Below are 72,089 nucleotides of genomic sequence, written 5' to 3'. Positions count from 1 at the left end.
AACACTGACTGTAGATGCAGTTGGATCACTACCTGCCAACTGGAGGAAGACACAAGTCAGTCTGCCCTCATACTGCAGACTCTCAAAAATTGGTTGATTATTCAGTGCAGGATGACAGAGACTGATGGCATAATGCGGATTAACATACTTTTGGGATGAAGTTATAAACTGTTGTTTCTTGGTATTTACGTATATCTGCCCTAGATAAACTGCTCAAAAGAAGTTTTGCACCACTTTGACAACTTGTGTACTTTGCTTTTTTATGACAGTAACTTCATTCTCTACACTCTTTCTACCACACGAAGTTGCTAGGGTCACCCACCTGCATAATGGGCATAAAAGTAAGCCCACATTCTCAGTAAAGTTCAGTAGAGTGTACTTTGTTCCCAATCATGAAGGGGGCAACGTGACTGTTCAGTCTGTCAACATGTCTCGAAAGGCCATTTTCAACTTTCCATCTTGCTTCTTTATGCAAGAAGCACTGCCAGCATGGGAAATTGCTCACAAATTTTCTGTAAAATATGGCTGGCAAGAGCAGGTTTTCTCTGATGCAAGATTACCATTAATGACTGTGGAGATGGCCATGTAACTAAGTATTTCTCACACATGCAGGCCCAAGCGTTCAGCAGTGAGGTAGATCAGCCATGTTTTGGCCTGGTATCGTGTATGGCAGTTGGACATCTCTCGTCCCTGTTGAGGGCTGCGTATTAATGGGAAAGTTACCTTTAATTTACTTTCCACCCCTACAGTCAACATTTCAACGATGAGTTTGGACTCTATTACGAAGTTTGTGTGCCGTGACCACACAAGTACTGCAAGCAAGTGAAACTCCAGCACTGGTCGTATAAATTTGAAACATTTTTTTTATTATGGTATATTGAATTTAATCACATGGTGATCATCTTCAGTGCTAAAATACGTCTGCTATAGTTTGACTGATGACATCATAGTTTTATTTACAAATATTTCTCAAAAAGACAATTCTACTGGTTCATAGGCAATTCGAAATTGTTTGTAATTCCATACAACATGGTTAATGCTAGTAGAGATCAATTTCCTTGCACTACAATTTTATGACAATATATTTTAACTTTATAATTCTGTTTTCTATTTAACATAAATATAGGTACAACATGTCTTCTTTTGTACAGACAAATACTCTGTAGTGTAAATGCTTCCAATAAAGGGGATGCTGGTAGCTTTCACCACAAACATGGAGTTTAGCTGCATAGGTTTTTGTAAGCGGCTGGTTCAGTTTGAATCTACCTGCTAGTTGGTGTGTTCTTCACTGAAGTTTGAAGCTATACTTTGTGCATGATTATTTGAGTTAACTGGACTTAGTCTTAGTATGTATTTTACCTTGTGACACTCAATGTTCTTTATTGTAAATTGACACATACGGTTTGTACATTGATCAAACTGTTAACTTTGCATGTTTTTTTTTTCCCCAAACAGTGTGACAAAATTTGGTGTTAATGGGCTGTGGCAGCAGACAAATGATACAAATGCCTTTGCTAACAGCACATCACCTGCAGGGCCTCTCCTGGGCTTGTGACCACATTGGTTGGACCCTATATGACTGGAAAACTGTGGGGTGGTCAGATGAGTCCCAATTTCAATTGGTAAGAGCTGATGGTAGGGTTTGAGTGTGGTGCAGACCCCATGAAGCCACAGACCCAAGTCGTCAACAAAGCACCATGCAAGCCTCTGGTGGCTCCATAACTATGTGAGCTTTGTTTACACGGAATAGACTGGGTTCTCTGTGCCAATTGTCACAATGGTTTGCAACTGGCTTGAAGAACGTTCTGGACAATTCAAGTGAATTAGGTGGCCACCCAGATCACATGATGTGAATTCCATCTATCATTTGTGGTACGTAAATGAGAGGTCAGTCCATGCACAAAATCCTCCACCACCTAAATTTTTGCAATTGTTGATGGCTCCATATTTCTTCAGGGGACTTCTAACAACTTGGCGAGTCCATGCTAAGTTGAGTTGTTGCACTACGCCAGGTAAAAGGAGGTCCGATACAATATTATGAGGCATCTCACAACTTTTGTCACCTTAGTGTACTCCTGTCAAACTTATAGTAGTGAGAATATTACAAATTATGGTCCATGGAGTGGTTTGGTAGTGCTGTATGTGTAACCCACACTATGGGCAATTGATTACCTGACAATGAAACTAAATCAAGAAGCTCTTGTTAGTTAGAACTTAAAAATTAGTAAGCTTGTTTACGAAGAGAAAATATTAACAGCATAACGGCAGCAAACGTTTTAAGGTTATATTGTATCCGTAAAAAGAATAAAATCAGTATTGACAAGGGAAATAGCAAAGCATTAAAAAACAGTTAACAAATTTACTGTGGATTATTGTACAGAAAAATGAAATTAGTATTTACAAAGGAGACTCCAGACATACATTCATTTCATCTCATGACTCCACCATGTAGAATTTTAGTAAGGAATTATACGAGTATGCCTGCAGAACACAGTTTCAAACAACATTTAACTGTCATTGTGCTTTGAACTGCAAACTTTTAACTGCATTTGCACCAACCTACAAAACCAGTACAGCTTTTGGAGTAAGATCACATACACTTACTTTATATGGCATCTGGGAACCATGACATATGCTTTACTTTTGTTTCTACTGATAAAGGAGTAATCTGAGCAAATGTAAATGTTATAATCACTGCTTTTAAGATGCTGATTCTATTGAAAAATACTGAGGTCAAAATGTTGTTCTATCAGAGTTTAATCATTAGAGGGATATATGTTAATAGTGACACAATCAAGTGAAACGCATCTTGATGATTATGTAACTCTATACCTTACAGACACTTTGCATTGGTTTAACATACAACAATCTACACTGCTAACTATCTACCTTTGAAATGAATGAATCTAATTTCTATAAAGATATTAAAAATGTGTACCATCTCACAGCTTCTTTCACCTCTATACCATTTTCCCATCTTTAAAATTGATTCAACACAAAGAATAGTGTAAAAGATGACCTACCATATGAAATAAGCAAGGCCATAATATTCGCTAATAAAACGTTACTGGCATGTCAAACTAATGGCACGTGTATGTAGAGATAATTATGAAGTTGCAGTTCATCTAAAAAACAATGTAATCAAATCATCTGTAAGGAAAATTCCAAGTACTTTCAATAAACCACAAAATAACAATATAATGAAAAGGATAGTTACTACTCACCATATAGCGGAGGCGCAACAAAAAGACTGTCACACAATTAGCTTTTGGCCAACAAGGCCTTTGTCAAAATTAGACAACATACACACATGCATACACTAATACAAAAAGCAACTCGCACACACAACCAGTCTCTGGCAGCTGGAGCCAGACCAGCTGCTGGCTCCAGCTGCCAGAGAATGTGTGTGTGTGTGTGTGTGGGGGGGGGGGGGGGGGGGGGGAGCGTGTTGCCTAATTTTGACAATGGCCTTGTTGGCTGAAAGAGCTAATTGTGTGACAGTCTTCACTATATGTTGAGTAACAACTATCCTTTTCATACTGTTGCATTCCATCCTGGATTTTCCATTCTTTGATTTGAACTACACAAAACATATTCTGGAAAAACGCCAATACATAACTTGACCATTTCTTGTTTCCTAATGGACAGAGAAAGAAAGCTTTTGCCCTTTTCTTCATCTAGTAACAGTAGTTTAGCATCTTCAGTTTACCTAGTATTTTAGCAAACACAGTGTCAGATAACTTTAATTTTTTTTTTCACAAGCCATAAGTGTGTACTGAACAATATTATAGTGGATGAAGATTAATAATTGCTAAAAACAGAAATTAAATTTATCTGTAGAAATACCATAACTAAATAGTTTTCTTTTTTATTTGAAATAATTGTGAATTAAAACAATTGTTTTGCAATATTGTACCATTTGGTGAAATAACAAGAGTGATGTGCTTAAACTGAATGGCCTTACTACAATGACTTTCTTCCAAACTTTACGAATACAACGCCTTCAATGTATGAATAATGCAAGACTGTGTAAAGCTTTATCCAACCTACCACCAACAATTTCTCTAAATTTTATCTAAGAATATTCAAGGTTCCTAATCTACCAAGCTGTCTAGCATGCTCTGAAATATTAACACCAATGTATTGATACTATTTATTTTCACATTAATTTTACAATCACACAATTTTCAAACAATAAATATCTTAATATTTCTGTTTAATTATTCATAACACAATAATTTCTTCTTTGCAATTTCTTTTATGACTGGAAACAAGAAGTTCTATGACAAAAAACATCTCTAAAATGTCTCAAGCTGTTCACAAAGCTATCTAATGTTTTGGGGAAACTATCAGCATGCTTCACTTGAAGCAGAAATGTTTAAGAAAGCAAAGGAAAATGTTTTCTCATAGATTCTAAAATTTGTAATCCAGTGTCAAATGGAATGGCCCAGTTTGCCTGACAGTGAATCATCAGTAAACCCCCAATTCCTTAAAGGACTGATCTCCCATGTATAAAACAGCTAAACAGCTTCAAACTGAGCGAGGTGGCACAGTGGTTAGCGCACTGGACTCGCATTTGGGAGGACAATGGTTCAATCCCGCATCCGGTCATCCTGGTTTAGGTTTTCCATGATTTCCCTAAACTGCTCCAGGCAAATACCGGGATGGTTCCTTTGAAAGGGCACGGCCGACTTCCTTCCCTGTCCTTCCCTAATCAGATGAGACCAATGACCTAGCTGTTTGGTCTCTTCCGCCAAACAACCCGAACCCTAAAACAGCTTCAAATGTCTGATTACTTTATAAATGAGTTAATGTATAAAATATTTGCCTTTAAGCTTGTGAGCGAGAAATATTTTAGGAAAGATTTGAAATCACACCTAAAAGTTTGTTGGAAATAACCAAGTGCTCCCATTATGAAACACTCGAACAATATTCCATTAAAACACCACACCTGGTACTGAAGTTTGATTGCATAAAAGAGCGAAAATGTAGCAAGCGATAAACTTTTTTCCTTTCACCATTCTGTGAAGGTGTCGGTGAGAAAAAGTTTCCTAGATTTGAAATTATGTGTAAACTTTATAGGCAGTCACTAAGTGCTCTCATTCTCAAATGCTGGATGAATGAAGCCCAGGTATGTAAGCTTTCATTTACGCTATCCCAAGCAAACAAATTTTCTATCTGTAAAACTTGCCTTATTGTGTTAAACTTTTAACATAAGATTATACCTGTTAATGGGTCAATTATGATCACATTTTAAATCTGGGCAATAATTATACAAAATATCGAAAATCTAATTTCTATTTCCCCCTGCATTGCAACTGGTACTGGATTCTGGAACAGCATTTTAGTAATACAAATACTGTATCCTTGCACATTACAGTCAATGGAGCACCAGAACATAAAATAAGCAGCATTTATTCCAATTTCAAGTCTTACTAAAATTAGTAATTTCTTTCCCTATTTTTAAACAAAGTACTGTAAGATAACATAAATCATTCTATCTTTGGAGTTTAGATCATCATTATTAACAGTACAGTTCTGTATTTTTCGTTTCAGGATCATGAAAGTATGGAGACAGGTTAATAAAACTGTCTACAGTAAATGACTATTGTCAGCAACCACTTCTTCAAAATGGCAAACACAATAATAGCTAGTTGACATGGACACCATAGAAGGTTGTATGCTCATGTAGACAGGCACTCAGTGTAATCATAAATATTTTCAGTGTCTACCTCAATTTTAGGAATGGTATAGAAAACAAGAAGTCAAAAGGCACCAACTTGTCTGAAATTAATAAGGCAAGTTGAGTCATTTAAGACTTTAAAAAATATGACCAAAGTCCAGAAAAGTCAATAAAATAATGTTTGCAATGTAAACAGTGCCAGCTGTAACTTAGTAAGTTACTGACTGCCATGCAGAATTTTCATTGACAGCTTACTGGCACTGTTTAATGCAGACCAAACTTTAAATTATTGCAAATACATGGTTCACACCTACTGAGATAATGTAATAGTTAACTGTAAATTAACATTACTGTGAAAAGATCATGATCTACTCAAAACTGATGATCACATATCACTCAATATGTCCTATTATAAACTAAGTATTTATTTGAAGCTGGCAATAATATAAGTGGATTAGTTTCTGGCCAGTTTTTGAAGCAAGGTGTACTTTAAATAAGATTGACTACTGATTTATATAATTCTTTCTTTTGTAGAGTAGTCAGCAACAACAAACTATTTGTCTAGTATACAAAAAGACAATGTATTCAATCATTTACCATATTCAAAGTATACCTCAGAAGACTATACTAAGGTGTTTGACACACACACACACACACACACACACACACACACACGAATATTGGCTTTGATCATGATCCTTTCACTATCGTGTCATCTTTCCTGGGCACATGTTTTATTAATTGCTTCTTCAAAAATGAATAGTTTCAATGAGTGATTATGCAATGACACTGAAACAAGGTTTTTTTTCTCATCAAATTTTCATTTCTGAATTACATTTCTGTGGATTCTCTTGTAATACAATCAATGTAATTCTCAATACAGCTTCACTGAATTTAGTAACTAGATATTTACTGAACAGTAAGATTACGAGGAGGCTGAACGGCTGGCCAGTACTTACCTTATAGAGGCAAAATTCCAGCACTGCCAACAATGTGATGACTAGAAAAAAATATTCTCGGCTTTCGGAAGTGTCAGTTCCTTCATCAAGGAGGAAAGATCGGAAGTTTAGGGAAGACTGAGAAGATAGTGCAGATCCTTCAGAGCACACGTTGAGAGTGACCATTAGTTGGGATGACAAAGGTAGACAAATATGAACAGAAAAGCATCAAAGAGAATAGGAGAAATTTACTTAATTGCTCATTCAGATGAAGGAGAAAGCATCAAGAAGAATAGGAGGTATTTATGTCTTGTGCAGGAAATACAACAGTGCATAAATATTCTGGTACATAATGTCTGGAAAACTATTCTGTGAAGCTAGTTGTATCATAGCTGACATAACAATTCCATAAAGAGCTAGAGCTGTGATTTCAAATGTATGTTCACTCTTAAACCTTAAACACAGTAAGTTCATTTATCAGCTAAACCAGCTTCACACTTATTTTTAAAGAATAAATGAATCTCTTTCAGTGTCTACACACAATACAACTGTTGGAAACGACAGAACTGAGAAAATAATATGAACTTAGGTTCTTTTATTTTATATTTATGGGAAAGGGAAGAAACTGTCATAGTGATATACAAGTTAATGCACTTGAAAAGTCTGCCCTTTAAAAATACATGGTAAAATTGTTAAAGTACTCTTTATTCAAGCAATGGAAGTAAATTTAACACAAAGTCATGCTACACAAAAATGAAAAACAATGATGACATTGCAGATGGTTTAACATTTGTCCCCTTCAAGATAATTTTTCACAATTACATAACATTATAATAACAAAATAAATACAACTATGACAATTGCTATTTCAAAACAGTCTCTACAAATATGAAAAGTAAAACCACATACAATAAATTAAAATTTTACATTTTTTTGCCAAACAACTGATTTCCTTCCCTACCAGCAGCATTGAGCAACATTTTGTTTCATTGCCACAAATTTACAGCAAATGACATGACTATGAGAATGACTGACTTTTAGTAGAAAAGTAAGGTAACTTACAATGATGAAAACAATAATGGTGACAATTTTTAAGGATGAACGTAAAAGAAAGCAATATACAAATGGCAAAAAAATTCATCAGAGTAAGTAACACAAAGGAAAAAGGCTCTATAATTATACTGATTTTTAAAAATCAGAAATGTAAGATAAAGAAAACACAGCTAAATAATGCTTACATCTGCATGAAACCTTGATTCCGTAACAACAAGAAACTGAAACGAATACTAAGCAGTGAAATTACCTGAACATAAGCAACACAAAATCACTACTACTACTACTACTACTACTACTACTACTACTACCACCACCACAACCACTACTACTTCCAACTACTCATAAATATATACTTATAACATTTAACTTTAACTAACAATAAAGGCAGAAACCATGCCAATCAGCAGATGAAAACCATGTGACCATGCTGACTGTTAAAAACAGGAATTTCTATATGTTATTATCAGCAGATCACAATTATCTGTAGCAAACACACACAATGTCATGTAATATGTATACTTTTTTTCTGTAATGATAAATGAAACTATGCAGTTACATTACCTACACATTATTAGAAATATAAAGAATCAAGGTGACTGTGTTGTCTAATAACTAAGTAGCTGGATGAGGAAATGTTTTGCAGAAATCATTGAAACAGTTTATATTATACCTCACAATCATCTATACAAATCAAAATGCAAATAATAAAACTTTTATACACAAGCCTCCTATATTGTTGGTGGTAGCTCCTCAAACTCCTTCCCCTGCACAATGGAATAAAATGTCGCAGTCGTATCATATCTATGGGCATCTTTAAGTTTAATAATACATATAAACTAGACTAAATTGTACACCATGTTGTACCTCCAAATCAAAAGGACAAGAAACAACCTGTGTATTAAACTAGCAGTAATTTAGTGCGGAAGAACAAGTACCACACTGAAGGCAATGCATATAAGGAAAACTACTAGTCTTGCAGTAAGCATCTGCAGACCTCCATGGAATCAAGAACAGCTTTCACATTCTATCCATGTGCAAGATAGACAGATATCTAGATAGAAGTTATCTACAGACCAAAATCGATAAAGCGGGAAGAACCTGAGGATAACATCAAATGCAAAACGTTTCCCAAAAAATTAACAAAAATGACTCCTCTCAAATGCTATTCTACATTATTTGTCTTTATGAAGACCACACTCCATACTGTATGGTCTTTTTGTTTGTCTTTAATTGAATTTGTGTAATGTACGCCCATTGCTCATGTGTGAATCTACGTGCTACGAAAGGGTTGAATCTACGTGCTATGAAAGAGTAACTGCCCCTTTACAAGGCTGTCAGTTATTGCAGAATTACAGTGTACCAACAGGTTTAGTTTTAATTTCACATAGCGAGTTGAATAAAGAAAGTGACAAATCGGATAAGTGGGTCTATAAATGTTAGTGCCAGTCTTACACCCAGTACTTAATACTCTCACTTTACAAGAATGTTCATGTACATGGAACAGTATTTAAACATTGTATCTGTTTTGCCATCAGTAATGATTAGTTTGTGTAGTAATTACAACAAAAATAATTTTATAAATATATAATAGGCCTAGTGAGAAACTGAAGTATTAAAGATCAGTTTCTTTTTCTGTGTAATTCTGACAGAGTTGATTTGTTGTGGTGATTGTTAAATAGCTTTCTTTGATTTTGTTCACAAACTGCATCATCATCTAAACTTTCACGCTAAGTGCTATTGCTTTGATAATGAAATATTTTCATAAAACTTTTCACCCCAATTTCACTCCCTTAGGGGTTGAAAACACTAACACATATTATTTTATTTCTAATTGAGAAGTTAAATACCAGTTTTGGTACAGGTAGCTTTAAAAATGCTTTAGTGGCTCCTTAATAATGATTTTTTTAACAAAAAACTTTGTCACTATTTCACCCCCTTACGGGTTGAATTTACAAAACTGTTGAAATGACCGAGAACCAAATACCAATTTTCACAATTTCAGCTGCAAAATTGGCTTAATAGGGACATATTTTCAAAATATCTTTCACCCCTTATGGGATGAATTGACGAAAAACCCCTTCTTAAAAGAGCCTACGCTGTAAGATTTACCCTCCCCAAATTTCAAGTTTCTGTCATTAGTGATGAGTCAGGGGATTAGTCAGGACATTTCCTTTTCTACATTACTCCAGTCAAACGACCAAACAGCAGAATGTTTTTTAGAAATTTTTCTTGACAACATTCCCATATTTTTTTTCAAGGGTGCTAAATCTGAAGTTTCAAAGACAAACCTTAATTTCGGCCTGGAAATGGATCAAAAATGAAAAAATGTGACCTTTTAGGATTTTCCTCTTATATCTTGGAGAACACGCAACTTTCAGCAAAGTTGGCTATTTATGAAAACTTCCCACAAAACAGGTCTGAGCAACTTTTCATCAGACCAACTGTATGGTGCGTAGTGCTTGTGTGGTTTTAAGGCTGAGGAGATGCGCCATATCACGACTTACTCCCCGCACGCTTACCATACTTTGTTACACAACCACTGTCGAATTCCACCCTCCAGTAGTGTCAGGATGTTATTGGAGTGGTTAGTAGTCAATACTTAGATGTCTGTGAGATGTCAATGACCTACCCCTCCTCAAAGGGGGCAGGTTGGTCCTTTTGGTCTTCTGTGCTAGCAGTTGTTTACGAGTTCAGAAAATTTAGTTTAAACGCACAAAAGAGTAGTGCATAATGAGTTCACGTGAAAAGTGTGTTCTATGTGATAGTGTACAGGGTGATGGCGGAGAAGTGGGCTTGAAGCAAGTAAGAAGAGGAAGGAGTGGATAACTGCCCTTCTGAAGGGCAAAACTGTGGTTAAGGTTCGGGAACCATGTCAAAAAAAGTATACTAAGGAAAAACTGATAAGAGAGTTGTAGCTGGTTGCAGCTGAAAAGATGCTCGACAAGCTCAATCGAATTTTGATTTCAAAATTGACGATTTTTGTGTGGACTGGCTATTACGCCAGACTTTTTGGCTCAACAGAACAAGCTCACAGCCAATTAGTGGAATGCCGTGTGCTATGTGCATAAGCTGGGGCTGCAAGAGACTATTCTGAACCTTACTGAGAGAGACAACAATGAATTAGGATGCTCAGTAATATGTCAGACTGGACAAGTTCTTGGTTTGGTTTCAGCAGATACCCAGTAAAGTTTATATTACATTTGAATCAAGTAAAAGGGCAGTGTTTCACAAAGAGGATGAAGCATTTTTGAAATATATCTCAAATTATTACATTAAAATATAATATGATTATTATTATTATTATCATCGATACCAAATTTAAAATAATGTGGATGTCATTTACATAAGCTATTTGAACTGGGTCTCGGTGGTGATGAAATAGCGCTACTTTCAATGTGCGCTACACTCCATACAGTTGGTCATGACAAAAAACTTTATTGGAACCTATTTTGTGGGAAATTTTATCCTCTTATTTTCAGAAGCATTCAACTCTGCTGAAAATTGCGTTGTTTCTGGGTTATATATGAAAAACCCCAAAAAAGTCTAATTACTTGTCTTTTTTTCCCGTTTTGAACCACTTCCGTGCAGAAAATATGATAGAACTTTGAAAATCTAGGTTTAGAACCCTCAAAAATGTGTAGGAAATTTGTAAAAAAAATGGATTATATAGAGATTGTGGTAGCCTTTCTTCAGCATTCTTTTTCTGAAGTAAATAATATGAAACCTGCAGCACAAAGGGGTAACTGTATAAAATTAGCAATTCTTATACAACTTAGCAGTGCTCATTACACCACCCCTGTTCCCTTCATACACACAGGTTCCCGATGCAGACACTTACAACATAGAATTTCATTTACTTTACAAAAACTATTGCAAATTAAGAATTTTTCATGAGACAGGCTACAACCTGAGTGGGAATTTCATTGTGTTTAGGATTATCGAGAAGAAAGCCACAAACGGCACTAAAGGGAAGACACTGTTAACATTATTGACAAACTGCAATTATATCTAGGTGCACCATATCTGAAAATGATCTGCTACTCAGTTTGAAACTGGTCATCATTAATATTAAAAAAAATTACAGTAGTGATCCAGATAGTGTTTTCCATTCATTATGGACAAGAAAATTTATGTAAAGGAGAAACTGAAAGATGGAGCTGATCATATAACTATGATGCCTTATGTGTGTGAAGAGCACACATTGCTCATGAAGTCTACTGAAACCAGGCACAAATATTCGTCCCCATAACAAAAAAAAGACTTATCAGGTCCAGAGGACCACACTATACTGACTGGTGCAATGTCATCGTTAAACTGTGTGAAAGAGAACCTCAATATGGATCAATTCACTTTATTATGTAACTTCTATGCTCTAATAACATTTAAACAATTACAGAATTAATTCAGGACTGATTAACTCTTTTTTTATGAGGGATGGGCTGTCCTCTTTTCTTCCCCCTTCCTACCGCAGGCATCTCCTTATACCTACTCATACTGGTTGCTGTGTAATCACAGAAATAAGATTTCAACCATTCTCCAAAGCTACCTCACAATCCATATTCTATTTTCTTACTGATGTTGGAAAACAAACTCTTTGCGAAACAATGTCCACACACCTACGGCCTGGGTAGTAACAATTCTTGCTCGAATTTACTGCCACTTTTCTTTGGAAGATAATTAAGACTTTAAACAGTCATTTCCCTGCAAAAGTTGCAGAAATTCAAATGACGACCACATGCCCGTATAAATGTTCTCAAACTCTTAAGTCATTTATCTTAATCTGATGCTCTGTTCAACAGATTATTCACATTCAATTCTTTCAGAACCTCAATACCTCCTCCAAAAACCATTTCACTTAGTAACTAACATCCTCAACATGCAACTGCTTCAATTTTATCTCACAGCACCATAAGCACATCTGTTTATGTGGATCCCACAAACAACCAACAGGTCCTTCACTTTGATATCATATTAAGAAGTTACTCAGTTGTAACTACTTTGCCGCTGTTGCTATATGGGTTCTTTTATTCAGAATCGGCTCCTTTTAACTACACTTGCTGAATCTGCTTCTGCAACAAATATGTCATCTTGTTAGTAACCTTGATTAGACCCTGGCTCCTATCTCATTCAAATTATTTTGTTCACATTAATCTCTCTTCTTTTTTTCCAGTTTATTATTTAATTTCATTCAACTACATCCTCCCCCCTTCTTTTTGCTCATGTTGCACAGGTAGTTTTTTCTTCCTTATACATTACCTTCCTCATTCTAATATGTAACATGATCACTGTCTTCACCTCTCTATAGGAGTTTTCCTTGTATTCCCATTACCTAACCAATACCCATACTTCTTCCTAATGGGCATTATTCACATAAGCAGTGGGATTACTTGTTCTGCCATTAATGAGTGGTTTACTGTTTGAAGAATTTAAGGATACACGACATCCAAACAGAAATAAATTAATTGTACTCGCATCCAAACAGAAATAAATTAATTGTACTCGTGGCAAAATTGATCTCACATCACTATATGGGGGGGGGGGGGGGGTAAGCAAATTGTAATCAGCTTGTATTTTACAAACATTACAATTTAAACCTTATGTCGGCAAGATTTGGACAAAGAAATTCTGCAGAATTGCAGTTCTACTCAAACAGAAACTTTGGAATAACAACAACTAGAAGTTAAAAACCCACTTTATAAGGAAACTGTCTTGCACTTCCTGAAGATTCATAGAATTTAGTCTCAAAAATTAATATTTCTTGTTAATGTAACTTATTCCAGAATTCTATAGTTCCACTATGTCATGTAGTACCTACATGTACACTCAAACTTCAGTACGAAGATTAATTCTTTAACTTTTCACTTTCAATGTACCTGGAACAGGCCAGATGTTTATGTGGCACAACTAAATAATAAATTAAACAGGAAATTCTTCACACAAAATATGATTACTCAGTCTACACAATCACTACTTGAGTCTGCTGACACACAAAGCTTTGTTTAGCTGAAATGAAAACGGGAAACCCTATACATGATATTTTTTGCGCTTCGCCATCCAAACAAATTTTTGTATGCACAGCTGAAGTGACTATCCACACAGCACAAACCCCCCCCCCCCCCCCCCCCTTCGCACAACAAACTGTTGTCTTTTTACCTATTTATAGCTTTCAGTTACTCCTTGCCAAGGCACAGCACACTGAGGATAGCTTGTAAGTATGGAATATCATTTGAATTGTGTGTACAGTGCAGACCCTTTGAACAACTTACTATCTTAATTAGGATTTCATACCCAGTACATTTACGTGCCTTAAAATATCAAAGGTATTTCACTGACCCCTAACAACAAGTGTTGATGGTATTAACAGAGAAACTTTACACCAAAAGATAACTTTACTAGAACTTACACTTTTCAGTGAATATACTAATGATGAATCATTACTGAAGGCTATTAGTTTTATCCGTGACCACAGTCTGCAAACAGCTACATCAGAATTTATCCATGTATCTATGGAGAAAAATTTGCAAACTGAAACAGCACTGATCTAAGACACAACAAAACAAAGGAAAGGAAAGGAAAACAATCACGTGGGATACTGTCATTATAAAATCATCTCATTGAGTTACTGCCCATATACAGACTGAAATTATGTTCATCTCACCCATGTTATTCATCTTTAATTAATAAATGTCAAACTACATAAAGATAAATGAAATGGACTTAACTCACAGATGTACTTTGATTACTTGTGCATGGAGTTCTCCACATAAATCAGGTTCCATCAGGCAGAAATTTTACAGTCAGTTCCCCTCTATAATACACCTAAGGATATGGAGACTGAGCAAAAAGACACAAAGAATATTGTAGGAAGGAGATGTACTAACACTTAACATTCTCTTACACCTGAAATATGAAGAGGTTAGTTGCTAGTAACCACATCAACAGAGATAACTTTCTAAGATGTCTGAACAAACAGACTAAACTTCCACAAGTTGCGATACATACATGATTTGTACAGGAAGTGCTGCTAGCCATGACTATTCTAGTATTACCAAATAATACTGATACAGGACCAAGGACATTGTATTTTTCACTGTCACTGTCATTGTACTGGAATGAAGACTGTGAATTTTGCCGTGTTTTTATCTACATAAATATGTACTTACATCCTGCTATCACAATAAAAAAGTTAGCTACAAGGAGTGGAACGTAACTCACATGCCTGCAAATACAAGTCAAATAGACTGTGCACCACTAACCATTCCTAAAAACAGGTGTTCTAGCTTTTTGATACTTAACATCAAGGATCCCCTTTGATGCTGTGCAAAATAAGGTGCAAATTTTACCACTGTGCACAGCATTAACATTAGAAGTACAATATTTTGGAGTAGGAAATCAGCTGAAATCATCTTTCACGATATCGATGGTGTTGAACTACAACCTTGTACATCAGTTTGTTCATACAGCAGCATCATATGTCTATTGTTAATTTATGTATGGCTTGAAATTTATTTTCCAATCTTTTTTAATCTAATATATTAATAATGAAATGTATTAAAGTGATGATGTTTTTGCACTCTCCTGTAAAACTGAACTTTTTGACAATGCATTTGTTGTTCAACACCATTGATCTGTAATTTTGTTATACTATTATGCACCATTTTTTTACATAAATGAATTATTTATTATGTTTTAACCTGAATGCCATACAGTCTATGCGTGGAGATTTGCAAGTATTGAGCTTGTTGATATGCATCGCCCATAGGTGTTTGGTTGCAGGCACTGGACTGGTATGGCTTACATATTGTGCTGTCTGAATATGTATGAGGTTCACATTAAAAAAAAGCATTAAACACTGACAGCCATGCCACTGCTGCTGGTCTCGGCAACCTTCTACTGTCACCACAGGTGGCCTCTTGGCAGTTAACACATTACAAGAGGCACTCTTAAACTGACATTTTAGTTGAAATCTGCAGACCACACACTGCCGAAGTACAGCCAGAAACAATGACTTAGCCCCTTAGTCACTAATTTTATAATATTCATTTAATGGAGGCCTAGTGTTTCATAGACAACATCTGACAAGTAGTATTTATGCCCTCTATTTTTAGTACAATAGGAGAGGCCAAATTAGCAAATTAAAAATGCAAATACAGCTTGAGTAGCAACACCAAATCTCTGAGCATGATAAGTGTATACAGGATGATGAGAGGGATTTAATGAATATTATTAATGTATACGTTTCTCAATTTTTCTACAAATCTTGATTCCTTATTTCTCTCTCCAAATAACACCTTTTAAAGAGGACAAATAATGAAGTGGTTTCCCAGTGGGAAGGCTTTTTCTATAGTCTTTGATCACAGTATGGGTATGATGATGTAACTGACACATACAACCAAATAACATTCCAAAAATTTTAACTGCAAACACAGCCAATACAAGGAGCTGCAAATCAAAGAGATGGACAAATAACATTGATCTAGTACCACAGCAAAAACTTTCTGAAGGTTAATTTAAAACAGGCAATGGAAAAATTACTCTGGCCCCACAAGTCTAACACATGGAATGATATTACCTCCTTTTTCCTTATCCCAAATTAGTTTTAATTTTTAATACCCAATGCAATACTGCTAACACTTACTTCAGTGAAGGACGAATGGCACTGAAGGTCAAATAAGTCACTGAATATCTGGTGAGGTGTTGCGGACTATGCCGATATTAAGCATTTACATCAGAATACAATTGCAGATATTAGACCATGTAGTTAGGGAGTGTTGCATAAAATGTTCAATGGTCACTTGCCTAGGACTAGCCACAATGACTGACAGTTATGTTGAGATTTCTTTCTGTCCTATAAGTCCCTGCATATCCAATAAATTTGTCCCAGCAACTTAATAAGAGTTACAAATTAGCAACAAAGACGACTCAGGTGTTACCAAGCATAAATGTAGATTTACTTTCACATTCTGCACAGCGATTACTATGCAGCATTTATTTTTTTTAGGCTATACAAGAAAAAGAAGGGTAGATGTAATATGGAAATACATATTCAGGATTTTTTTTCCCAATACAACAGACTCAATTGCTGGTTAATTTTGAAATTGTTCAAGAAATTATTATTTCTGTGATGGGTTCTGTGCTGATTTCAAGTTTGAAGTTTATGAGACAGTAAAAAGTTAAATATGTAGCCTAAACAATTAACACCTTAAATTCTTTTCCAATACATTTTATGTTTAATGTTGCTGACCCTGCTGCAAATGCCCTACAGCAGGGGTTCCCAGCAAAACTTTCTCGAGGACCCCCTCATCGAGCATGATTGGTACCTTGTCATATCACAGTATCAAGTACAAAAACAAAATTAAGAGTCTTTCTATATGTTTTCTATTTTTGGTACTTAGAAAAAACATTGACATATTCATTATTGAAAATATATTGAACTTAAAACTTTTTCAATTTAGCCATCATTGTTATTGTTAAATTTTTGATTATTACTCAAAATCTTTGTCTTCAAATCTGGGTGTTTAGTATAAGAAACTCCTTAAAAAAAATAAAAATTGAGTATTAACTGAAAATGACAGGAAAAAATTATAACTGAGTGTATTGGTCTTTTAAGTGTACTACACTTGAGATTGCATTGAGTAGACATTCATTCTAAAGGCTTTCATAGCAAATTACACATTGAGGTTTAGGCTGCTGCTCAGGTGCAGTGAACGTAAAACTGATTTCCAGGTAATCAGAGTTATATTTTCTAGTGTCAGTTGGATCTAGGAAGACGCTACACGCAGAAGTTAGCGTTCGCTAAAGCTCTGCTCATGCAGGAAGCAGCCAAAACAAAAAATCTGTTATCATATGAAATGGAAATGAAGTCCCATGCTTCTTTACAGAGCGTAGGGGAACGATGCGGGAGACCCGCACCGCCTTACTAGGCAAGGTCCTAATGGAGGTGGTTTGCCGTTGCCTTCCTCCGACCATATGAAATATATTTAATAATTTTTTAATTCTAATTAGCATCTTGCCAGACCCCTCTGGCATAGCTCGCAGACCCCTGGGGGTCCGTGGACTACCTGTTGGGAACCACTGCCCTACAGCATTTGTTAGAAACTTCACCAAGCCTGTTGTCTTCTGTTGCTTCAGTTCTTTCAATCAGATTACAATTATTTACACACATTATTTACTCAGGGCTGGTTTAAGGCCCAAGCAAAACAAGCTGCCACTCAGGGTACCACAGCTGTACGATTTCTGTGGAGGACACCTCACTATTAGTAGTGCCCACTTTGGGGTACCCAGATGAAAGAGATGCCTAACTGCAAGATATGTAGATAGTGTGCATCACAATTATTAGCAAAAATTGAAACAGGTGAAAGTGACTGAGGGAAAAGGGGATGCCAAATAACAAGTCACTTGTGTGGTAAAATGTTCTCCAACTGGCCTGTACTTACTTGCAATAAAGCAATGGTTGATAAGTTGAGATATATATTTTAGATTCATTCTGAAGAGAAGAGAACATGAAGAATTTTGCTCCGGTCACATCACTTGTTTTGAGTTATTTTTAAATTATGCTACTTTCTTTTAAATTGTGAGACTCGTGGACCAGATTCCTATGACAAGTAGGGCCTTGTAAAAATTTAACACACATGCTATAGTCAACAGATGGCAAATCATAAATAAAGGTAGGATAAAAAGTGCCTTACAGAAAAAAATAATGACTTAATGTTTGAAAGGTTTACAGCAGAGACCAATATTATGTGACATTTCATGGTGCAGGCAAGGAGAAGCACAATAAGAATGATGACTCGTCCTGTTTTCATGCCTGAACAAATCTGTGTTATCATACTTCAGGAATTAAATGAAAACTGCTATTCCTTTTCTTGCTATAAAGTTTTCAAGATTAACAAGCCTTTTAATGTATAACTGTACATTGTACACGACCCCAACAAATTACTGTCAATATGTAGGGAAAAAAGTCAGTTTTTATCATCTTTCAGATCTGTCTGTGAAAAAAGGTCTTCATTCAGAACCTTGTCTGTGAATAAAACTTGTGTTGTGATGTACATACTGATGAAATATGTTAACCTCATTTTTCATCATCAACAATGTATACCCAAAATTGGAAATTCCTGAATGGAACAATGTGTAAAATAAAGGAAATGCAACCAACCACTCACCTAATGTGTGGTGCATAGACACAGCTAACAGAAAACAATGTTCATTAGCTTTTGCACGCTCTGGTTCTTCTTCTAGTAGAAAGTACACCATTCGTACATACAACCACACAGTGTAGGTGTATGTGTGGAAAGCCAGAGAGCTCGAAAATTAGTGAACATGGTTTGTGATTACATGGTGTGTGTGCACCATGTGTCTAGTATAGGTGAGTGATTGTCTTTCCTTAATTTACGTATTTTTCATCAGCAAGATGGTCAATACTACCTGATTCCTCAACAAACTACTCATACAACTAAATTGCATCTATTACTAGGCAGAATAAACATGACAATACTGTGGCCTCTGAAATGCACGTCCGAGGCACTAAAACTGTGAATGATTCATAAAACAATTCCAGTTATTGATAAGGATATTACATTTTATCAGTTACGACCCTTAAAGATCCATCCACAAAGGATGAAGTAAAACTTATAACTAAAATAAAAGTAAGATATATACATTTCAATCAGGTCACAGTACACTTATACCAAATACCTCATCAACACATTGTAACCAGTTTGTATTGTTCCACTGACAATAGGGGGCATGGCATGGTCTACTAACTGCCCTGAAAATTTGAGAAAGATGTTTCCAATCAAGAAAACAAACTGTGCAAATAATAAGATTGGCCTTTTTTTTAGCATTTTATATGTGGGAGTCTCAACTTCTTTGCATTAACAGGAGGTCATATTTAAGTATTTTGAAAATTACAAATATGACCATGTAAATGAAAAAGAACTGAATTCTTTTCAACATTTAAACTGAAAACGGGAGACAATCATGTAATCATGGAGAGAAAACAGAACGATTTTCATTTCTTTATAAATCATAATACATTGTAAAATGAGACGTGAAATCAATAAATGGAAAACAAACTACACTGACAACATATAATTGCAAAAACTCATTACTTATACAGAAGCCAATTTGTTAATTTGAGAACACAAAGACTGCAAGAAAATACGAGGGTAATCCCAAAAGTAAGGTCTCTAATTTTTTATAAGTACATAGACCTGTTTATTTCTACAATGGTTTACAGCTTGAACATTTACCTATTTTTTGACATAATCACCATTTCTTTCAATGCATTGTTGTAGACACTGTGGCAGTTTATGTATGCCCATGTCATACCAGCTCAGCACCATGCTGTTCAGAAAGTTACGAGCCTCTTCTTTCACCTTGTCGTCGGAGCTGAATCGCTTTCTGGCCAAATGTTCTTTTAACCTAAGGAACAGGTGATAGTCACTGGGCACCAAGTCAGGACAGTAGGGTGGGTGGGTGATTATGTTCCACAGAAACTGTTGCAGGAGAGTAACGGTTTGCCGAGCGATGTGTGGGCGAGCACTGTCATGGAGATGTGTACGTCCTTGCTCAACATTCCTCTTCTCTGGTTCTGAATTGCCCGTTTGAGTTTTTTCAGAGTATCACAGTACCTATCAGCGTTAATTGTGGTCCCAGTGATTCATCTTCGACGACGAGGTGAAAGAAGAGGTTCATAACTTTCTGAACAGCATGGTGGCAAGCTGGTATGACACGGGCATACAAAAACTGCCACAGTGTTTACAAAAATGCATAGACAGAAATGGTGATTATGTCTAAAAATAGCTAAAAGTTCAAGCTGTAAACTGATGTAAGCCATTGTACAAATAAACAGGTCTATGTACTTATAAAAAAAATAGGGGACGTTACTTTTGGGATTACCCTCATAAGAAAACACAGGCCTGTCCATTTTTTAAAATCCTTATCAAGATGAATCACAAACTCAGATTACGTAGGTGACAGACAACAGTTCAGGAGATACTAATCTGGAAAGTGGCAGTTAAAATTTATTTCATCATTATTTGTACAAAAGGCTAAATACTTACCTTGCTTCATGTCTATATTCAATGAGCATAATACCACAGCAGAAAAAAGTAAGAGATGTGAATTACACGAACATGTGTAAATTTATTTTAGGAGTAATCACACTGTTCCTGTTGCCACAACAAACAAAATAATTTTGTGGACACTATTAATGCAAAAACTGTAGGCAGTTGATTTGACACACACACATATATTTGAAATTTCAGACCCAATTAATAGTGAACAATCTGCAATTAATTAATGTGGAATTCCATAGTCTTCAATTTCTTGTGGTAAAAACTGGTTACATCAGCATCTATTTAATGTTCAAAATGAACTGAAAAAACCACCTGGCAAAATAATTTTTAGCTGTCAAAATATCATTGTTAGTTGTGTATGAAACAGGAAGAATTGGCTGTCATCTTTCACTGATATGTACAACATAACAGTAAAATTCAGAAGTATGTTACCACTAAAACTGCCTACCTCCTTACGTACTCTGTTGACTTACATGTCTGAGTGGTGTCTTGATGACTATCATACACTAAGAGTTACACATACAAGCACAAAACTGAAACCCATTCTGTTTGTGGTACAAGTTCCATTTTTGCCAGTGGCTGGGAACTTGAAACATACATTATGTAACTAGGATAACACAGAAAAACCAAACTGGTGATTTAATAATGAATTCAGTTTCTGGTGCTGAAAAGCAAGACACCTTCACTGTACATATCATTACAACACATACTAAAGTGACAAGTTCTGTTACACAATGTTTGTTATGTCTCATCACACTTACTTGAGGTATACACATTTTAAGGCAACTGTATCACCACCAATAGAGTCTTTGCTATTTATGAACTACCCATGCAGCACCAAAGCAATATGTATTAAATCCCCAGTAAGCATGCATAATTTATTTCCTTCAATTTCTTGTCATGAGTTACTCAGATAACAAAATCTGCCGCTTTCAAAAGTAGTAGTGATGTGTACAATGAATGAGGGTGTTGTAATTTAGCAACAGAAATCAAATTTATTACTATTTCACTAGTTTTTCCACTCTGTGGTTGTCAAATAGATCCATACTGCATGTCACAAAATTTAGAAATGCACATTGAATGAAAAATTAGATTCAATACATAAGTGTTGGAATTGACAACTGACACTGTCAAGTACTTACTCTACCTAGTCTATGTTCAAGTAGTTATCCATACACTATGAGGAAAAATTAAAACTGCAGTATCTAAATAAATAAATATAATAAGTGCAACAAAGTTTAAGCCATTTGTAGAAAAACACAAAACAAAAAGATCTCTTATCTGCCGTATACTATCCTGGCAGCATGATGCAAGACTACAAATTCTCCCTTTTTGGAAGAGCAAATGTATTCAGTTATAAAAACAAAATTTGGTAACTGTCAAAAACATCCATTTGTTTATGGGCAAAAACTGCTATACATGTTGCCCATCTCTGGAGTTATTAAAATTTTGTACACAGACTTTCAATTCTTAACAAGTGTCACATACAACCTCTGACAAGTGTCAAGTAGAAAAACTATCATTCAAATGTGAATAAGATGAGTAGAACAAATTGGCCTTAAAGAAATGTAACCTCTTCCTCTCATAAATGTATATCAAAAATAGAAATAATTAGATACAAAGTGTGAAGAAACAGAGGAACATAATTAATTGATCACCAATGCCACTGCTATAAAAAAAGTTTAAAAAATATTGATGCCTATGCTTAAAAAAAAAAAAAACAGCGGAGCTCAAACAACATTAAATGAGAAATATTAAACATATGAATGCTACTAAAAAGAAAAGCACAGAACTAAGTCAATACTAAACAAGAAATGCAAATGGAACATTCAACCAGTAGAAGAAAGTAAGAATTCATACCATGAAGAAGGCTAGGCGGATATGAATGACAATATTGCCAAACATTCCGCACAAGCATGTCAAATCAGAGCAAAGAATACATTGAAAAACACTAATAAGAAACAGAGAAAAACTAATAAGAATAAATAAAACCATGGCAATATGACAACCAAGATTTCAAAGAGCACATGATGAGACTGGATATAATCTTCCACAGGAAAACCATTTAAAATGGAAGTTTTTTTTTCAGTTTATTCCTTTACATCCAACATAACTGTACCTTTAAAATGAAAACAGAATCACACGAGTCAGTTAGGACTTTTATTTATCAAGGAAGAGACAAACAAATGACTCAACATAGCATTTTCTATCAGAGAATAAAATAGTTCAATAAATTGTCGATGGAAATGAATGCATGATACTAATGTTTTGTCATTCTCTTGAGCTGAACACCTCACCCGTCATGGAGGTATGCTGAGTCAGTTTTCCAGATGGGCTAATGGGGAAAACAAGATGTTTATGGAGTATAGCTGCATGTTTAGAACCCTGGAGTCAGTTTTCTGAACAGACTGGAGGGAGTGCAAGGAGCACAGCAGCATGTTTGTGGTCCAGGAATCACGAGCAGGTGTACTTAGTGTGTGCAGTGACGTAGTGCAAAACTATGTTTCATAATATATCTGGTGCAAATTGTCTAAATGAAAGTTGTACAACTGCAACCAATCGAATGAGCCAGTGCAGTTAAGACACTGGCCTCGTATTAAGAAGTATGGAGTTTGCTCTGTCCAGCCATCCTGATTTAGGTTTTCCTAAATCATTTCATGCAAATGCTGGGATGGTTCTATCAGCAAGGTCATAGTCAACCTCCTATCTTCTCCTCACAATATACTTATTTACTCTGCATGTGTGTGTATTTTGAGCTATTTGTTTTAATTGTATTATGATGACAAATTCTATATCAATGTGGATGCCTGAAAGAGCAAATAAATCAAATCATATACAGCTGAACATCACTTACCAGTATCAAAATAATGTTGGATAGTTTTGATATTGTACACTTATACAACAAACACCGAGAATACAAACTTCTCCTATGGTAGCAATTACTGAACACATTTTTGCAAGCACTACAAACTTCAAGGTAAAATTGTTTTGTCCCTCATCAGAATAGTTACTGCAATCAGTAAGTAAAAAATTAGTGAAAAACAGTTTGTACAGCCACAGAAGATACATGTGAACTACATCTACTAGATAGCAGGCAAAAATGGGACAGAACTTAAGGCTCTGTATGTCTATTTGTATGCAAACCATTGTGGGCCCTTGGCTGTTCAATACAGAATGTTTAATGAAAACACCTTTCAGCTGTCTAAATTCCCAGATGTCATTTTATTGAGCAACAAGTTCCTGAGATACATCATGCCATCTTCAGGCCCCCTGAGCAAAGCGTAAGAAGATTCCCTCTCTGGTCCAGTCGAAATAGTGGCCAGCATTCAGTTACTGGTACCCACAGATTTTTGAAACAGCAATCCCTTCAATCATCACCTGCTGACTGTAAGCAAAAATCTACAGATACCAGTCACTGAATGTTGTTGCCCATTTTGACTGGACCAGAGAAGGGATTCTTCTTACACGTTGGTCAGTGGCCTGAAGATAGCATAATATATTGCTCAATAAAATAACATCTGGAAATTTACACAGCTGAAAGGTGTTTTGATTTGACATTCAGAACAGAATTATTCTTGGACATTAAACAGCAAGGTCGTCAGCACCTTTCAGAAGGGCATAAGCGACCATTAAAATTAATATTTTTAAATACCTAAATACCAATAAAAAACCATTACAATATTACATTCAAATGCAACCTAATTCCAAAGCGAAAGGTTTCAGTTTAAAAATATTTACTGATACAAATGATAAAATATTTTAGCAGGAATGTGATGTTGGTTGGTGACACAATACACATGATGAACCAACTAAAATGAAACACATCAAAACCATATACTAAGCCATTCTCAACACCAAAGTTGATTGGAATGTAATACTTTACTTGGTATGTTAAAGGCAATCAAATCATGATCTTATTGGAACTGGTACACAATTGCTCTCTGGCAACTTTTGAACTGACTTACGTAATCAGTTGGACAGGGACCTACAGTATAATATGGATACAAGCACTTGTTGGAAGACAAAACAGACACATTAGAACTACTTTGTTCCTCTTATGAGTTGGAAAGTAGGGTATTATTGTCATATCACAACCTTTATTGCAACTTGTCACTTCCAGGCCCCCTAGACACAGTCACGATCTATGCATTACTCAATGACGCAACAGCCTGTAGGAGTTGCTACAATGAGTAGCACTGTTATCTACCTTTCCACTTAATCAAACAAAAGCGCTGGCAGGTCGATAGACACACAAACAAAGTCTATTTTTCCCACGTGGAATGTTTCCCTCTATTATTTCCACTTAATCAGTTACTTCATCCCCCTTTCTCATTTGTCCACATGACTACCATCATCTTATCCTGCATTAGCAGGAGAATGAAATAGTCTTCAACTACTTGGGCTAATTTACGAACTGGGCACATATGTTGAACTGCCTGTAAAGAACTACAGGGGCTCCAATTAACACTCTATCTTCTACATTCCAGTGCCACAGTAACACACCACGAATTAGATAGATCAATAAATTTCAAAAATACAGCGAGGGAAAATGACTGAGCACCAAGCTGACAAAATAATAAAATCCACTCACCAAGCTGACAAAATAATAAAATCCACTAAGTTCTCAACTTAAAACTCATTAAGTCTTATAGCACCTTATTTGATTGGAAACTGCAACCGTTCATTTTGCAATCTTTTGGAAAGATTTACTATCCCTTTGGTTCACTTTTGACCCTGTACAGGCTCACCATTGAATGGCAGGCATCCATACAAACTATTTTTAAGTTTGTGTGTTACTAGTTGTTGGACTGTGGTGCTTACAAATAGCCTATAACAGTGTGGATGAGGTCTAGTGGAAGAAAAAAATTGTCATAATGTGCATTTATTGCATTATTGTGGATTCTACATATAATTAATCAATTGATGAGCCTGCAGATGCAAAAAGTATGGGTAATGGAATAATTAATCTAGTCAAGAGATTGTAACGTAAGTGCAGTTTCTACCCAAATCAATATAACTGTGTATTACCTGGCCACAATAAGTTGACCTGTTTTTACACGTGCTGGTAGCGGAGAAGATTGGCACTAGCTGGAATATATTTGTCTCCAAGGACTTGTCAATATTTCTACATTTGTCACCTCCGCTTTTGTATAAGCGCAAAACACATACTGGTGCCAGCTTTACAATAAGCTGGTAGCATTACCCTTCCCTCACTGCTACTCCCCCTGGGCTGTCCTAATGTGGTGGCAAAGGCGCACCTCTAGCCGTTCATCGCTGTACCTGTGCAAATGGTCAACTTATTGTAGGAAAACAGTTGCATTTGAACTAATTTTTAATAAATATTGTACTACATCTTAAAATTAGTCACTAATGGAAAAATAGCTCCTACATAATGTTGCGGCAATGAACATGTTAGGTCTGTTCATAATACCAATCCCTAAGCACAACTTTTAGAAAGTACATTTCTTTATACGTGTACATTTAAGAAGTTTTCCATGTATGATTGATGTGGTAAGTGTGAGAAATATGTATTTTATGTGGCTACTAATTTCTATTTTTCAACAAAATGATTAAAAAGAAAAAGAAACTTTCATGATGAAACACTTATTTTAGATTTGTTTCAATTGATATAGTTTACATATGAATGCTTAAGTTCATATGAAACATATACTGTCCTTATGTATGCATCATTCCAACCTCGTAGAGGAAAAATAATCTTAATTAATATATGTATCACAACCCATTCACAGTTGTTCCTGAATAAAGAACATCCTCAATGCAGCGCACTTGTGAGACCCCAAAATGAAAAACCATCTGCAATTTTTGTATTGCAAATACAACAAGTAGTAAGTAAAACAACACTATAATCCGTGTACACAGAACAGTACAAGCATTAGGACAACACACAGCTACAGTAATGACTTGAAAATCCCCATACACAGAATAAACAAGTCAGTACTGCACTGTCCAACTCACCTGCAATGGCTGATACCACCATCTTCTAATTTGTCCTGAAAGGTACACTGAAGTTCACCGTCACCTTCTTGAAGAATGCACCTAATCACCTGGTGATAATGTGAAACACTCACCAAGGTTTGTTTTCTCACCATTTTAAAACAACATGACGGAGGGCAGACTGTTTTCTGGTTTTGGCACTAAACAAGGTATGACAGCAGAGTGTGTGTGCACACCACTGTTAAACTGTTCAAATTACAGCACTGAAAAATGGCATTTCTATGTGCATTATATGGGGTCTTTTAAGGTGGAGAAGATAATCTAACAAAAACTCCCAAAATTTTAACATTTGAATGTTTCACCCATTATTTAAGATTTCCTACACCATGTTGAAGTTCTTCGCAAAATATAATTTTGAAGCCCCAACACTTTTGCATGATTCACAAATAATTTCTTTCACTTAGGGAACAGAGCGAAACTTTTGTCAATAGGTAACATTTTAGACAGGGAAGTTCTACCAACACTTTGAATTACTAGCACTTCACTGGTACACAAACTGATGGTTTCCATTGAACACCTACTATCACCATGAGCTAACTTCATTGCTTTAACTGTAAACTGGAGTCAAAATGTTATAACACTACCATGCCTTCATCCTTTGACCACTTGTGCACACACAAGACCACTTTAATTGATAATGCAAAACAGAGGCACTAGGGTAAATGATAAATTCGAAATTGGACTGCAAGAAATTCTATTTGTCACATTCTTGGGTTTCACACAGACACACACACACTTCACACTTTGCTCAGGGTTAAATGTTACAGCATACTTTCATACTCTGAAATACACATAACTTTTACTTTGAGGAAATGTAATACACTGACAAATACGTGATTCAAGCTGAGCATTGTAACAACTGTTTACACATTCACTGTTACACTTGCCACAATGCACTAACACAAAACACTAGATAGATGAAGATACAGGGTCCAACAATGTCTCACTGAACTGCAGCTCACAGCACTTGGCACAGTTCTGTATCAAATCAATTATGTTACCACATCACACAAATACTCACTCCACAATCTGTCACAAAAATTTAATTAATATGAACCACAACATCTAGCCTATGCGTACAGTGATTATGTCTCTACCCCGTACCTTTGGACATCTTACACCACAAAATTTTACTAGATGTGTGCAGAATTGCTTGCAGGTTTTTAATTTAAGGTTTGAAAATATACATTCAGAGATATAACCGAAAAAAAATAAAAAAGTAAAACAAAATAATATATCTTAATATTACAATTTAACATGTAACATACAAACTACGTTATCCTATGCTGAAGAAGCTGCTAATACAAAAAACAGAACATGAAAAAAAAGAAAGAAAAAAGAAAAAGAAACTTGGTCAACTCTTACACAACAATACGACTCTGGCTCCTATGTACTGCACTGTTTTCACCACTACCAATATCGGTATTGTAAATATGTTTTTAAAACACACTAGCCACTGCTGATTTCTATATTAAGCAGTCACTGTTGAGCTGCCAGAGTTCTTAAGTCTTAATGGTACATAATAATACCATAATATGAGCACATATATGCCATTAATTTTTTGAGAAAGATCTACATAGAGCACAAGATACTATGAAATGATAATCTTTCATGATAGCCTCAGCATGCATATACCAACAATATGCCAAAGCAAAGAGCAAGATCTGAAACTGTCAAACTTTTACATGGAGTAATGTTGTACATTATGCATTTCCACCTCTTACAACTACTATAACTAAATGATCTTCTTTCAGTCCTTCCTCTGAAAGATTTGGGGCTGTTCGTTTCAACAACTCGGTTGAAAATGGGCAAGGAGGAAAAGCATACAATACACCAGTAGCCTCAGTGTCCTTATTGAGAAGGGATATAACACCTGCAGCTTCCTTTTGTTTTAAATACGAAACTAAGTTTCTCAACGGTCTAGTCTGCACAGAAGTATCCTCAGCTGCCACTTGATTTGTAGATCCTGACAAACCTAAGAAAATTGCATGTGAACTTGAAGATGAAATTCGCTTTGATACATCCTCTAGTTTTGGCTGATCTAAGCGTAAGCGTTGTGTGATTCTGAGATGATTCTTCCCCTCCTCATCTTTTAGCAAAGTGGTCACAATTTCCGTGTCACCATCAGTCAAATGAAATTTTGCAGGGAAAAGTGAATTTTTCAAGATTAGTGCACCCTGCCACATTGCAACACATTTCCTTGCAAGCTCAGGCAATGTTCGAGCACTACCTAGCATTCCATTTCTACGACCGTCTGAACCAGAATCACTCTCAACAGAATGTCTTCGTGGGGAGTGGGAACCTGATCTGTCAACCCCTGGTTCAGCAGAACCTGCACGTCTCGGCTGAGTGGGCATATCATACTCTATCTCTGGCAATGGTCGTCTACCTGTCCATTCAGCACTGTAAGTATCAGCTGGGAATCCACCTCCACGAAATGCTCCCCTACCTCCACCCCTTCTATCATGCCATGGCATACCTCTTCCCCTGAAGCCACCACCTCGTGGTGGTCCATAACCAAAGTCACCTTCAGGCCATGGTTCATAGACAGGCTCATAGCTTCCAAATTCATCACGTCCAGGAACTCTGTTCCTAAAATCTCCCCCAGCCGGTATTTCTTCAGGAAAAGGTCTAGGTTTGTAATTAGTGTAAGTAGGCACTACATCAGCAAAATCTGCACGTAATCTGTGTTCTGGACCACCAAGGGGAAATCCACGCATTTCTTTGACAGCAGCAGTAGCTGCATCGATAGAATCATAAAGGATATATGCATTTGTATCTCCTTTCACATAGTCTATTTTCTTTATGGCACCAAACCTATCAAATTCTCTTTCTAACTGGGATATTGATGTCCAAGGACCAAGACCTCCAATCCAAATTCTAGTTGTTGGATTTGCCTTACCATAGCCAATTTTACACTGGAACTTTCCAATATACTGACCAGAAAGTTCTACTTTCGACCTATGTGCCATGTCCAAATTCTGAAAGCGAACAAATGCATACGCATTGCCTGTTCCTGGTGGTGGACGTTTAATATCAACATCTTCCACAATGCCATAACGTCCAAATATCCTACGCAACTCTTCTTCAGATATGTTTATCTCTAAATTTCCAGCAAACAATGTTCTAGTGGCTAGAGGATCATCTTCTGGAGGAACGTGATGTAAATAGTTAGGAAATTTATCTTTTTTGTTTTCAAATTTTTCAAAATGGGGATGGGGCTTGAAACCTCCTGGAACCATATGCCTTGGTGGACCATAATGATGTGGTGGACCCGGAGGAATATGAGGTGGGCCATGGTGCACTGGTGCTCTCATAAAATCATGATGTGGTGGAGGGGGGCCTTCTCTACGAAATTCACGATGAGGAATACCAGGAGGTGGACCATATGATCTCTCATACCTACTGCTTTCACTCTGTCTGTGCCTCTCTGGTCCCGGAGATCGTGATCTCTGATGATAGTATCTGTCATACTCAGGACTAATGCTTCTCTGCCTGCTTGGTCCTCTTCTATATAAATCGCTTGAACTTCTGCTATCATACACAGGTTCCACTAATGCCACTTTATCAAAGAGAATAATTCGAGGCTTACTATGCTTAGCGTCACGAGCATCTTCTGAACTTCTAAAGCAGACGTATGCAACTCGCTCATCAAGATCATGTGATATCCTTACACTCAGCTCACCAAATTTTTTATACTCACGATATAATGTATCTTTAATTACGTCGTCACTAGCTTTCGGATGCAATGCACTAACACATAAAACCTTATAACTAGGATATGATCTCTCTGACACATCTCTTGATCGTCCATAATCGTCTCTGTGTGAGCTTTCCGAGGGGTATCGACCCCTGGGGCTTGGAGATCTGCCGCGACTTCTTCTTCTTATCCTTTCTGGTGTAATCCGCTCGTCGGAGCTATCGTCATACCTCCCAATACTCGATCTTGATCTCTTGCTTCTTGGAGGTGTATCCCGGTCCGAACTCCTCTTCATAGTTCGTCACCTTTTTCACACCAAATACTCACAAAACGAGTTCAACCGAACGGCACTAACCTGGAAACCAACGATTTTTTATACTACGTGTATCCATGCGCGCATTTTGATGTTCAAATTACACTATTATGGTCACCGTAAACAATAATATTTACACAAAGCATACCAGATGCACCTCCTTAACTGATAATCAAATCCGTTCTCACAAATCACACTCAAACAACACACACATATTTAATTATAGGCACTACTTTCGCTTCCTTCCAGCGTCCCTACGATGCCAAATATTCACGAAGGTGTCACAGACGACATTTATCTGAGAAACAATGTCCCAGATCGATTGCAACGAAGGCAGTGTAACGCCAGGCCTCCTAAGGCATGAATTACTTGCACATTCATCCCCCGCACCATTGTCATTAGCGTCATGTTAACCGTTTCCACACCCCGCAGCTGGAGATCTATTTTAAAGTTGGCGACAAATGAACTTATTTTTACGGGAGTTAATGTAGTTGTCAAGCCTTTAGTCAAAGAGATTATAGTGACTTTGACGGACGAAAAGAAAGGAAAGGAAATGGACCCACAAATGTTGGGAAAAAATATGGGTATCTCGTAGGAATCGCATCGTTCGATAACAATTTTCGAATGAGTAAGATGAATTTTGTAATACTTTTGAGCCATATATACAAGAGTGTAATATCTGTATGCGAGATACCATGGCAGCACCCATTAATTTGCAAATAATATTGCGATATATGGCAATCGGAAACACTTTATCATTGCAATACACGCACGTAAGGCATTTTTATATGAAGTACTGGATGCTATGCAATACTACACTGAAGGTGTAACGGAAAATAACATTTTCGTCTCAACAGGAGTGCTTTTTTTAGTTATACGGGATTGTGATACTGTTGGTCAAAGATCCTGTAATTTTTTATTCTATTGGCTTCTAGCATACAAACTTTTTAGCCATCGCAATTCAAATGATATTGACACACATACACTTGTCAAGATAACATTTCTTCTTCTTCTCCTTTCCTATATGTCTTCAGATCGAGATTGTTGTACTTATATTACAAAGATACAATTCACAACTAACCCCTCAGTTGTTAATTACTTTCTTAAGTTAAATGCTAACATTTCTGTTTAAATTTTTGTGTCTTTCTTTAGCTGTAACTCTGGATATGGTGCTGTAGGTCCTCCTGGTTGTGTCTCTGAGAACTGCGATCATGCAAAGTGGCTATCAGTGACCTAGTCTTATGAGTTCCTTTAGAAAGTTGAGACTGGTTTCTCACAGCATGTACACTGAAATATGTGATTTATATCACCAATTGTTTCTTCTACACACTGACAAGAAGGTGTATCCGATACGACGACTCTACGTAAATGGCTGGGAAACATCCATGTTTGAGACGGATGCTAGAAATATAACGCTCCATTTAGTGGTATGGTACTTAAATTTGTAAGCAAATTTTGTACTTCTGCGCAGAATAGTCATTATTCAATGACTGTACCACAGAGACCACTGACAGTTAATAAAATATTCTTGACTATTATGCCCTGGTTGAATGAGTTTTAATGTGATATCCATTTGACCATGGCATAATACCTTTATTAACTGTGACATTTCCGGTCGTGAATGTTTACATTTTACAACTATGACCACTGTTGTATTTACATAGGATTTTAATTAGGATCAAGGGCATTTTAAACAAATAATGTATAAAGATAATAACAGAAAATTCCATAAGAATGCAGTAGTGCAATACAGGACAGCACATAGCTATTGCATCTAGCAGCTCGAAATTATAACATTATTTTTATCATCTGCTAGCATGTAATGCCTTGCATGAAATATGAGTATGAGTTCCTTGGATATAGTTCTGATTCGTAAATGAATGGGTGTAAGACGACATTTGCTGAACCACAGGTTGTGTATTTTGACATAGTGGAGGTACTGTGGAATAAACACTTTTATTTGCCAGAGAACTAGATGTGATAGACTAAATCACTATTTACACTAGAAATATTACAAAAGTTATTTGGTAACAAACGCATAATTTTCTCCAGTTTGGTATTCTATTCAGATGATCAGGTTTTCGAGGTGTTGTTTATTTTATTTGCGTGTGCTTTAATCTAAACTGTAATTATTTGTTGGTTGTTAGGAGGAAACAACTTTCTCAAACACCATCTACAGCAGCATACTGATGCATCAGTATATGGACGAATTTCTTTGGAACACCATCAGTTCTTTCAAATAAGAAATTACTGAAATGACTCCCAAAAATGTTAGACAATGGAGAAGACAAGAATTTCCCAACATTCATTGGGAAAAAATATTTTGCTTGATCCACACTTTTTACCAATATGTCAAAAGGTATCAGTCATGGTAATTGCATTGTGCACAATTCTGCATATGGCCCAACAAATAATATAATTATATGACTTTATTTGTGCAGCATCTACTGCGTCCTCAGCTCAGTGGCTACATTTCATCTAGACTTTTTATTGACACAAATAGTGAGAGTCCTTATCTGCAAGTCTTTTTGTGTTATAAGATATTGTATAATTTCGAGTTCACAGTTACTACTTCATGATCGGGTTACCAAGCTGTTTATCATAACTGTCCTAAAAGCACTGCGAACTTTTTATGCATGTGGGGTAACAATATTCTCACCTTTCCTTCTTGCTTTGGCAAATGCATTTTCAATAGAATCCTGTATCAGTCTTCTAGTAAAAAAAATATAAAATTAAAACTTTCAATTAATTCTGACAATAAAGGCTTTAGAGCAGTCATATTATCAATGCAACCTTGAATGCACTGTAGATATTTTCCTTTATTAAAAACACATAACTGCTTTAAATTTTCCTGAAATTCTAACAGTTTCTCTAAATGTTTAGATTCACTGAAAAGTTGCTCCCTGTACAGTTTGGTGTTGCTACATTTTGAGGAATTGAAAATGTGAAAAAAGGTTACACACATTTCAATGAAATCAGCTGTAATAGCAGCTGAGGATGGCAAGGAACCAAATCTCACATGTAATTGAACACCATAGGCAATGGCGTGACTTCGAGTACTAACTGTTAAACAAACCCTCATTGGGGAGAATGGAGGACGTGTGATGTATAGTTTTGGAAGTTTGGAGGCAAATTCTAGGTACAATTGTTGAACTATTTTTTATAAAATTCTTCAGTGTGAAACCAGCCAAAGACTTTTCCTTCAAACTGAAAGTCGTATTTTTTTGTATTATTCCTCAGTGACTTGAGCAAGTAAGGTGCACCACAGAAAATGAATACTTTTTCCCAATTCACTTCAATAAATGGTTTTTCTCAGTTACTCTCTAAGAGTTTTCTCACTTTTACATTATTTGTGCCTTGATCACAAACTACAGTTTTAGGTAATAGACCACTATTCTGAATTTGAACCAAAATGTTAGTCAACATATGTTTTATTATCTCCTAAGGCATTGCTTCTCGCGACAAATAATAAACTATTATTCGATAAAAATTTAAGTACTGACCTTTGACGATCACTACCATGACTTAGGTACATAGGTGGTTCTCATTTAACTCTGGATCACAACAAACTTCTGCAGGGGTTTCCTGAAAACGTTAGAATATGTCATTTTGTGCACTGTAGGTCAATAGTGACTTACGACACACTTCATCGAATACTACAGATACAACTTTTTCCTCTGGTTTCATTTTTCCAGCTTTTCATTGTAGCAAATCAAGCACTAAGCTATTAATAACTGGTTTAATCTCTGAATTTGGCAACGAGCTCCTTAGTGTTCTTGGAGTAGGTAAACAAAAGGATGTCTGCAAAAACCTGTACAATTTTGGTACACAAATATGAAGGTCCAAAGTTAGCCCTCTGCCTTGTTCTGTGTCACTTCTTCCCTTAGGTTTCCTGGTTTTCGTAATTACCTGTAGGTTGATAAACTTCCCTACCACATCATGACAAACATATCTTTTGGCACTGTTGCATTTTGTCGCAAGTCTCCTGGCTGCTAGATTTTTGAAATGGATATTGAGTTCTAGTCACTGTCTAATGTATGGCTTGGAGTATAACTTTAGTCTGTTATATAACATACCTTCACATTCAACATAATAACCAGAAAATGCGATTTACTCGCCGACGCAAAAGCTTGTGCACTCTAGTTTTTACTCAGTAACCAAGTGAACAAATAAACAAGGAAATCAAAAACCATTGACAATATAAAAGCTGTGGAAACCAAGCTGCAGCAAGGAGAAGGCATTTGACAGTGCTCCTGGCTGCCAGTTCGTGAACTGTGGTGATGTCTGGCAGGCTATCATCTGATCATTTAATGTTCATCATTGCTGTCACTTGTCGCCACCATGTAGCCCTCCTCGGAAAACGGAGCGTCGTCCTCGATTGACGCCCAAAGCGGCATTCATGAATCATGCCCGAAAGTATACTCATTATCCACAACATGTTTGGCGTTGAGTCAGAGTCGGAGAAGTTTCTGGTGAAGGCTGCATGCTATGGGGTAGAGGTTTCATCTGGTTGTTTGGGAGATGCAGGTGTGAAAATTCTTGTCTGACAAACACTAGCTTCCTCTGTAAATGGAGACAGTACTCATATTGCCATTTACGAGGATTTCAGACGTTTTCTCACCTCTGTTAAAGAAGTGAGGAGACTACTATAAGGTTGTGAACTGGTAGTTTGACTCCATCTCTTCACAAAATTACTTGTGTACAGTATTGTAACTGTCGATATATCAAGGGCTGCAGAGTATCGTGGCATGATGCTTATTGTGGCCGGATGTGCATCATCTTTCTCCGGTGGGGGTGACGAATTCTGGTGTACTAGCGTCGTCCACTGAAAAAGCGTTGGGTCAATGAGCTCGCTTGGGAGATATAGGACTTTCCAATACACTAGCTCTGCTGGTGAGGCGTCCAGCTCCGATTTGCACGTGTTGCATAAGCCGAGAAAAAAACCAATGGTAAGATGTATGTGCATTACAATTCATGGCAAATTAATGTGATTTTAAGTGACCGGTACCAGCGTTCGATCATTTGATTACTGGGAGTTTGGTAACTTGTCATTGCGTGTGTGTCACTGGGCTGCAAATTTACCCATCTGAGCAAACAGATTGGATTCGAACTGCAATCCCCTGTCCATCATTATGCGGAGCAGACAAGCAAAACGAGAGATCCAGTTAGACACAATGCAGTGGCTAGTGTCTCAGAATAAATTTTATCCACTGATACGACTTCTGACCAGCACTTGAAGCAGTTTACTACTGTCAATAGGCAATGTTGTTCTTCCGAAGGAGGCAGACGACCTACAACATCAATATGAACATGTGCAAATCGTGCTGACAGACTATCTAAAAAATTATCTACCAGTGCATGAACATGACGAGATATCTTGCTGCATTGACACTGTACGCATGCATAAGCCAATGTTGACAGTACTTTTGTATTAAAAGCCACACTGAATGGCTAGCTGTTAGTTTATTTGTTGCCTTAAGGCTGGGGTGGCATAAGTTATGTAAGCTTTCAAAGTTTTGCTTATGAGTCGCCAATGAAATGAACAGACGAGTTTTCCCATTCGAAAACTCACATTACAACTTGGCACTCGAGGCTAGAATGTTGACAGCGTTAAGCTGAAGACCAGATGTGGTCATTTAAAAAAATCCTGAAGTTCCTGGTCAGAATCTTGTGCTTAGCCTAACTGTGTAAAGTCAACTGTCTTCATGATACTATTCACCCAGGACAGGCAGTCTGTCTTACATCAGTAGTGAATTGAGCTATGAATTCCAGTATGTTGTATTGTGTTGGGAACATTTGTCGTTATTTTGCCAAAAGACATAGGTTAAGGGTTTATGGTCTGTATAAATGACGAAATCTCTCGCTTCCAAATGTGTACGAAAACCTTTAATGAATTCTTAAGTCCCCACAACTCGAGATTATACGGATTCCATTGTTGCTGAGCCAGAGAGAGTTTTCATAAAAAGAATGTGAGAGGCTGCCAGACTTCATCTACATATTGTTGCAGTCCAGCACCGATTGTCATTTGGCTAGCTTCTGATACAAGCACGAGATGTGCTTCTGAAGCCGAATGTGCAAGAAGGGCTGCATCTGCTATACTTGTTTTATCTGCTTTGAGTGCGTTATCCGTTGACTCTGTTCGCTTCAGCGGCGTTTGGCCTTTAACCTTAGGACCAGCTTAAGGTACAGTAACAGTCTCTTGGAGTTCTGTCACATGAGGTAGGTGACGATAATGGCTGAGAACTCACAGGAACCTTCACAGTTGTTCACCAGTTTCTGGCCGTGGAATACTTATAATAGCTTGGATATTCTCTGGTAATGGCAATGTTCCAGCTGATGATATGAGGTGGCCTGGAAAGGCAATCTCTGCCTGACCAAAAACACGCTTTGGGGTGTTCAGCACCACTCCATATTTTTAAAGGCACTTAAATACCTCAGTCAGGTGCTGTTTGTGTTGCTCTGGGGTTACTGATCAAGATATGCAGTGCTATACTGCAAGCCCTGTAAAGCTGAATATTAAATCTATGCCACATCTGGGCAGCATTTCTCATTCTGAACGTCATAAATAGGTCAAACGGCGTTATAAGAGCCATTTTCAGAATATCTCTTTTACTTATAGGAATTACTGTGTTTGCCTTTGTGCAATATAGTACACTAAACACCTTTCTACCACATAATGCATAATTATAATCTCTTAACAGAGGACCAGGTTAGCGATCCACTACTGTCCTAGCATTCAAGGCACAATAATCAGTAGCTGCCATTCATAATTCTTCTTTGGTAATAAATGTGAGGGTGATGACCACAGTCTACTAGACAGGTGAATGATGCCTTCCTTCAAGGTGGTATTAAATTTCGCCTTGGAAACGGTGTATCGATCATAGACGAGTTGTCTGGACCCACATGAAGTCGGTGGGCCTGCATTAGTGTTGCTATAATGTACAGTGTTGTGACATACGTTTTGTGGGGCTTCAGAAGGCCGTATCATACCAAGAAATTGTTCTAGAAGTTTGGCGTACCATTGATCCCCATCTGGATCAATTTGGCGTCATGTACAGTCGTGGTAGAACGGAATCCATGAGCATCTGGTCTGGTGACTTTGCCTACTGCAAGAGCATTTGAGACGTCCGGCAGTAGAAGACAATGTGCTAAAAAACTGGCTTCGATTATAGGTTCGGTTACATATGCCACAGTGAAATTCCATACCAAGGCAAATCATGGTCCAGGTCCAGGTCGACATGTTACATTCCATGCATCGCAATTGCTGAATTATTAGCCGTGAGACGACAAAATTAGGTGACTGGTCAGGATTTGTTTAACTGGTTATGCGGTAAAATACTTAGGTTGGAACCCATGTCTACCAAAAACTTGCGTCTTGTTTTTTCTAACATTGCAATCGGAGAGTAGAGTGCTCGTTGCTCATCTGATTACTCAGTTCATCGACCTTTCTCGAGAGACTATCAGAATCTGCTCGTGTCACCACCGAGGTGTCATTACATGCCGCTATAGTTCCAGGGCAGGAGGTCGGTAAAATAGTGTCCTGAATCCAGTCCATCAAGTCTGCTAGGGCGTCGAGCGACATGTTCGTTTGTAATGCAATATGGCCTTCACCTGTGCTGGCAGATGACTGCTTTACATTGTACATAGTAAAGCTTCAGGAACCATGCACACATCTATCTTGCTTCTTAGATGACAGAATTAAAGGGATGCTTTTCTGTCGCCGAGGCCCTCCTGCATGAGCACCTCCTGCACTCGTTCCTCCTGTGAATATGACCTGTCTGAATTAATTTGGCCTTTAGCTTCAGTGTGAGTCTGCATCCTGAGGTGAAGTTATACTGTCTTGAACCTAGGCTGCTCTAGCGGTGATCCAGCTTATTGATCACCAGCGGGAATTTAGTGGACTCAGTGGCCATTCTGGAGGAGAGAAACTTGTCTCCACCTGCGAGAACCAGAACAATGGGTTGTGAGACCAAATCGGGGGTAGCTGCACTGCAAGTCCTGGCATTGCTGGTATGTCCATTATCTCACTCATTTCCGATTCTCAAAGGATCGCCACAATACGTCTGTGCTGCTGATTTATTTTCTCTTGCTGTTGTCATGTTGGGGGCATCGCTGTTGCAAGTCTGCTGGTTGCTAGACTTCTGAACTCGATATTGTGTAGCCATGCTATTTATCAGAGTAAAGTGTTATTCCAAGCCATACTTTCATTCATAACCAGAAAATGCGAGGTACTCGCTAACACAAAAGTGTATGTAATCAAGTGTGTGCTCGGTAACCAAGTGAACGAATACACAAGGAAAACAAAAAGCACTGGCAATATTAAAGTCACGGAACACTTTCCTGCAGCAAGGAAGGCTTTTTGCAGCACTCCTGGGGGGGGGGGGCAGTGCATGAATCCTGTTGACGTCTGCCAAACGATCAGCTGATCACTGAACATCTACGATGACTGTCACTTCTTGTTGCTACAACTTACAATTTTGCACATTAAACTACACAACTAGGATCTCAAAGCACGAATGACTCCTTTCTGTCTCGATACTGTTTTCTATAATACTCTTCACTTTACCATTAATGGCAAACATTTTTCACAGTTTTATACAACTTTGGAGCTGACAATATTGTCCACTTCAGCCTGAATTTCAGTGACTAATTCCGGTTGCTCGACTCCTTCTCCTCTCTTTCTTTTCTTTGGATCTGGTCTGAAATAACATCTAATTCTGTAAGACAAAACTGAAGGAACAAAGCCAGGTCAAATACTGAAACAAGAAGAAAAAAGTTATATGTAAAGGCAGTACTGTAACTGATCATTGAACAGGTGTTAAAATATAGTTATTTTATTGCTTTACAAACAATACTTACCGTTGCCTTACTAAATTTTTATTTCTGAAGTCCTTCTCTACAAAATGATTAGTGTACATTACATGATTAATATTTAAACTCTCTGGTCCGTCTTTTTTAAATACTTCATCAACATCAGCTCTTCTACTTCGAATAACCCACTGTTAATATCTAAAAATAACTGAGCTATTGCAGCTCACTCCATTTCCACACAAAAGATATCCTTTGTCTGGCTGCCAAATGTGGCAGATACGTGGCATCTAGCTGAAGCTATATCAGCTGCCTGGTGGAGAGGAAGGTGGTTGGCAATCAATGGAGTTTAGTCAAGTCTGGGCAAGGCTGATCGGGAAGGTGTGTGCTCGGCTATGCAGTGCTGCAATTGCAGACACGTTTTGCTGTGAGGCTCTCAGTGGATTGGTATGCTCTCTGTCTGTATCTTGCTGCTGTGAATTTGCTGCATGTTACATTACTTGCAGGTCCCTTAGTTTCTTTTCAGCTATCCCAATAGTGGTTTTTGGGGAGACTTGAGGGTGCTGGTTTTTAATATTTGGAAACTGGGGTACTGTACATTGCTATACTCTTAGTTCACGCATAGTGGTTGTTTCTGCTTGAATTGTGAATTGTTGGTTGTGTGAGAAAATAATGTACCTCCAAGTTGGTGTAAGGGGTTTGTTTCTCAATCTATTTATAAGTATTGTTTCTTAAGGATCATACGTGGGTAGCTTGTTTGACTTCTTAAAGAACTTTTGCGTTACATGAGGAACAGTTTCTTATCATAATGAAACTATATTCTATGCTTTGGGTTGCCTGATGTTGCTTTTTTGTGATTTAGTGCTACCTACAGAGCTCCAGTCACACTAATGCATCACTATGAGGCTGCACCAGTCTCTGTTCTGAGCACGTTATTTTGTCTATTTGTGTGGTGGTGGGAGTGGGGCAAACTGTAAGCTACAAGTAAATTTGCCAATCCTCCGAATATTTAAAACTTACTGAATTTCAGGCTGTGATGTACGCCGCCTCAGGGTTGTAAGCTATTTGCAGTTTTAAGATTTTATGAAGCTGCTTTTAATTCTTGATTGCTAAAAGCTGCTTCTTGGAACTGCCATTCATGCTTTGCTGTACCGTTCAGGTGGAAAAAGTTTAAGAGCTGTTATTGTTTTGTTTTGATTAGTCGATACATGCCACTACTCAAAGGACTTGGTAAAGTGTTGTCGACTATGTGTTCGACCCAGATGGACCTGACAGGTGAATGAGCAAATATGATTGCTTTCTGGAGCGATCATTTGGTTACACCAGCACCTTGATATCCAGACAGACAACCCACACATTGGAAGTGACAGCCAGTGTGTGTAACCGTGACAAGGGCCCCCACTGTGCAATTAAAGCTTAATGTTTTTAATTTGTGGTCTCTACAGAGATGTTAAGTTTCGTTAAATTTGAAATCTTGGCTAACTGTCAGATTGTGCCCCCATATTAATAGTATTCTTTTCTTTTTAAAGGAGCCCTGGCCTTTGAAAACCTTGGGGGATTAGTAGTGGTGGTTAAAATTATTGTTGTGACCTTTTATGTTGTGTACCTGGTAACCTTATGCAACAAATCTTGTATTCTGTTGTATCTTATAGAAGAATAAAGCATAAGTAAGTCTCACTCACAATTTTGGAGTTGTGATTTTCCACTGATAAGGATAAAAAATTATATTTTTATTCTTAGTCTAATTCCAAGTTGTGTAACGAAATCGCGCCCCTGTCTTTAGGTTGAAGGAGAGCATATATTTGATCAGGATGTTTAGATGCCTTTAAAATTTTCATTATTATAGAGTTTGGTAGAGATAATTGGTATTAGGAACCTTTTAAATTATTTCATTAGATAATCTTTCACATTTGTTTCTGGAATGTGTTGATTGTGTAATAAAGTTGTATTTGTATTTCTGGTAAAACAGTGAATGTTATGGAAAAGAAATCCCTGGAGTCCAGTTCTTCCATTTGAGTCCTTCCCTTGTATATCCTTGGGTGTGAATTTCCCACACCAACAACAAAAACCAAGTTCAAATCACATTGTTCTCAATTATAGGAAGTAAAACTAACTCACTGAGTGCCAGTAATCTCCGATTTATATTCAAACCTACATTTCTTTATTTCTGGGGAATCTGTAAGTACTTTGTTATCAGTAATTATTGCATCCACATATGACACAAATAACACCTCTAGCAGCCATTTGCAGTTCATAAACAAAGTGAAACTATCTTTCATTGAGGCTCTCATCTGTTTACCTATACAAGGCTATTAGTATTCTTTTATTCTTTCCCAGTTACCAGGGTGTAGTGGAATCACTGCTACAATCATTCAGACAGAGTATCCGCTATTATCTTTATACATTGTTTATTTTAAACATCTTAAGGCACAATAAAGCTTTGTTTTTCCAGTCCCTCTTAAGATTTACACTCAATGACTGAAGTAAAAATTTATCGTTGTACTGAAAGAAAAAATACTTTTGTAATATTGACTGTTTTGCCGTAATATGAACCTCAGTACCTTTCGCCTTGTTGGTTATAATACTTTTAGAATCCGTTTCGACACTTCAAATTGGTTGTTCTGCAGTAATACGAACCTCAGTACTTCCACGCTGCTGGTTATAATACTTTTAGAATCCTTTCCATCACATCAAATGATTGTGTGTTACTTTATTACAAATAGGGAATCAGTGAATGCTAGAATGAGGTCCTATCACATAGTTTAAGGTAACTTGCCAGTGAAAGTCTGGAAAAACAGTAAGAATTTTCATAAAGTTTATGAGAGCCTAACTACATAATATGAGCTGTGAATATAAACAAATTTCAGGACAATGAAAGTGTTTTAAGGATGAAGATTTTAGTATAGGAATAATCAGAGTAGCTATGATATAAACTTTATTATATAAACAATTATGTCAGTCAGTAACTTTAAATTTTCCTGCCAGTCCAAGTTTGAAGTCTATTGACTTATTAACTACTTTTCTTAGATGCTTAAAACTTTGTGCACACATTTATGACATTATTATCTAAAATGTAGACTACAATCAAATGATTTCAATCAACAGTTGTTATACTATAAATACATAAATTAGACAATCAAAACTAAGATAATTTTTTTAATAATTAATAAGCATATATTTTTTCTCCTGGTGATAGTAAGCTGGTGTCTGTAGTCTACTTTTCGCCAAATGGTACCCCGAAATATCACAAAATTTTTTTGCATAAAATAAACATTTACGAAAATTTGACTCTTTTAAAATTCAGTTTAAAGGTACATTTCATCTGTTACTTACCCTTGTTGTTCTTAAAACTCTCCAGTTGCACAGTATTCTTGGTTTGTGTGTTCGTCATCTTCTCTCTTCCTTTTCTTGCTCCTCTTTGCTGTTCTGGCCTCTTTATTGCCTCAAGAACCCATTTTTTGCCTTCGACCACTCACAGAGAATCAATTGCCACCAGTCCTTCTCTCATATTGAAACCAGGAGTTAGTCCCAACAACTCTAAAACATCACATCTGCTAACTGCCCCATCAATAACGCAAATAACTGCATCTTACACACCTAATCTCGCGGTATTGAAACATAGTTTTAGGCAGGCGTTCCCATATCACATGGTTGAATCATTCATTAACATTTTGTGTCTTTCCATGTAAGCAGCGTGACAATAGTTCAGTGTCAGTCCCTGTATATGGGCTTAATTGCTTCCAATACCTCAAATGGCAGGGAGTGATGGTGTGCAAAAGTCTCACCATTTGCTATTGCTTTTTTGTATCCACACCATGTGTCTACTCCACTGTCGCAGAGAGCATGCTGTGGGTCGTCATCCATAGAAGCTTTATGGAAAAAGGTAGCCCATACTGCTTTCTTCATGGCCTCAATATTATCTCGATTCCTTCTTATAGCTAAACCACAATAAAGCTGCTGTTTGCCCACCTCTTCCTTAGTAAACTTCTTCATTGATCCATTGTGGACCGTGGGACAATGGCTGGCATGAATTTCTTGATGCAATAATTTACCAATGGCTGTTGGTAAACTATTGCATCAAAAAGATCTTCCTTAGTAAGACAACCCCAACCACCAATTAGTTTGCCATCGCTGAGCATTTTCCCCTTACTTCAACGTGTGCCAATCCTCTTTTAGACATGACCAACACACCCCAACTTTTCAGTTTTTATAGTTCTGCCATAAGGCATATTTTCCAACACATTTGAAAACCCTTTTGAGTTTCTGTCTCTAAGGTACTCACATACCGACACCATAATTCTCTTCTGACCTTTGAAATATTCTGAGAACTCCTTCTGATTCCATTCCACCACTGTACCCAGAAAAATTCTGAACAGAAACATGATCCTGGTTATTTCCCTTGCAACCATGGCAGTACTTTGTCATGTCAATCACCTTTCCATTTTCTAGGGATGTTGCAGTGACAACACCATTCAATGATAGGTGACCACGCATCTGCCATGTCCCATCAATGCGAGTGGTCATCAATTTGAATCAATGAGGAAAAATTTTCAACTTTCCCCATTTATTCAAATCAACGCCCATTTGCAGCCAGTGTTTGTAATTTCTTTGTGTTTTAATTAATAGTGGTTCCTGAATTAAAAGTGGCGTCTGTTCTTTTGTACATGCACAAAAGAACAGCCACCTCATATATATTGAAAAGTGATTTGAGTTTTAGAATGTACAACAGAGCTAACACCTTTACTTTGTATAAATAAGAATGTAAGTTGCTGAAACAGTTTTCGCTAAATAAAATTCTAAAATGAAACAGTTAGCTCCTTGGAAGAAGCAAAATACAGTTATTCATGATGTTATTAGTTATGCAAGAAAAAAATAATCAATAAGGTAAACAGGCTCTATTTATTTTCTTATAAATATCGTTTGATTTGTTTGTATGTACAAATTCATCCCAGTAAATAAATAAATAAACCGTAATTATAGTAATAATAACAATAATAATAATAATTTTATTGTCATTTGGCCATTATAGCAATAGACAACTTCACAAAAATAGTTCAATTGATGATTCAAAAGCTGCAATAAGTTTGTTGTTTACATGACAGTATTATACTAAAGTTGATAAATTCATTTATATTGTGGAATGGCTGGGCAAATAATCAGTCATACAGTCTCTCTTTAAGTACTTGTCTAGGTAATTCCTGTAGAGGTTATGGAAGCTTATTACACACGGTGTCCCAGAAGTCTTCCCCTCATTAGAAATATGCCTCAGACAGGAAATACAACACACAGACATGCATCTTTTATCCTGAAGTGCAGGTAACATTCCGATTCTTGTGTATACCGACAAACACACACACACATTTAATAAATTTCGACATGCACTCCTTTGTGGCCCCAAAGGATACCCAGGTGATATTCCAATTCCACCCATGTGCTGGTGAACATTTCGTATGTGATGTTAAGATGTCAGAAATTCTGTGGTGTTATGCTGTGATGTTGTCTACTAGTGTTTGGTAAACCTTGTCCTCGACATAACCTCAAAGGGAGAAATCAAGTGCTGTTATTACAGTGATCATAGAGGCCAGTTGATGGGACCACCGTACCCAGTCTATCTTCTAGGAAATTTTGTACAGAAATAGGCACAAACATTTAATCCTGAATGAAGTGGCATACCATCTTGTTACAAAATAAAAATCATTAATGACCTGAATGTGTGGCACAACGAAAACTGAAACATATCAATATAGGTATTGGGTGCGATTCCTCTTCCACTGAAGAAAAAAGGTCCAATGATTTTATTGTGCATAAGACCACAGAAAACAAGTTGATTATGTAAGATGCAAGGCTGTCTCTCATAGTCTGAACACTGTGTGCACTGTCTCCATGCCTGCCTCTTGTAGGGACATTATAGAGGCTCCCTCTTTCCTTAAATTTCTCGTAACTCATCTTGGTGCTTTGAAACATCTGGTGTATTGATTTCTTGGGATTTCTCACAAGGCCGTCTCTCATAGTCTGAACAGTGTGTGCACTGGTTCTATGCCTGCCTCTTGTAGGGACATTATAGAGGTTCCCTCTTTCCTTAACTTCTCGTAACTCATTTTGATGCTTTCAAACATCTGGTGGCTATCTAAGGTAAACTATCTGTAATTTTTTCTGAATTGTTTTTGGTGCCTGTGTCTCGTGATACCATAGGACACATCAGACTCTTTCCTGTTTGAGTATATGTTGTTTGCAAATGGTGTCCAATTCCATTGTCATTACATCATTGGGCCCTGTAACAAACAAAGTAATAGTAAGTATGCATGTACAAAATAACTTTAATATCTCTCATCTAATTCAAGATAAACATTATTTGTCTATGGTGTCATATTTTATGCCTTATGAATGTTTGTAGACTTCTGGGACACCAAGTATAATTAGTGTCACTTGAGTTCATATCTGTTTAGTGATTTTGATGGTCTGTGATACAGAGTATCAATGCATGTATTTCTTCTTGTGTTGTAACAATGTTCGTTTTATATGATTTCTGCTATTGGAAACTTTTTGTGTAAATTAAACACAGTATGTGTATAAATTTATTACAATCATGAATTTTAGTTCAAAAACAATGATTTACAATGTCAGTTATATCAATAATCAGTAATTACCCTGATACCATTCTTCTGCAGTATTAAGATGCCATTCACACAACTAGAGTTTCCCCATTAAATAAAAACATATGTCACTATGCTTTGCAAGAATGAATATAGGTTCTTCTAACATGTATTTCAGACACACAATCCATAAGTGGCGATAACAAATAAATTACTCTTGGAAACCTACCTCTATTATACTGTACATATTGATCTCAAGATACGAGGGTTGTTTTTTAAGTAAGGGCCGTTTTTATTTTTAAAAAAAGATACAAATACTTTTGTAAAAAAAACTTTTATTTTCTGATTCTACACACTTTTACCTATTTTTCTACATAGTTGGCTTGTTTATTTAAGCACTTGTCATACCTTACAACTAAGTTTTTAATTCCCTCTTCGAAGAATTCGGCCGTCTGCTCCGACAGCCAAGAGTTCATGGCCGCTTTCACTTCATCGTTGTCATTGAAGCGCTGCCCGCCAAGATGGTGTTTCAGGTACTGGAAAAGGTGAAAATCGCTAGGAGCAAGATCGGGGCTGTATGGTGCATGGTCCAAAACTTCCCAGCCAAAAGAATCAATCAAATCCCGAGTCTTTTGAGAGGTGTGAGGCCTGGCGTTATCATGCAGGAGGAAAACTCCTTTTGTCATGATGCCGCGCCTTTTGTTTTGAATTGCTCTGCGGAGCTTCTTTAGAGTTGCACAGTAGGCATCTGAGTTGATTGTCGTTTCTCGTGGCATAAAGTCCACTAGCAAAACACCGCGCCGGTCCCAGAACACAGTTGCCATAATCTTGCGCTTTGACAGCGTCTGTTTGGCTTTGACCTTGACGGGTGAGGTTGTGTGTCGCCATTCCATCGATTGTCGCTTGCTTTCGGGAGTGATATGGGATACCCATGTTTCATCTCCAGTGACAATTTGACTCAGCATGTCATCCCCTTCTTCCTTGTAACGAATCAAAAAGTCCAATGAAGTGGCAAATCTCGTCCCTTTGTGGTCCTCTGTGAGGAGTCTGGGTACCCACCGAGAACACAGTTTCTTCAAGTTTAGGTTTTCAGACACAATTTTGTACAAAACCGATCTTGAAACATCTGGAAATTCCAAAGAAAGAGTGGAAATTGTGAATCTTATGTCCTCACGAATCTTTGTTTCGACTGGAGCCACCAAACCATCAGTGATCACAGAGGGCCGGCCTGAGCGTTCTTGGTCATGGACGTTTTGACGGCCATTTTTAAACTCTCTAACCCATTGACGCACTTTACCTTCACTCATTGCATTCAAGCCATAAACTTCTGTTAACTGACGATGAATTTCTGCAGCTGATAGGCTTCTCACGGTCAAAAAACGTATCACTGACCATATCTCACATGCGGCGGGCGATTCAATAATCGTAAACATTATAAAGTAGCACAGCGATGCGTACCCAGCTACAGAGCTGCAACTTGCATCAGTGTGAATGGGAAGGATGCCGGCAAGTGGCGCGGTGGCTTGTTGCGGCGTCCGCGGGAACTACGGGACTATACGCGCGAACAGCCCTTACTTAAAAAACAACCCTCGTAATTTACCATCTAAATAAACTTCCAAAGACTTAACACAGCTTGGATCATCTAACAGAAGCTTGTCTTTTAGACTGAAAGCCTTCTGCTGATTTTTCTCATTCCATAAGAATCTATTTGGTTTAAACCAATAAGATGCTTGACCAATTTCCTTTGCAACACAATATTTAAATCTATTGCAATCATTACTACTATGAAGAAAAGATGTGTTGTCTACTTATAGTGCTGTACTGGACTTAATAAATGATGGCAGATCAAGAATCATTATTAGGAACAAGACACAGGCAATTACAGACCCCTGTGGAGCACTTACTGCAAGTTGTTTTTGTGTCGGAATTTGGAACAATGTTTCACTTCTCAGCACTTTAGCACACAAAATTGACCAAGAACATATGTCATGAAGTTTGCTTGGTCATTAATAAACTTTATAATTGTTAGTTTCTGAATTATGATAGTATACTGTGACATTTTCTATGACAAACCTTATCTCATAATGTCACTTTCACTGTTCCGTACTGAAATTAAGCAAACTGAATGACATGACATGATGTCCAGGGTAATAAACCTTGGCATAATGGTGACATGACATGATGGTCCGTTGACGTTTAGTGTGAATCAGTCTTAACTATTCACATACTTAAATAAATAATTCAAAACGTATGTTGTCCAACAAATGACGTCATAATGAGGAAAGATCCACCTAGCAGCTCATAGCCAATTGTGGGGAAAGTGACATCATGCAGGAATGTTAAAGGCGTTTTAATTTTCGTAACTTATTACAAATCTGGCAAGACAGTATGCAAGTAGGTTGTTTCCACATGTAAGTTGACTTATGTGAGTGATGATAGGGGCATGTATATGTAAGTAATTCATGCCTGTGGAAAGTATTTCTCCAGATGGGTTTCAAACAAAGAAAAAATTCATGTGCAAAAACATTAACTTCTTGTTTCCTTACCTGTTTACAGAGCCAGAAAGCTATTAGACGTAATGGGTAGTGAATTCAGTAGCATATGGAAACAAAGCTGTCATGTACACTAAACCTTAGCTTATGCAGTAAATGTAAAATTTTGATCTCTTTCAGTATTGCGACTTCTTTATTAACTAGTGTTCCTGCATCAGCCAAAGTTGCTTATGGAGTATCCAGATTCTGCTCACATCACTCAAGTGAGGTTACTTTTTGTTGTACAACTATAACTGTATTTCGACAGGCAACAAAAACTAGTTATAGCCCATAATGTTGATCAGTATCAGGCTGGTAGATACACAACTCGAGAACATTGTGTTTAAGGAAAGTGTTATAAATGAAAGTAAGAGTGGCCTTGCAAATGAACAACTCTTCTATGTGTGACAGCGATTGATATTGCATTATGGGTGTGTGTGTTATTCTTAGCATAAGTTAGTTTAAGTAGTATGTAAGTCCAGGGACCGATGACCTCAGCAGTTTGGTCCCTTAGGAATTCACCCACATCTGAACATTTGGTATTCCATTGCAAGATAACAGAACAGAAATACAAGCTTCACAGCTTCCCTGGGCGATTTAGAGGAATATATTTAGCTAACGGTTTAGTTGAGAAATGCAAAATGCTAGTGATACAATGAGCGTTAAACAACAAGCTGGTAAATGATTCAAACTCTCATGTGCGTGGCAGACATTACACCAATAAATCAGGGAGAAAATTTTGGGAACATCCTGGAGCATCTTCGTACAGCTATAAAACTTGAAAGTCCTAGTGGCAGCATGAAGCACAGTAAAGGTAGACATAGCAACCTGTGCCTCAATAGTTAGCTTCTCTTGTAGGTCATATACATTATAAAGATCAATTCATATTTGCCATCACATCACATCACGTCAAAACATTCCTCATTGCATTTGAAATGCAATACGTCTCATCACATCCTGTAATCATCAAGGTTTCTTCAGCAGAAAGTTTTGACAGTGACAGTGACGGGGGTGGAGACATGTGTCGTCGTCTGCTAACATCGAAAGTTAATCTATTTTCCCTGCGCTCACTCCTGCTCCAGTAGGTTATTTTGTTCTTTCTTGTCTTCTTAATCTTTATTTTTATTATTTTGTTTTGTTTTTTTGAGGAATTGGTAATGTTCCATGACGACTCGGATATTTTATTCCATTAAGTTTTCTTCCAAAAGTGATGTCGGATATCTGAAAGTAAAAAATGATTTAGGTTTTACAATAACATAACAGAGCTTACACATACACTGTTTATAAATAAGAACATAAGTTGACGAAGCAATTTTCATGAAATAACGTTTCAAAGAGAAAAAGGTACTTTTTTGAAGGGGAAAATATCGTTGTTCATGATGTGATTTGCTGTATAAAAAATAACTCTGATGGATAACTAAAACAGGTTCTGTTTATTTCCTTATACATATTGTTTATGCATTGTATGTAGATTAGATTAGATTGTACATAGATTAGAATACTTGTGTCCCAGATCATGAGTACAACACTTTGTAATGTTGTGGAATATGGCAACTTAACAAAAATTTCTTTGCATGTTATAATTCAACACTATTTAAATTTATATATGATTATGGTATCTGCTCTTTCAGACATGTCCGAAAGAACAGATATCATATTCATATATAGATGAGGCTTACCCGTCAATGATCATCTTCAGTGCAGATCTATTCATATTGCTCAAACTCTTATGGGATTTAGTAGATTGACTGCCATGAGTAATGAGTACAGTGAGCAGCGGTATTACAGATGTAGTGTGTGGACAGTGAGCTGGAAATGTGGGTCTCATGGAAAGCACGCCAGAGATAAGTCCCTGCAGTTGCACTATCCTCTGTGTCCTTGATGGCTCCATCAGATAGAGCGTGTGCCATGTAAGCAAGAGATCCCAGGTTTGAGCCCCAGTTGGGGCACACATTTTCAACTGTACTCGTTGATATTCATCAACGATTGTAAGCAGCTAAAAAGGTCTGGATTTCATTGTAATTTCGTTCTTCAAGAACTGCAAGATCACCAAAGGTATCTGCTCTTTTTGACATGTTGCTCGAACTCTTACGGGATTCAGTAGATAGACTGCCATGAATAATGAGTATAGTGGACAGGAGCACTACAAATGTAGTGTGTGGACAATGAGTTCGAAATGTGGGTCTCATGGGGAGTGTGCCAGAGATAAGTCCCTGCAGTCGTATTATCATCTGTGTCCTTGATGGCTCAGTTGGGTAGAGCATCTTCCATTTAAGCAGGAAATCCTGGGTTCGAGTCATGGTTGAGGCACACATCTTCAACTGTCCCCATTGATATTCATCAACGCCTGTAAGGAGCTAAAAAGGTCTGGATTTCATTGCAATTTCATTATTTAAATTTTGTTGATAATGGTTTGATTACTGATTTATATCTAACAATTCATCTTTAGAGTAGAAGGAGTTGTCAGTCAGTAATTCGTTTATTTTTAAATGCTGGTTGGCTATCTGTTAGGCATTTGATGCGATTTAGTAAGTGACTGAAGACGTTTGTGGCAGCCTAATTCAGGACTTTCTACGCTAAAGTTAGATTTAACAGAGAATAGTGAAGATCAGTCTTTCTATAGCTGTGCACATTTCGACTGCTTTTGAACTGAGTCGAATTATAAATAATAAATTCCATAAGTGAATACATATATTGTGGGACTACTGTGAAAACCCCAAATCCTTAGATAAATGTCTGCAAGATGAGCTTGGATGGACTGCAGCTTTTATTCTAATTACACGCTTTCGTGCAATGAATACTTTTTCCTTAATGATGAATTACCCCAAAATATGATTCTATACCAACAAAGTGGATGAAAATAGGCATAGTAACATAATTTACTGGTATGTTTATCACCAGAATTTGCAATAATCCTAACAGCATAAATAGCTGAACTCAAATGTTCCAGTTGATCATCAATATGTTTCTTCCAATTCAATCTCTCATAAATGCACACTCCTAAAAATTTGGAACATTCTACCTCAGCTATAGGCTTCTATTCAAACTTTATATTCGTTAATAGCGCTTTCTTATTTACTGTACAGAACTGTATATTAAAATTTTGTTTTATTAAAATTTTGTGTGAGATCATATGCAGAGAATCACTTAATAATTTTCTGAAAGACATTGTTCATATATATGTTTTCGCTAGCAAATAAGGTCGAGGTTTTCAAATGTTGTTTCACTTCTCGGCAATTTAGCATACAGAATTGATCAGGAATATCTCTTATTACGTTATCTTACGCTGTTAATAAACTTTATTGTTATTAGTCTTTCAATTATGATACTATACTCCGACATCTTGCATCATGGGTGGTACCTCGCTTTCACCATTCAGTACTGGGCTAGCAAAATGACGTGATGTCAGGTGATGTCCAGTGTCAATACACACTGACATTGACGTCATGTGACATGACTCAATGGTCTGTTGACGTTGGGAGCAGTGAGCTCACTAGTTGGGAGCGACTATGCCAAATAACATCCTATGAAGCCGATTGGTTAGAAGATTTGATGTCATCTGTTAGAACTCAAGACCAATGAAAAGTACAGGTTCCTATCCATTATCGTGACATCACCATCTCGGACCACAGTGCAGATAGCTTGTGTGCTTTGTGTTAACTGTTGAGTGTGGTTGTCAGTATTATGTGAGTGAACTTGTATATTGTAAGTTGCTTTTACGCACATTAGTTCTAATGTCTAATGAAAACATTCAATGTAATTGTGGTATTAGTTACATGTATATTTCTGCTAATTTAAATGCTGTTTACGTACATGTATCATGCACCAAAATCATTCACAGATTAACAATTAGAAGCAATTAGTAAATTAGTATAAAAACAACATTACTCCATTTATCTTGCAATTTTATTTATTTATAAGGAAAAGGGTCTCAAAAGATGGAGCAAATATCAAGAAAACTCGGTTCTTGTAGCATCGTAATAATTTCACACATGGGGAAAACATGAAGGAAAGAAAACCGATCAGTTCAGATTTCACGACTCACCTCATAGATTAGTAATCATCTTGTCATAAAAGCAGTAGAACTTTGCATTTATCCCAAAAGCATGAAGCTGTGAGAACTGCTATTATACAATCAGACAGGTACCTACAAAGAGCATAGCTACAACAGCAAATGGAAGAGGTGGGAAAATCGGCATGAGAAATAATGTTGAAATCGAAATGGAAATGGGACAGCTCATAACTAACAATAAACTATAATTTTCGAGAGACAGTTGAAAATGGTAAAAGAAGTGCCTCATTTCATGAAACTAATTTTGGAAATAAATCGGCTGTCAGTTGAATGAACCAGGAGAAGAGTATACTGAAATATATTTTATTGATGATTGAATGATTGGTGGTAAGTATATACTAGCAAAAACACAAATTTGTATTTGGTAAAGTAAAAATAGTAAAGAGGGGATGGGTATTCTGCTCAGTGACAAATATGCTCTCTGTACTTTCCATTTTGTGGCATATTTAAGCAAAGCAATAGTGATAGAAACAGCAAAAACTCTGGGCTCCAAGATATAATTTCACAGTATGAATGTTTCAGTTCGTATAGGTACAAAAGAACTTTACCATAAATCACAAATAACTTTCAAGGAAATTAACACTGCTGAAAATACAAATGCATCACAAAAAATGAAGCCTTTTATTAGAAGGTGCGTCTATGACACAAATACAAGTGAGAAATTGTCGACAATCCTTTTTTTGTTGTATGGAGAAAACTAGAAACTGCCAAATACTTATTTACATGTTTCATTAACTGGACACCCACCAATTTATGATTTGCCACCATACAGACGAGCTGTACTGTTCATGAGATACATAAATAAGTTTTGTTCATCTTTACTTTGCTTTCTATATATATATTTTCAAATAAATAAGAGTCTAAGAGCTCTGTGCACTGCCTTATTGCTTGTAACGAATTTTTATTGCAGACCAAATTTCTTCAGTTGTGTTTGTATGTGTTCCAGTTTTTGGATCTTTTAAATAAAGGCTATGACTTACGGATAGGTGCTTAAATCCTTCATATTTCAGGCTTTTATAGGAACTGAAACAATAAGATACTATTGTTGTCTCAAGTAAAAATATTTTCTTTAGTTACCTTCTAAGTCTTTAGATTTTTCTTGAACAAGACTAAAGAAGCACTTATTAGTATATCTTTCAGTTGAGCCTGTGACGTCTCTGGCATGGAGCGCCCTATCTTTGCCTCTGACCTCTTTGAACTGCTTTAGTTCTATGTCTCTCAGCACGCAACTTGTGTTCTGCCATGTTTGTTCTTTCTGTCTCAGTGCTCAATAAATGTATATACGATACATAGTGTGTGTTATTACCAACCAGCCTTATGTGATAACATAACCACATGCCGAATTCCCACCCCCCTGGAGCGTTATTGCCCTTGTCAGATTTTTGCTTTCGATGCTTACATCTTTCCCAGTTAGTTTATCATATTTCTCTAAAACTGCAGCAATAAAACCTTTCCTAAAGTATTCATTCCAATCAACAATAGACTGATTCCCAAGTTTTAGTTCATAATAAATGTATTTGCTGCTACATTCACACACCCAAAAGTATTTCAATCTCAAAACGATGCTTATCGATAGTTTGCTACCTGAAAATCAAGAACCTTCTCTTACTGAACGTTTCCCGTGCCCATTATTCCCTTTTACCTGACACTTCCATATAAGGTTATCACTCAAACTCTTCTTCAGTAACAGCTTTATTGCTGACTGGGAACATCACATACCGTACGTTATTTCATTCACAATGAATCATCTTACCATACACCAATTCAGACTTTATTGCCTTTGAGGCCATACACAAACTCCACATCGACTCACTGTCTCACTTATTACGACACTACAAACACTCGCTACATGTTCCAAGCTACCAGTATTTGAAGAGGCGCCAAACTATTCACTCCTTGCTAGAAGCCATAGACAGTGCAGCTGACAGCATAGAAAAAAGCAAAGACCAATTTCTAGTGATAACTCCAACTAATCACAAACTGTGTAAAGAGTACATTATATATCGATAATACACCATGACAAGACATAGCGTACTTTTACAAACTGAAATTACAAAATGAAAGTAACAAAAGTCCACTACACCACGACACATGTGTGAAGAAAAATATGTCATTGCTGTATCTGATAGCTCAATTTCCGTTTAGGGGACAAAGGAAATTTTGCACTGTCATACAGGACTAGACATGTCAGATTCAGTATAAAATTCCATATTTAAGAACAAGCACTTTAAACGCATTTCGAATCGTGTAATTATTATTTAACATCCAACAGTCGAAATTTCACTTTCCAACATAGCCTAGACAAACTAAGGTACAGAACAGTTGTCACCACAAAAGGTTTTCCACTACCTGATTTGTTAGCTTCGCCACCTCACAAACAAACTGTTGCATCCCAATCCAACTTAGACCTTGTGTTATGCTACAGACCAGTCTGTCACCACAAGCACGTTTTAAGCTATCACATTTTCTGGCTTTGCCAACTCACGCACAATCTTTTGTATTTCAGTCTAATCTACACCTCTCGCTACGCTTCAGAATAGTCTGTCATGACAGAAAGGTCTTTTGCATTTAAGCCTATGACAACAATTTCATGCTATTTTACGTCAGCAAGGTAACCATAGTGTCGTAAATCTACATCCACATCCATACTGTATAAACCACTGTGAACTGCTGTGTAGAGCGTAATACCCCACAAATGAATAGGGCTCAAGGGCGCGCATTCAATATTTTGGCGTGAGGTGGGGGGCGAGCGGCAAATGGTGGGTATGAAGTATTTTGAATAGTTTGGAAGATGAATGACGACTTGTAATCTGTAAAAAACTCTAGTTCCTTCCCCGTTAAAAACCTGCATAATACTGACTTATAAAACACATAATTGAAAGAAAAACTCATGACTACACTATATTTTTTTCCTGTTCTTGAGAACAGGGGGGGGGACGATGTCTGGCCCCCACCCCTCCATTGTCTCCAGATATGGGAACAGCTATTAAGGCTTCTTTGAGTTCAATTCAGGCACTTACTATCAGAAGAATGACTTTTTAAATGCCTTTGTGCGTGCTACATTAATCTAATCTCCTCATCACTTTCCCTACGGAAGTGATATGTAGAGAGTAATAGCACATTCCTAGCTAGTTCTAGAAACATTTTTGTAGGTTTTCTCAGCATTGTTTCCATCTATCTGTTGTGATATTTTCAGTCCAGTAGTCATTAGAATTATTGGTATTTTTTAAAAGTAATAATCAGTACCATCTCATATATTTATCACCATATGAAAGATGACACACGAAAAACGTACAATACTTCCAACACAATTATGTTTTTCTGACACATAACTTTTATTGCTAATTGCCACCATAAAATAAGTATAATATAAAAAGGCAGAGTTAGAATATTTCGAAAGTGCTTCCTAATTTGATTAATTCTGAACAATATAAAATTTATCTCATTTGGAATATAATTAGTCCATATATCAGGTGACAGTCTCTTTAAATCCCTTCAAAAAAGTGCACCGAATGGAAATAGTAAATCTATTGCTTTGTAATTTTACATTTCTCTTCAGCAACGACATTGGAACTGCAATAACCTATTCGAGTTCACTCTGACTACGGTAGACGTGTCACATACGTTTATTCCTTATAAGACTTGTTATTTCCTCCGCCAAAGGCGTCACAAACGTCATATTGGCTACTCTCAACTAATAAGATTATTAGATATGCTCGAGTCACATGTTCTTAATCTTGTCACCATTCTCTGACCTGTATTTAAGAGAATATAGTTAACAACTATTTAATCATAATAAATAAGCGTATAAACAACCTAAGTTTGACTCAAGAAAAAATATACTACATCCAGTTTCATGCTAATTGATGAACATTAGCCACAATCTTTTAATAGTGAAAAAGACCTATGTGATCTATAATAATCAGAAGTGTGCATAACTTCAACCACATGGATTTTACTTAATCGTCTGTTTTTCATCCACATCTACATCTACACCTAAATGGATACCCTGCAAATCACATTTAAATGCCTGGCAGAGTGTTCATCGAACCACCTTCACAATTCTCTATTTTTATAATCTCGTATAGTGCACAGAAAGGACGAACACTTATATCTTTCCATATGAGCTCTGATTTCATTAGATTAGATTAGATTAGGTTCAGTTTTCGTTCCATAGACCCAAAAAAGAATGATTCTCGTGGGTGTGGAACATGTCAGAAAATGTAACATAAAAACATATAACAATTGAAAATAATACTTACTACCCTGATCATCTGTCAGGAGATTGTCGAAATAGGTGAATACAATGTGTTAAACTGGAACAGCTAATATTTACAGAATTAACACACTGTCAGAATGAAACATTGTTGTGCACTATTAATAAATTTATCATGCACAAAATACCCAATCTTGACTGTTGTGACCAAGTGCTATCAAAACTGAAATCTAACAGACATATTTATTTAACCTGGCTTAACAGTCTCTGTTAAGATATTCATCTATAGAGTAGAAGGTGTTGCCTATCAAAAAGTCTTTCAAAGTCTTTAAACCGTGCTTTATCTGAAACCAAGTTTTTAATGGTTGCTAACAATTTATTAAAAATGTGTGTTCCTTAATATTGGACTCCTTTTTGTACCAAGGTAGGTGATTTTAGGTCTTTATGTAGATTGTTCTTATTCCTAGTATCTATACTATGTATTGAACTATTGGTTGGAAATAGAGATGCATTACTTGCAACAAATTTCATTGAGGAATAAATACACTCAGAAACAGTGGTTAGAATGCCAAGTTCCTTGAACAGGTTTCTACATGATGTTCTTGACTTTACACCACCTATGATTCTTATCACACGCTTTTGCACCCTAAAAGCTTTTGCTTGGTTTGGTGAATTGCCCCAGAATATGATTCCATATGACATAATACTGTAGAATGAAAGTAAGCAAAGTATGCAAGTTTTTTATATTTATATCTCCTACAGCTGACATAATTCTCACTGCAAATGTAGACTTGTTTAGACACTTAAGCAATTCTGTGGTATGCACTTCCCAACTGAATTTATTATCGAGTTGTAATCCTAGAAATTTAATACTGTCAACCTCTTCAATCTGCATGTCTTCATATATTACACACATGCTGCAAGGAAATCTCTTACAGGTTCTGAACTGCATATAGTGGGCCCCTTATTTTATCATGGTGATCGTTTCTCCCTATGTAGGTCAGTGTCAACAAAATATTTTCGCATTCGGAGGAGAAAGTTGGTGATTGGAATTTCGTGAAAGAATATTCCGCAAAACGAAAAATGCCTTTGTTTTACTGATGTCCATCGCAAATCAGCGGCACTCTCTCCCCTATTTCGCGATAATACAAAACATGGTGCCCTTCTTTGAACTTTTTCGATGTACTCCATCAGTCCTATCCGATAAGTATCAAATACCATGCAGCAGTATTCTAAAAGAGGACAGACAAGCATAGTGTAGGCAGTCTCCTTAATAGATCTGTTACATATTCTAAGCGTCCTACCAATAAAATGCAGTCTTGGTTAGCCTTCCCCACAACATTTTCTATGTGTTCCTTCCAATTTAAGTTCTGTGTAATCGCAATTCCTAGGTGTTTATGGCCTATAGATTCGACTGATCATCTCCATCATACGACAACTGTGCTAGAAACTACCATTGTTTGATGAACTGGAAAGTCTTGGTATTTGATTCCTGCCAGTCACTCGTAGGAATTGCCTGTCACTTACTACTTCTTATGACTCTGTTAATGTTTGTTTTTGCTGTGTAAAACACTGTAGACATAAACTGTACCCTAGTGCAATCTACTTCGTGATTCAGGCACTTTATAAATTCGCTAAGATGACAAAGTTGAGGCGTTCTGAACCTTTCCAATTGAAACACTCTTAATTCTTTACTCAACAGACATTTACCTAATAGAATACAGTATGTTACGATAGCTGACTACAGTCGACATCTTCTCTGGAATCTAATTTGAGGTATCAAAACTAGCAGACTTGAAGGAGAGCAAAATAGGAACCAAATGCCACAAAACTACAAGAGGCATATAGAGGTACTGTATTTACTATTATGGAAACATATGTAATGCCTAAAGTTTGTAATATAGGAATATTAAGTAAAAAACTTAAATCAACAAGCAGATGTACCGTCTTGCCATGTTGTGAACAAGGGCTGTTAATATTTTTAAAGATAGACCTGTATATTAAAGTATGGATTTATTTAGATATTTGGTACATCGACAAGCTAGCGGACTGCCTATCCATCTTAGAGCAAGAAATGAAAAGAAAACTATACACCTTCAGGCTTGGCGTTAACCACTTTGCTAACAATAGAAACTCCATGTAAGTGGCTCAGTAAAAAGTATCTGTCGTTCGGTTTCGTCTCATAGCGGATTTGTCCAGAACACTTTATGACAACTTCCCTTTTTTCTCATTTCTGCCAACGCTATCGATGTAGCAGTTGCAGTGTCAAAATTGAGTGTTGAAGTTAAATGTTGCAGTTTCTGTTGGTAGCGCCAAACGCCGATTACAACAGTATTTCACCTCACATGTCTCCTCCCACTGCAAAAAGCAATCTTTTCATTTAGATTTTGTTCATCGTTTTCAGAAACTGTTACTGAAGAATTCTGATATGAAGAAATAACACAATAGTTGAGTTATTTTCTTTTCTTTCCTTTTCTTTTTTTAGCATTGGTGTGCTAATTCTTCATGTCGAGAATCTTAGTATTCCATTTGTGGACGAGATGAAAGCTCCAAAAAGTAGTGAGACTCCTTCAAACAGAGAAAGCAAACTTATGTTCTAGAATGATTTCAAAAGAGTAATTTCAAATATTTACCGAAAATTGCGAAAAAAAGATGATATAAAATAAAAATATGGGCGGTAGATATTGCCATTTCAGTATCGATATATCGTGGAGAGTAATATAGCCTACATATATATATATCGATATCTTTTGGAAAAAATATCGATATAATGATATATCAACAGCCCTACTTTATACTAGTTGAATCTGATAAGTGTCATAGATCTGTGATCAGAGGAGTCACACAGATCGGAGGCACTTATACATCGAGGTGTATATGTCTCTAGGAAATACCAGAGCAAGCAGAGGTGGATGATGTCAGAAAGGAAAGTCATCCCATACTGGCAAAAGCGGTTGGTGGAGACGTCTTCTGTCTCTGGAAGATGGAGCCGCATTATAGACGCGAGAGTGACTGTATAAGCGCCAGTAGAATTGAATCTTTAGCCGATAACTCTTACATAAGGCATACTGAAAATCTTTGGGTATGATCTGAAACACAAAAATGCTTTTGTAATGGTGTTTCTTTGTTGTTTACAGATACTAACCTGCAACGGACCTGTCTCATTGAAGTGTCTTACATTTCGCCAATAAAATAACAGCATATGTCCCCAAGAAATGCACTTTATTTCGGAAGTTAGGTGAGTAGTACTCCCATGGCTCGTAATTTTTTAGCTCAAACCGTTACAGTATAGAAATGTACATACACGCATTTCTAAAGCATTCATCACCTGGATTCGTCATCCTAAAAGGAAGTTGAAGGCTGTTAGAGACTTTAGAAGAGGGCAAGCGCACTGTATAACTGGAATTACATGTATCGAATAGATCAGAATTAAAGTATGGACAGGTGAACAGCCTGTGTGTTTGTGGCTGGGAGGGAGACTAGGATGCATGAGAAACATCCATCTAAAAGTAGGAACATGTTGAAGAACTGTAGCTCAATTTAAGCGAATAGCTATCCTTGCGAAATCTGTGTGGAGTGCGTTTGCTCGTATGAGCAGATGAAATATGCAACATATCTGTAGGAGGGAGACCACTCTCCTCGCAAGTGGCATACTTAGAGTTGGGATATTAGACATGACGTGGTGCTGTAGACGGACGCAATGCCCGGGATAGTACGATGCACCACACGGATTATGCGATGTGTGCCACTGTTCTCCGGATTCCATGCCTGGACTATATAGTGGCGGCGCGAAAAGCTTGACGTAATACCCAAATGCGGTGATAGATGCTGCGGAGACAGGAAACCCGTGCTATGCAATGCGCCACATGGAACCCGCTGGCCATACTGGTTGTAGAGCGGAATGGAGTGACACAGGCAAGGGGAGTGGTCTCTCTCCTACAGATTCCTTGCATGGTTCGCTTGGTGTACTTAATTTAGGAGCGACTACATTCACACGCATTTTGCATGGACAACTATTCGCTTCAATTCCAGATACAGTTCTTCTACATGCTCCTGCCCATGGGAATGTTTCGATTTCATCCTATTCCCCCTCCCAGCCACAAACATCCTGTCTTGTTCACCTGTTCATACTATAATTTTTATCTATTTGAGACACATTATCCCAGTTACACAAGACTGTGGTTTGTCATGTATGATCGTCCTCCCCTAGAGTCTCTAACAACCTTCAACTACCTGGTAGGATGACGAATCCAGCTGATGACTGCTTTTAAAATGAGTGTGGTACATTTGTATGCCATGACAGTTTCGGGTATTATTTATTAAAACACATGAAGATTTGGTCTACAGCATTACAAGGCACACATGGGAATACTACTGATATAACTTACAAAATAAGGTGCACTTGTTGGTGACTGACTTATACTGTCATTACTATAAGTCACTTCGATGAGACATGTCATAGAAATATCATTACCATGTTATGAGGTTTATTCTATAACATAGCAGGTAAGCAAAAAACGTACTTGTAGACCTGAAACAGTTTTAGAGTGGGAGTAGAACAGCTATAAAAAATGGTTCAAATGGCTCTGAGCACTATGAGACTTAAAATCTGTGGTCATCAGTCCCCTAGAACTTAGAACTACTTAAACCTAACTAACCTAAGGACATCACACACATCCATGCCCGAGGCAGGATTCGAACCTGCGTCCGTAGCAGTCGCGCGGTTCCGGACTGAGCGCCTAGAACCGCGAGACCACCGCGGCCGGCAACAGCTATAAACAGCTGAAGGAATGTGCTTCTGATTTAGCTATGTTCATGCTGGTCTCTATTAGTACGGTAATGGTGCAGGGGAGTGTAGCCTACATCTGACATGTTCCATCAAAGCACAGGCTGAAAACAATTCTGTGTCTCCTCAGAGTCTTATGAACGGGATTGATAAGAGCGCTTTGAACTCTTTCTGTGCACTGCACAAAAGGATTTCGATGCTGCAGTGAAAAACTTGATAGAATACCCGAAAACGGTAACAGGTGCTGCATAGAGCCTTATGTAAGATTAACCCGCTAAAGATTTAATTTTCATGGGATGTACGACAACCACTCTTGCTTGTATAATGTGGGTACGTCTTGCAGAGACAGAAGATGTCTGTATGAATCACTTTTACCAGTATGGGACGACTTTGCCTTCTGACATCACGCTCTACTGCTTGCTCTGGTGATTCCTAGAACATGCACACCTCGATAGACCTATGACACTTATCTCTGTGCAACTAGTATGCAGCAATGCAAGACCCTACATCTGCTGTGTTGATGTAATATTTTTAGTTATCCTTCCTGTATTATTAACCCTAGGAGCTACATATATTGCCGTAATGGTAGATACAGAACCTCTATATACCACTAGTACTAGACCTTAGGCTCCTATTTTTCCCACATTCAAGTCTGTTAGTTCTGATAACTGAAATAACACTCCTGAGAAGAGGTCTACTATAGTCAGTTGTTACAGCATACTGTATTCTATTAGCTAAATGTTCGCACAGTAAAGACTCAAGAGTGTTTCAAATAGGATGGCTCAGAAAACCTCATATTCCTCAGCTTATCGAAATTTTAAAGTGCCTGACTAACGAAGGAGAGGGCATTAGAGTACAATTTATAACTAAAGTGTTTGCCTCTACACAAACAAGATTGAGTAAAAAAGAATACCTACGGTTATGTATAATGATGTTTAACCCTTATGTGTGTATTCGACATATAATCCATTTATTCATGATGTTTTCAAAATAAGTCACATAAGATTTTATGTATAACGATGTATAACACTTGTGCATGTAATTCGATGTGTAATTCTCACGTTTATATATGAAGGGTTTATTTCAATCTGTATCTCAGAATGAACAAAAATAGACTTGTACCACTATTGAAATAAGCCCTTCGTATGATGGTTTAAGAATAAGTCACGTACGATTTTATAGTAGACTTCATAAGTGTGCAATGAGGACGTACTCTTTGCTTCCTAGCACAGTCGCTGGACTGCAATGGCGCTCCACACATAGCAAAACAAAATCTGTAATTCGATTAGGCGCCAAAACCGTTATTAGTAGCCTAAATTCAGTGGTCTGCAGCTGTGGTCTAATGCATTTCTGACTAGTGGTGGTTTAACGAACACGTGCACTTACAGATTATGTTGTTTTACGATGTTTGAATAGCTCTGCTCGCACTTTGTAACAACATCACAAGTGTATTTCACAGTATTGACAATGCCATACTAACCCAGCCTACCTGTTGTCTAGCCTACCACCTGTTGTATGTGCATATATAAAATAACAATAAAGGAAAAAACAGACATACTAACCCTCTCCTCCTTGATGACCGTCCCTTTCCTGACAACCTCAGTAAGGCCAACCACTTTGCCTCTCACCTCTCAGATGCTTTTCCATCTCAGATGATCCCCACTTTGATTATTCCCTCTTCCCTGACGTCATGGACCGTACGAATACCTCAGTTCCTCCCCTTGCTCCTAGCTTCCAGTACTTGGGCCACACACCACCATCTGAACTCAACACTCCCATCACTACACAGGACATCAACCTCACACTCCGCACTAAACGCAACACTGCTCCTGGCCACAACTGCATTACCTACTGCCACCTCAAACATTGTCTTCCCTCCTTCCTTTCAGTCCTTGCCACCCTCTACAATGTCATCCTTGGCACTGGCTTCTACCCCAACCTGTGGAAAACGTCCCGTATCCTGATGTTCTCCAAACCCAACAAGCCTCCATCTGATGCCTCTTCCTATCGTCCTATCTGTCTCACTTTCAGCAAGCTCTTGGAATCCATCCTTTCCCGGCGCATCCATCACCACCTCCGCCAAAACCACCTCCTCCCCAACACCCAATGTGGCTTTCAACCTTCCTTCTCTGCCAATGATCAACTCCTCCACCTCACTCACCTCCTCTCCCTCCAGCTTAACTCCCGTCGCTCCTCCATTTTTGTCTCCCTCGACCTCGGAAAGGCCTACGACTATGTCTGGCATCCCGGTCTCCTGTTTAAACTCCAAACCTACGCCCTTCCTATCAACTACATCCGTCTGATGGCCTCCTTCCTCTTCCGCCACCCCTCCTATGTTACCATCCATAATGCCAATTCCCACACCTTCTACCCCTCTGCAGGGCTCTGTCCTCTCCCCTCTCCTCTACCTCCTGTACATGGCAGATATGCCCCAACCCCTGCCCCCCTCCAGTACACCTCTTGCAATATGCCGATGACACCGCATTCCTCGCCCTCAATCCTACCCTCCAACGGTCCCAACGCCTTCTCCAGAATCACCTTGACCTTTTTGCTGCATGGTGTAACCAGTGGCTCCTGAAAATCAATCCTTCCAAGACCCAGGCAATCATTGTAGGTCGTACCACTCGTTCCTTCCGGCTCCTGGATTTCTCCCTTAATGTCTGCGCCCGTCCTGTCCGCCTCACCCCCACCCTCACCTACCTTGGCCTCACCACTGACCGTCACCTCACCTGGATCCCTCATCTCCACTCCATCCAATCCAAAGCCCACCTCTGACTCCTCAAACTCCTCTCTGGCTGGACGTGGGAGTTGCACCCCTCTACCATCCTCCACACCTACAAATCCTTAATCTGTCCCATCCTCTGTTATGCCAGTCCCGCCTGGATATCTGCCCCCCCCCCCCAAATTCTATAAGTCCCTCCAGATCCTCGAGCGCCATGCACTCTGCCTCGCCTTCCGTATACACCTCCCGTCCCCCACGTGGATCCTCTATGACCTCATTCCTTTCCCCCATCTGCTCCTATTCCTCGAACATATCCACATCCTTTACACCTCCTGGTGCCTTGATCCCCCTCACCCCCTGGTTGCTCCTCTCCTCTCCCATCCCCACCCCCTGCCACGTCTTCACTGTTGTGTCCCCCCTACCCTCCATCTCTACACCCTTCATCTCCATTCCCAAGGTGGCTTCCATCAACTCCCCATCCCGGATGATGCCCTCTCTCCCTCCATTTATCCCTCCTTTCAACTCTGATCCTCACTCCTTCTCCTTTCCTCTGTCCTTTTCCCGGGCTCCCTCTCCCCCCTTCCATCCTCTTTTTTCCCCACCTCCCCTCTCTATGCCCCCTTCTCTCCACTTAGTCCTTTTGCATTTCCATCCTCTGCTTTTTCTCATTCCCTCCCATGTCTGCCCTGCCCCTCTCCCCCCTTATGAGTCCTCTCCCTCCTTGGTTCCTCCCCTTTTTCGCTTTTTCCTCTCCTCCCTCCTTGTTTTTCCCCCTCCTCCAGGTCCTCCCCCCCATCTGCCCTTGGCTCGGGAGTGTCATCTTTGTGCCAACATTTTCGTGCAGTGTTCTACATTGAGTGTCCCATATTGTGTGTCTCTTGGGAAGTGTTGCGAAAAGCCATCATGCTGTCGCTGGGTGTGATTTTTCATCTCTTGCGAACATAAACCAGACTGTCACCATGTTTTTTTAAATTGTGTGTCTCCTATGTTACTTGTCTGATTCCTGTGTATTTTATTAACATTGCGAACCCCTTTGCTTTCTGTTTTAACTTTCCACATTTTTCCGCCATTTTACACTTTAAGTCACCGTTTCTTTTCTGCTTCCGTTTTTAAAAAAGTCTGTAGGTCGTAGAGCAGCGTACTAAGCTGCTGCCAGCCCGCCCCCTTCGGGGGGAATTGAAAATCAATAAAGGAAAAAAAAGACATACTACATTCTTTAGAATCACCTTGACCTATTTGCCGCATGGTGTAACCAGTGGCTCCTGTAACTCAATCCTTTCAAGATCCAGGCAATCATCGTAGGCCATACCACTCGCTCCTTCCACTCCTTCTGGCTCCATGATTTCTCCCTTACCATCTGCACCCGTCCGGCCCACCTCTCCCCCACCCTCACCTACCTTGGCCCCACTATTGACCGTCACCTCACCTGGATGCCTCACCTCCGTTCTATCCAATCCAAAGCCCACAACCACCTTCAATTCCTCAAACTCCTCTCTGGCTGGACATGGGTGTTGAACGCCTCTAGCATCCTCCACACCTACAAATCCTTCATCTGTCCCCTCCTCTGTTATTCCAGTCCAGTCTGGATATCCGCCCCCCCCCCCCCCGCCTCCCAAATTCTATAAGTCCCTCCGGATCCTTGAGTGCCATGCACTCCACCTCGCCTTCTGTTACACCTCCTGTCCCCGACGCGGATCCTCTATGATCTAATTCCTTTCCTCCACCTGCTCCTTTTCCTTGAACATATCCATGTAGTCTACACCTCCCACTACCTTGATCCCCCTGATCCCCCTCATCCCCTGGTAGCGCCTCTCCTCTCCAACCGCCGCCCTCTGCCACACATCACCATTGTGTCCCCCCTACCCTTCACCTCTACACCCTTCACCTCCTTTCCCAAGGTGGCTTCCGTCGACTCCCTCTCCTGGATGATGCCCTCTCTCCCTCCATTTATCCTTTCTATCAACTCTGATACTCACCTCCCCCCCTTCCATCCTGTTTTTTCCCTGCCTACCCTCTCTCTGCCTCCCTTTTCTCCCTTGAGTCCTTTTGCTCTCCCCTCCACTGCCTTTCCCACTCCTTCTCACGTCCCCCTGCGCCCCCTTTTCTGTCCTCTCCCTCCAATGGCTCCCACTTTTTTCTTTTCCTCTTCTCCCCCCTTTACCCCTCATCGGTCCACCCCACCCCCACACCATCTGCCGTCAAGTCACCTGTATAGTGCTGTTTTAAGTGAGTGTTCAGTGTTGTGTGTCCCCTGTCACTGTTGCAAACAGCCATGATACTGTCACTAGTTGTGTTTTTTATCTCGTGCAAACAGGATCCAGACTGTCACCTTGTTTTTTTAACTGAGCCTGTCTACTGATTGTGTGTCTTCATCAGCATCATCACCGCAGTGTTTTTATATTTTAAATTCCACAACATTCCGCCATTTCTCAGTTTTTTATAATGTTGCCGTTTTATCGCCTTTTTTCTTGTTTGTTTATATTCTCATTATGTTTTTTTAACTTTTCTGTAGGCTGTAGAGCAGCATATTACGCTGCTGCGAGCCTGCCACACCACCCTCTGGGGGGGGGGCAATCGAAATGGAATAAAGAAGAAAAAGACATATTAAAACACTACACCTGATGTTGTCATTGCCTCCGCCAACCTCCTTGGACATATTGCCATCGACATCCTTGAGCCCACAGGTAGCGACCACCTCCCTGTCCTTCTCACCATAATGTCTGCTCACCACCCCCCTCCGGCTCCCCGCTCTGCACTCCCTTCCAAGGTCATCCATGACTACCGTCGTGCCAACTGGGATGCCTACCGGGAATCAATCGCCACCCAGGTCGAAAGCCACCCTCTTACCTATCACCATCCACACATCACCCACGCCTCGTCCTTCCTTCATAAGGTAATTACTGACGCTGTGGAGGCCAATGTTCCTATTAAAACCATCCACCCCTACTGTCCCACTCTCCCTCCGCAGGCTGTCTTCCTTCTCCATGAATCCCGCTGCCTCTATCACTCCTTACTTTGCACTCGTGACAGGGATACACTCCAACGCCACCGACAAATACAGCAACACTTATAGAGCCTTATTACAGCAAAGAAACGCTGGGACTGGCGCCAGACCTGTACATGACTCAACGCCACCCTCCCTATCAACTCCTCCAAGTACAGGTCCATCTTCCATTGCCTTACTGGTTCCCATTCTGCACCCCATTACCTTCTTCTCCATAACGACCGCCCCCTTCACAACGACCTCAGTAAGGCCAATCACTTCACTTCCCACCTTTCCAAGGTCTTCTCCATTCCTGATGATCCCCACTTTGATTATTCTCTTTTCCCCAACGTCATGGAATGCACTGATACCTCAGTCGCTCCACTTGCTCCTTGTCTCCAGTGCTTGTGGGAAGTTGCCCCCCTCTGACATCAACACTCCATTCACAGCTCAAGACATTTAACTTATCCTCCGATCCAAACGCAACACGGCCCCTAGTCACAACTTTGTCACTTACTGCCACCTTAGAGAAAGTCCCTTCTCCTTCCTGACTGTCCTTGCCCATCTCTATAATGTCATACTCTCTGTGGGCTTCTACCCCGACCTGTGGAAGACTTCCCGCATCCTGTTATTCCCCAAACCCAACAAGCCCCCTTCCATCGCCTCTTTGTATCATACTATCTGCCTCACCTCCATCTTCAGTGAGGTCTTCGAATCCATCCTCTCCCATCGTATCCTTCAGCACCTTAATCAACACCACCTCCACTGCCCCCTTACCCAGTGTGGCTTCTGACCCTCCTTCTCCACTGAAGACCAACTCCTTAACCTAGTTCACCTTCTCTTCCTCCAGCTTAACTCCCGTTGCTCCACCATTTTTGTGTCCCTCGACCTCCAAAAGCCTATGACTGTGTATGGCACCCTGGTCTCCTCTTTAAACTCCAAACCGATGCCCTGCCTATCAATATTTTCTGTCTGGTCGCTTCCTTCCTCTCAAGCCGTCCTTCCTATGTCATCCTCTACAACACCAACTCCCATATCTTTTATCCCACTGCTGGCATCCCCCAGGGCTCCGTCCTCTGCCCTGCCCAAGCCACCTCCACCTATCCACCTTCTTCAGTATACTGATGACACTGCCTTCCTGGCTCTCTTGCCTACCCTTCAATGGTCCCAACGCACCCTCCAAACCCACCTTCACCAGTTCACCTCTTGGTGTAACCAGTGGTTCCTTTGTCTCAACCCCTGTAAAACCCAGGCAATCATAGGCTACACCACCCGCTCCTTCTGTCTCCATGATTTCTACCTCACCCTTTATAGTCGTCCCAAAAAGCTCGCCCCTACCCTGAAATATCTTGGCCTCACCCTCGACCATCACCTCACCTGGACCCCTCACAACCAGACCATCCAGCAGAAAGCCCATTCCCACCTCCACCTCCTGAAACTCCTGTCTGGCCAGACATGGGGATTACATCCTTCCACCATTCTCCATACCTACAAATCCCTCATCCATCCTATCCTCTCTTATGCCAATGTTCCCTGGATCTCTGCACCCACCCTCAAACACTATGTGCTTGGCCTTGCCTTCCGTATCCGCCTTCCTTCCCCCACACGACTCCTGTACGACCTCATTTCCTTCCCCCACCTCCTCCTTTTCCTCCACTATCTCTGCATTATTTACACTGTCCTGAGGCTTGATCCCCCCACCCCTTGATTTTCTCCTTCCTCTCCACCCCCCGCCTGTTGACGCCCCTTTATCGCTGTACCCCTCCCTCTGTCCACACACTCCATCTCCTTCATCAGGGCCATTTCCAACATCTCCCCCTCCCGGATGTTGAACTTCGCCATGACATCTACCCTTCCTTCCAGCTGTAATCTGATCTTGTCCCCCCATCCCCCTCCCCAGGGCCCCCTCTTTCCTCTCCTTCTGCCAGAGCGGATTTTCCTCCTTCCCTCCCTGAGTCCCTGCACCTCCTCCTCAGCTGTTTTCCTCAGCCATCCCTTCCCTCCCCGGCCCTCTTTCAGTGCGCCACCCACCTCATCCCCCTTTCTCTCCCCTCCTCCTCGCCTTCTTTCCCCCTATTCCCTTTTCCCTTGTCCACCCCTTGGCATATACTCCCAGGTTTTTATATGTTATCAGTGTGATGCATTAGTGTTGTGTTTCGGTGCCGTTATACAGTGTCCTCTAGTGACATGGTTTTAATTGTGTGCTCGACCTGTTTTTCGTCCATGACTATTCCATGTTACGCCGTCCATCACGTGGATATTTTGATCGTTGTACGACTTTTATGCTCTGGCCGTAATTTGCCTGGTGCTTTTTAATCTAGTGTGTTTTTTTTGTGTAACATACTTCTTTTAGATTTTTGTCTCCGGTTAACAGTCACCGCTTTGTATGCTTTCTTTTCTTCTGTTCCACCTTTTTCGTTTCTATATTCCGCCTTGTTTTCTTCTTTGTATTGTTTTAAATGTCTTCCTGTCTATGTCTCTTGACTGGAGAGCAGTGCTTATGCACTACTAATGGGTCAGCTTACATTACGTTGACATGACTTAAGGCCCTAATATGTAAGTAACATAGCTACGTAATTGCGAATCTGTAAAATAATTTTTTAAACATTCTGTATTTTTCAGCAGCACTTGATAATGGCCTAAGGCCGAAATTTCAATAGTGTAATAAAAACTTATAACAGTCACTGATGTGAAGATGATGCCCTTCAAGCATTAATAGAGTCGCAAGAAATAGTAAGTGACAGATACAACTCCTGCGAGTAACTGACAGGGATCAAATACCAATACTTTCCAATCCAGAGAGTGGTATTTTCTAGCATAGTTGTTCCCTGGTTTACATGGAAAGTTGATTATTTTCCGATTTCAACTGAAGATGCAGTGTTGTTGGTAAAAATTCGTTCTAACAAGCATAAGAGCAGGCTTGGAGAGGTGCAATTTTCGTTGATTTGCTACAAAATTCACTGTTTCAAAGCCAAGTTGACATGAAACTTTGATAGAAATTACACACACATACACACACACACACACACACACACACACACACACACACACACACACACACACACAAACACACACACTCGCCTAAAGGAAGGTTACTTCACTCTGTTCTAGGACATTGGATTCTGACTTCATAGAACTGTGTCAGTATTTCAAATCAACCAACTTGTTTTCTGAACTCATACTAAGGTGCACCAGTATCCCTGGTCTCAGATTGTGTTGTCATAGAGCTGTGCCAGTACGCCCTTGTCAGCTATCCAGAGCATGCACATTGTGATGGATCACAACGTCTGTACTGGGTGAAAAGTGAGAGATTCTTCAATGTATGACATAATTCCTGCTGCTCCAGACTCGTACTGGGGAGGCCTAAGCGGCTGGGTACACAGGACCGTGCGATCTAGTGTAGCGTCTGACAGTCAGCTATGAGTACCGCACATGCAGTGTAACTGTCTGAAGTTTGCAGCAGCGGACAGTGTCCCTCTGTGCAAGGAGCGTGATGCGCCACTGGCAAGGCAGTGGACCTCGGATGATCTGCTCTCTACGGCAGTGTGTGGCCGTGGCAGTCCTGGTGAGAGTTTGAGTGTAATCCGCACGTTCCTATCTGTACAGAGCGACATCTACTGCTATATACTTGCAGGCGAAAGTGTCCGAGTCCATAGCGATGCTATCAAGCGCCAGGGTTCGTCAGTAGTTTCTTGATTACAATGGAGTGTCAGATAAAGTGGTGCAGACTCTGGCAGTGGTGGTACTGGCAGCGGCAGTGGCAGCAGCAGTGTGCCTGAATCGAACTAGCTATCATATTTGTCTAGGGGGTTGAGTGATGACATTCATCTTGCATCGTTTCAAGCATAGATATTTAAAAAATTTACAGTTTTTGGTGTTAACAAGCCTTTCTTCCAGTTGTAAAGAGACATTTTGTGGACTGTGTGTGCTGATTGTAGGCTGTGTGAATATCCTGCTGCAAATGTAATCATGTTACAATTTCTTCACTGTGGAAGGCGGGGAGATGTCCATTTAGTCCAAAATATCCAACTGGAGATGAACTAATGCGTGAACAGTCAATGCAAGCTAAATGTCTTTACTCAGTATCCATAAATTTATATCCTAAGCTGACAACAGGAAATGATTCTTAGATTGTGCAAATCAATTTTTTGTTGAGATATCAATTTGTTGCTGTATTGCATTCGACTCAAACTGAGCTAAACGCTAGTATACCCACTGATTGCACTGACTTGTAAAATTTATTCTGATCCTTTTGCAACATTTGGTCCTTTTGAGAAACCTAATAGTGATCCTACTGAATTATCCTGTGTAAATTCTGTTATATCGTTGGTCATTCTTCTTTACATTTTAAGCACACTGATGTTATGCATAACTCGAATCCTGGTACACTCTGTTTTAAATATGCATTTAATTCATGAATATCATATGCGCTGTGAGGTTCTCCCACAACTTTAGCACTTCCCAAATGTAGTTTACAGTTTGATGCTGTGATATTTGGAATATTATTGTGTGTTTCTAAGCCTATCAGTGGAAAATTCCAATTCCATTTGCTCAATTCCATTGGTGAAAAGTGATTTGCACATGGTTCCCATGT

The 72,089-nt window shown here is 38.5% G+C and overlaps 1 protein-coding gene across 2 annotated transcripts; it reads right to left on the bottom strand.

The window, feature by feature from the left end:
- Positions 1-27,448: 27,448 nt before the first annotated feature.
- LOC126190789 (RNA-binding protein spenito) lies at positions 27,449-31,062 on the bottom strand. Of its 2 annotated transcripts, none has more exons than XM_049931335.1 (2): positions 30,933-31,062; positions 27,449-30,826 (listed from the first exon to the last, which is right to left on the bottom strand). In XM_049931335.1, exon 2 carries the CDS (start codon positions 30,764-30,766, stop codon positions 28,475-28,477), a length of 2,292 nt encoding a protein of 763 aa, XP_049787292.1. In that variant the 5' UTR covers positions 30,767-30,826; positions 30,933-31,062; the 3' UTR covers positions 27,449-28,474. The 2 variants fall into 2 exon arrangements, with proteins under 2 accessions (XP_049787292.1, XP_049787293.1); XM_049931336.1 differs by having other exon boundaries at positions 30,922-31,056.
- Between the last annotated feature and the right edge of the window lie 41,027 nt (positions 31,063-72,089).

Source organism: Schistocerca cancellata, chromosome 6 (assembly GCF_023864275.1).
Source record: "Schistocerca cancellata isolate TAMUIC-IGC-003103 chromosome 6, iqSchCanc2.1, whole genome shotgun sequence".
In the NCBI taxonomy this organism is placed as follows: Eukaryota; Metazoa; Arthropoda; class Insecta; order Orthoptera; family Acrididae; genus Schistocerca; species Schistocerca cancellata.
The sequence above is the reverse complement of the archived record's forward strand: the minus strand, read 5'-3'. Positions and strand labels throughout refer to the sequence as shown.

Excerpts from the sequence above, each read along its gene's own strand:
- LOC126190789 (XM_049931335.1), bottom strand. The coding sequence starts at position 30,766 with ATGAAGAGGAGTTCGGACCGGGATACACCTCCAAGAAGCAAGAGATCA.